We start from the raw sequence: 72,089 nt of genomic DNA, 5'->3' as shown, positions 1-72,089 counted from the left end.
TAACAATCGGAAATCAATTGGATAATAAATTTTCGATTTTTTCGCCCTAAAATTATGAAATTAATATTATTTATTAATTTGTCATTAATTTTAAATATAAATTTTAAATTTTTATGCGATTCGTTCATAAAACTTGCACGCACGAAGCAATGGACGCTTCGTGTTACCATTAAGGGGTGTTGTATAATGCGGGCATGCGACGACGAGCAAGGGAGCTCGTCGCCCGTGCGGCACGAATGCAATGAGCAAGGGCGTAGTGCACGAGCACAAGGCAGCAGCCCTGCCTTGTGTCGTGTGCCACGAGCAATGGACGAATGGGCATGGGCGAAGGGCGAGTCAAGGCAGTCGCGTGTGGGCAGCAAGCGAGCTGCGCCACAACGCGCGCTGCCTCGCACAAGAGCGCGCAGCCTCGCGCGCAGCGAGCGCAAGCTCGCGTGCCACGAGCGCTGCGCCCAGCATTGCTCGCGCGCACAGCGAGCGATGTCCCCCGCCCAGCGAGCGATGTCGCGCGCCCAGCGAGCGATGGCTCGCGCGCCCAGCGAGCGATGTCGCGCACGCACTGCGAGCGATAGCTCGCGTGCGATGAACGCTGGCGCGCGCAGCGAGCACCAATGCGTGCGGAGGCTTGCGATGGGGATGCAGCAGCTATGCGACGAGCGCATGGGCTGCGCGCACATGGCCAGCAATGGCTGTGTGCGTGCGGCCCATGGGCGTGCAACGCGTAGGGTGTTTGCGTTACGATTAAAGATCGTTTTGAATGTTTAATTTGAAAATTTCAGTTCACGTAATTTTAATTAATTTTAAAATTAATAATTTAAATTATTTTCTTGGATTTTAATTTTGAATATTGTAATTATAATAAATTTTATTTATTCTAATTATTTTACTAAAATTAAAATCATGAATTAATTTAAATACGACTGAAATTAAATTAAATTTTTGGATTCAATTATAAATTTATATGAGCTTTAAATTTTAATTAAATTTGTATGTTTCCGGTTAGACTAGAAATACATTTTTATGTTTAAAATTAGTAAAGCATATAAATTTATTGGTTTAAGTGGGAGCGTTTTTTAGTCATAAACTCTTGATTAGGTCTACAAATCCTTAAGGTTAAAACAACTTGATTAGAATTAATAAGGACTGAATAATTGGTAGATTATTGGTGCCCTTGATTAATTGCTGCAAATGTTTACGTGATGCATAATGTGTTTTACTAACCAGCTATGTGGGCCATTCATGATAATGAATGGGTGAATGGTATATATTGTATATGTACTGTTTTGCAGGTTATGAAGTGACTAGTATGGCCCAAATAGGATAGAAAATATGGTCTGCGTACCATTAATTTGAATGTAATTGGTCTAAAGTACCAAAGTTGTTTTTCAATTCAAATATGGTATGCGAACCATCAAATAGTTGTAATTAGTTATAGCTTATCCTATTTGAAGAAAATGGTGCCTCCCACGGAGATTTTCAAGACGGACTTTGAAGTCAAAGCTTCAAGATGAAGTCGGGCCATACTAGATCACAAATATCTTATGCATGTTTTAAGTTATTTATTGCTTTTAAATATGTCTTAAAATGCATGAGATCAAAAGCTTGATTATGTTGCATGATTAAGGATTTTAGTTCACTTAAAATCTAACCAACATAGTAAGAGCCTTAAGTTCCAAACTTAAAAATTGAGTTAAAAGGTGCCATGCCAAAATATACACTTGCTTGGATATCCTTTACATCAATCTAGTAATAGTTTTCGCTCAGCGAGGTGTTACTTATTGGTTCTAAAGGGGCAAGGTACACAAATAATTGTGAGTACATGTTAGTTTTGGTGAAACTCAACGATATAAGTAAGGAGTCCTTTTATGTCGTGGCAAATTCGATAGGTTTACCTAATAAGTTCTTAGACGTACCTATCAACCAAGAATAGTTTCTAGACTATTAGCAAAAGGCTTTTGCTTACCTAAGATGTTCTAGGATTAAGTCGACAAACTGTGCTTAGTTCTTCAATGATTTTAGGATCTTGGAATCATTTTATTCACACCTGCCGGAACACATAATTTGAATAAAATGCTTAATAAACATTGAATTATGCATGTATGCTAGAATTTAAGTTTATTAAGAGAAACTGTGAATGGTTATTTATTTGTTTATTCTTTTCAATTGTAGTTTTTAATATGGCAAACAACAATTCATTCAACATTCGATCAATTCTCGAAAAGGAGAAGTTGAACGGGAAAAACTTCCTTGACTGGCAAAGGAACTTGCAAATAGTTCTTATGCAGGAAGAAAAGGAGTATGTCCTAGATGAGGCGATGCCCGAAGCTGCAGGCGACGGGGTCACTCAGGAAGCCCTCAATCGTTGGATTGATGCCAACAAGGATGTGAAATGTCTAATGCTCGCCACCATGAGTGCGGATCTGCAGAAAACGTTCATCAACTCAGATGCTTTCACAATCATCAGTGAGTTGAAGAACATGTTCCAAGATCTGGCTCGAGTCGAAAGATTCGAGACTCATAGGCAAATTCTTGAGACCAAACTTAAGAAAGGCGAGCCCGTAAGTCCACATGTTCTCAAAATGATTGGACTCATTGAGAATATGAGTCGGCTGGATCAGCAATTTTCTCAGGAAATGGCTATAGACACCATCCTCCATTCTCTTCATAGCGGGTATGATCAGTTCAAACTGAACTACAGTATGAATAGTCTGGACAAAACGCTCACTGAGCTTCACGGTATGCTGAAGACCGCTGAAAAGACGCTCAAAAGTGATAAGCAGGATGTGCTTATGGTGCGTGGGGGCAAGTTCAAGAAATCTGGAAAGAAGAGGAATGCTAAGAAAGGTGGCAACAAGGCCAACCCAACTAAGCAAACTGGCGCCAAATCTGCAAAGAGAAAGGTCAGTCAACCCACTTCTGAATCCGAATGCTTCTACTGCAAGAAGAAGGGGCATTGGAAGAGAGATTGCTTGAAGCTAAAGGAAGATCAGAAGAACGGAACAGTCGTTCCATCTTCAGGTATTTTCGTTATAGACTGTATACTTGCTAATTCAACTTCTTGGGTATTAGATACAGGTTGTGGCTCACACTTATGTTCCAATCCACAGGGACTAAGAAGAAGTAGAAAGTTAAGCAAGGGTGAAGTCGACCTACGAGTGGGAAATGGAGCACGGATTGCTGCATTAGCCGTAGGAACTTACTATTTGTCGTTGCCCTCCGGGCTAGTTTTGGAACTGGAAGAATGTTTCCATGTTCCAAGTCTTACTAAAAACATCATTTCAGTTTCTTGCTTAGATGCTAAGGGATTTTCCTTTTTAATAAAAGACAATAGTTGTTCGTTTTATTTTAAAGAGATGTTTTATGGATCTGCTAGATTAGTCAATGGACTTTATTTATTAGATCACGACAAACAAGTATATAACATAAATACCAAAAAGGCCAAAAAGGATGATTCAGATCTCACCTATCTGTGGCATTGTCGATTAGGCCATATAAACTTGAAACGCCTAGAAAGACTTCAAAAGGAAGGAATTCTAGAGCCATTTGACTTAGAGGATTATGGTAAATGCGAATCATGTTTACTTGGCAAAATGACAAAGCAACCTTTCTCTAAAGTTGGAGAAAGAGCAAATGAACTATTGGGTTTAATCCATACAGATGTATGTGGACCAATGAGTACAAATGCTAGAGGTGGTTTCAGCTACTTTATCACTTTCACTGATGACTTCAGTAGGTATGGTTATGTCTACCTAATGAAGCATAAGTCTGAATCCTTTGACAAATTCAAGGAATTTCAGAGTGAAGTAGAGAATCAATTAGGCAAGAAGATTAAGGCACTGCGGTCTGATAGAGGCGGTGAATATCTGAGCTATGAATTTGATGACCATCTGAAAGAATGTGGAATTCTATCAGAATTGACTCCTCCCGGAACACCACAATGGAACGGTGTGTCGGAACGGAGGAACAGAACCTTGCTAGACATGGTCAGGTCAATGATGGGTCAGGCCGAACTTCCATTAGAATTTTGGGGACATGCACTAAATACAGCTGTACTCACTATAAATAGAGCTCCGTCTAAAGCTGTCGAAAAGACTCCATACGAATTATGGTTTGGAAAGCCTCCAAATGTGTCTTTTCTTAAGATTTGGGGATGTGAAGTATACGTCAAACGATTAATTTCAGACAAACTTCATCCAAAATCTGACAAATGTATCCTTGTGGGCTATCCAAAGGAAACAAAGGGGTATTACTTCTACAATACATCTGAGAACAAAGTGTTTGTTGCTCGAGATGGTGTCTTTTTGGAGAAGGATAGACCTCGAAGAAATTCGAGTCGAACAACAAACTCTAGAGAATGCTCAAGATGACATTCAGGATGAAACTCAGAGATCTTTAGAAGAATCTGGTGAGAATCATGGTCAATCTAGAAATGTTACCCCGCGTAGATCGCAAAGATATAGATCTCAACCGGAAAGGTACTTAGGTATTTTGACGAACGAGAGCTATGACGTTCTATTACTTGAAAGTGATGAACCTGCGACTTACAAGCAAGCTATGACGAGCCCTAGCTCCAAGCAGTGGCAAGAAGCCATGCAATCTGAATTAGACTCCATGTCTGAAAACCAAGTATGGGATTTGGTCGATTTGCCAGATGGCTACCAAGCCATTGGAAGCAAATGGGTTTTCAAACTGAAAAAGGACAAGGATGGGAAACTTGAAGTTTTCAAAGCTAGATTGGTCGCAAAAGGTTACAGGCAAGTCCACGGTGTGGATTACGATGAAACATTTTCACCAGTTGCAATGCTAAAGTCTATTCGAATAATGTTAGCAATCGCTGCATATTACGATTACGAAATATGGCAGATGGATGTCAAAACTGCTTTCTTAAACGGCGTTTTAACAGAAACTGTGTTTATGACACAGCCTGAAGGTTTTGAGGATCCAAAGAATGCTAAAAAGGTATGCAAGCTAAAGAAGTCAATCTACGGATTGAAGCAGGCATCCAGGAGCTGGAATATACGTTTTGATGAAGCAGTCAGTGACTTTGGTTTCATCAAGAACGCGGACGAATCTTGTGTATACAAGAAGGTCAGTGGGAGCAAAATTGCTTTCCTAGTATTATATGTCGACGACATATTGCTTATCGGAAATGACATTCCTATGTTGAACTCTGTCAAGATTTGGCTTGGGAAATGTTTTTCGATGAAGGATCTAGGAGAAGCACAGTACATATTGGGCATCAAGATTTATAGAGATAGATCTAAAAAGATGATTGGACTTAGTCAAAGCACTTATATCAATAAGGTGCTTGATAGGTTCAAGATGGCGGACTCCAAGCGAGGCTACCTACCCATGTCTCATGGAATGACTCTAAGCAAGACTCAGTGCCCAAAAACACTTGATGAGCGTAGACGAATGAATGGGATTCCATATGCATCATTGATTGGTTCAATAATGTATGCTATGATATGTACACGCCCGGATGTTGCGTACGCACTCAGTGCTACGAGCAGATACCAGTCTGACCCAGGAGAGGCGCATTGGACTGCTGCCAAGAATATTCTGAAGTACCTGAAAAGGCACAAAGATGACTTCCTGGTCTATGGTGGAGATGATGAATTAATTGTTAAAAGCTATACGGACGCAAGTTTCCAAACCGACAAAGATGATTTTAGATCACAGTCTGGGTTTGTCTTCTGCCTCAACGGAGGAGCAGTAAGCTGGAAAAGTGCTAAGCAAAGCACCATTGCGGATTCTACAACTGAAGCGGAGTACATTGCTGCACATGAAGCAGCAAAGGAAGCTATATGGCTAAGGAAGTTCATAGGAGAACTTGGTGTAGTCCCCTCCATTAAAGGACCAATAGCCCTGTATTGTGATAATAACGGAGCTATTGCACAGGCAAAAGAGCCTAGACACCACTAGAGAGTCAAGCATGTACTTCGTAGATTTCACCTTCTACGAGAGTTCGTTGAAAGAAAAGAAGTCGAGATAAGCAAAATTGGAACTGATGACAACATATCAGATCCATTAACTAAACCTCTGCCGCAGGCGAAGCACAACTCGCACACTGCAGCTATGGGAATCAAGCATATTGGAGAATGGCTTTGATGTCTCTGTTTAATGTTTTAAAGTTTTAGAGTTTAAATCTTTGTAAAACATTATTGGTTAATCATTCACAATAAATGAAAAGAATTCATTTTTCCATTTAATTTGTGGTTTATTAAATGATGAGTCCCTTCAATTTGACGATATATTCAAGATAGACTGTCAGGACCAGTCCTGTGACTAAGAAATGTCTATCAAGTGAACTTGAATGTCAAAGGTTGAAAATGGTCCCTAATCGGAGTTTTCTATAAAATTGGACGCATAGAAAACGTTAGACGATTAGAATGCAAGATGACTAGTAGTTCTGTTTCTTGAACTATGTGGACATGGCAATGTCATAATCATTTGCATAGATACTTACTTTGGGAAGACTAGTATCGGACAAGACCTATGAAACTTTACTGTAAGAGATGAAAATCTGTCATGAGTAAATTTCATTAAATTATTAGACACTAAATCCTCAATACCTGAGTGATTTGAGATTACTTGTTTGAGAACTGGTTGCTTTGACGTTGACCAACCGTCGCACCGTAAAAGGAGGCTATAAAGGCAACGCTCAGGTAATCACCTATCAAACGAAGTCTAATCTCAAGATCGCAAGATTGGGATTGTCCTCCCATAAATCGGGATGAGATGCTTAAAAGTTGTACAAGGCCACTCGGAGAGCTAGAAACTGTGAAATGCATGGCCGTGCTCGGATGAATCATAGGCTATGATTATCTGTTTATTTGATCAGTTGAACTCTGAAACCGAGGAACACCTCTGGACGTAATAAGGATGACAACTCTTACCTTATGTTCAAGAGCAAGCATCGAGCGACAAAGGAATTAGGAAATGCACACTTGTCCCTAAGGACAAGTGGGAGACTGAAGGAAATAATGCCCTTGGTCCAAGTATGCATTCTATGTTAAGTCTAATAAATGCGGTTCAGTATTAATTAACAAGTTAATAATTCAGTGAGATCAAGTGAGCTGAATGCCTAGCTAGAGGCCGCTTCAGTTCAAGTGGAATTAATGATATTAAATACTTGATGGAGTATTCATAGATGGAGTATTTAATGCCATTAAATACTTGATCCGTTTACGTACTATTTGTGTGACCCTACGGGTTCAGTCAAGAGTAAGCTGTGGATTAATATCATTAATTCCACTTGAACTGAAGCGGCCTCTAGCTAGGCATTCAGCTCACTTGATCTCACTGAATTATTAACTTGTTAATTAATACTGAACCGCATTTATTAGACTTAACATAGAATGCATACTTGGACCAAGGGCATTATTTCCTTCAGCTTCGTGCTAGGCCTTCGTCTAGCGAGCCTCGTCCGATGCTAATTCGTACGATACGCTTCCGATTAAATTCCCGATTCCGGAATTCATTTTCGATACGAACAATATTTAATATTTCCGATTCCGGAATTAATTTCCGTTTCGAACAAATATTTAATATTTCCGTTTCCGGAATTATTTTCCGATTTCGATAATATTTCCGATTCTGACAATATTTCCGTTTCCGGAAATATTTCCGATTCCGACAATATTTCCATTTCCAATAATATTTTCCGATACGTACCATGTTTCCGTTTCCGGCAACATCTACGGCTTGGATAATATTTATATTTCCGATACGATCCATATTTCCGTTTCCGGCAATATCATCATTTCCGGAGTATTCACTTGCTTGCCTTTGTCGATCTTAGCTCCCATTGAAACCAAGATCCGTCGATTCCGAATATCCATAGATGGAGTATTTAATGCCATTAAATACTTGATCCGTTTACGTACTATTTGTGTGACCCTACAGGTTCAGTGAAGAGTAAGCTGTGGATTAATATCATTAATTCCACTTGAACTGAAGCGGCCTCTAGTTAGGCATTCAGCTCACTTGATCTCACTGAGTTATTAACTTGTTAATTAATACTGAACCGCATTTATTAGACTTATCATTAAATGCATACTTGGACCAATGGCATTATTTCCTTCAACAACATCATTTGAGCCTATAGTTATTGTTTGTTTTCTATTCGAAACACGGATGATGTTCTATTGTGAATTATCTGAAAGATATCCCCAGGAGACACTAGAATCTGTTCTTGTCATAGCATATGGATTGCTGCATTATACTAGCCGAATCCTGGTTGACCGAATCAAACAGGTGACAGATTGCTTGGGATTGTGTCATTCTTGGAAATATTGGCTGCACCACGTCAAGGTGGTGGATTGAGACCAAAGGTGTGACTGGATGTGCTGCTAGCATCCCCAATAGGTCTCCGTACACATAATACTGCATTTAGCAATTAGCATCGCAACTTATAGTTTTGTTGTCTGTTAACTCAGTGGTATTGTCATACATATGTGTATATATTTGCCTCATTGCATTATTTCCAGTTCAACTCCATTATTTCTCAAACATATGCTTCCCCGAAATAACGTCCAAGATCAAATCATGAATTAAACAACCAAACAAGCGGATACTCTGCCTCATTGATTGAAAAAGCATACCCAAAAATACAAAATTGCAAAAACTCAGATCACAACTACTAAAAACTAAGATAAAATCTCTGAGTCAATCACAAAAATGCATAAGACAAACAATTTATAGCAAGAACTATTCAAAGGTTTATTCATCTAGTGATTTAGTTTTCTTTTAAAGACTATTTTACTTTAAGAGAGGTTAAGTTTACTTTTGTACAATTGTCATTTACTTAAAGTCTATAATGTAGTACACCCTAACTGATTTAGTTTTCTTTTAAAGAGAATTAGTCTACTTTAAGAAAGATTATGTTTACTTTTGTGCAATTTTCATTTACTTCATGTCTATAATCTAACAACCCCTGACTGGCTTAGTTTCCTTTTAAAGAGAGTTAGTTTACTTTAAGAGATATTAAGTTCACTTTTGTACAATTTTTATTTACTTCAAGTCTATAATATAGCAACCCCTAACTAACTAACAACCTGCAACAACAACAACCCAATCCAACACCCTAAGACATACTGCAAGCTTAGAACCTGAACCCTGCAGTCAGATCAAGCCAAAACCAACTGCTAAAATGTAGGAACATATTGTAAACAACAACAACCTGCATCACTCTCAAATGACTACACAAGCAGGAGCTAGAGCAAGCCAGCCTCTTTAATAGTTAGTTTACTTTAAGAGATATTAGGGTTACTTTTGTTCAATTTTTATTTACTTTAACACATTGTTAGTCTGTGTAACAGTTAGTTTAATAATGGCAATAAAAACAGGAAGCAGAAGCACTAATTCTTGCTTCCAGCAGGGTTAGCAATATGCTGCACACATTATGGCCTGTTTTAGAACTTAACCAACACAATATACAGATTATAAGGTACAAGTAATTAAGTAAATATAATTTAACAGAAGCAAAGAGGAACTCAGCAGACCAGAATTTCTTAATCAACTCTTGAAATAGCATGGCTGCCAAGACTGCATGTGCAATGTTTGCTATCTTAAGTCCCCTTAGGACGTGATCAAGTACAACACATCCCCTGGAAAATTGACCAGATTGAAAGATCTGATGAAGAGTTATCCATGATGTGTCATCCTCCTCTCTACTAATATCCAGATGATAGGAATAAAGTACTTTTTAGTTCACTTTAAGAAATTTGGAGTAAATTAACCAAATTAAGAAACATATCCATGCTTAATTTGGACTGAATTTACAACTTCAAGCCAAAAATTGATTCAATCAATATGCAAAGATCAAAGCAAATTTATCAATGAAAATTAGAGAAGTTAAAAACCTAGAAATCTAATTCAATCAAATTAGCAAGTAATACCTGCGTCGGAGATCAACTTCTCAGATCCATGAAGAATTAAGTGCCGCATAATTCGATTTCGCACAAAATAGACTGAATTTGTAACTCAATATTGACAAAAGTATCAAATTTGAGACCAAATTTCTGAAATTATGAAGCAAAATGAAGAGTAAGAAATTGCAAAACGAAGAGTGAGTAATTTGCAGAAATTTGAGCAAAATTCGCAGATAGTTGAGTTTATTTTCAAGAAAATTCGACTAAAACACAATTAAAGGAACAAAATCGAAAGAAATAGAAAGAAGAATGTAAAATACCTCAAAATCTCTACAATCTTCGCGAAATTACGACATAATTTGCGATTTTTCAAGAAAATTTGTTGAGGAGGGAGATGAGGAGAGAGAAATTGTGAGAAAAAATGTCAGTTGAACCAAGAGGGAGAGGGAACCGCATCCAGTCCAATCAGGAGGGAGATTCATTTAATTCGCCAGATATGATCTTAGCCTTCCATTTTATTTTAATCTAACGGCTACCAGAGGTTCTCATTATAAAGAAGTTCTCATTTTAAGAGAGGTTCTCACCAGAACCTGGTCTTATATATATATATATATATATATATATATATATATATATATATATATATATATATATATATATATATATTAAATTGCATAAATAATTGGTGATTTAGTATGGCCCAAAACATATTGTCTTGAAGCATCCAATTTTCATCACCTCCCTGTTAGCTTGGCATCGTCTTGAATCTTCGTTCAAATGCTAACTTAAAGTTCTAAACTTACAAATACTTGAAAATAATAAATTACATCAAAATTTCCATGGTACGCAGACCATATTTAAAACTTTACATTCAAAGATAGAACGGTACGCATACCGTATTTAACTATCCTAAATGGCCATACTAGTCACTTGGAGTACCTGCATTACATAAAATATACTCCCTCCGTCCCAGATTAGTTGTTACACTTTCCTTTTTCGTCCGTCCCAGATTAGTTGTTACACTTCTAATTTAGGAATGTCCCAACAATTATTATATTGTCTCTCTCTTCCCACTAAATATTTTTTTGTCCCCACACTCTCTCTCATTCAATTAAAAAAATAACCCACTAACTCCTATCACATCTACTTTTTCATTAAAATATCAATTGATAACCAAACAACCACTTATCACCTAAAACTTTGTGTAAAGGTAAGTGTAACAACTAATCTGGGACGGAGGGAGTATATTCTATGCATTCATCCATTCGTGTGCTAAAACGAATAGCCCATGTAAATATGCAAGTATTTACGTGAATTCATTAAAATTCACGTTCACATAAACGCGTCCTAAAAGATTAATCAATTTCCAAATTATTAATCCTTAGACTTTATTCTAATTAAAATTGAATTTAATTAAAATCATGCGACCTACGAAAATAATTAAAAATAATTATTTCATTTCAATTTCATTTAGTGGCTCCCACTCATACCAATAATTACTCGATAATTAATTATGAAATATTAAATTAAAACTCGCGGCCCGACCCAAGCAAATAAAATATTAAATTAAATATCCCGTTAGCCCAAATTAATATAAACATGCGAAGCCCAACGAATTTAACAATTTCTCAACAAAAAAGGTTCAAGTGCATAGTTGGGCTAGGCTTGCGCCCAGCCCATTGCCCTTGCGTGTGGCCTACGAGGCGCACGAGCAAGCTCGCACACCCAGCAGCCTGGCGCGCGCGCGTGCCCACAACTCATCGCTGCCCTGCGCGCTCGTCGTCGTGCATCGCTGCGCTGGACATCACATGGCCTTGCGCCTTGCTTCGTAGCAGCACCCGCAAGCCAAAGCTTGCCCTTTCCTCGCCCAGCGCGCACGAGGCACGCAGCACGCTAGCTGTTGCCCGTGTCGCTGCGGCTCGGTTCTCGTGCAGCAGCCTGTATGGCTCGTCGAGCCATACGTCCACCACACATCGTGTTCGTGCCTTTGGTTCGTGCCTACGGACCAACTCAATTAAAAATAAATTTAATTTCACGAAGTTGCATTAATATTATTTTTCAAAAAGTTACGATTTTTATTTTCGAAAAACAACGATTTTTAACGATTTAATAAACTTTAACGACAATCCAATTTCGTAAAATATTAAATCAAAGGCTAACATTATTCAAATTTTTTAAGAACGAACGAATAAACTTGAAAATTTTGAACTTTTAAATAATAAAATCCAAAACTTTAAATCGTTCATTAACATTTAAATTTCAGATTTTAATAATTAGGTTTAAGTGTGATTAAAATTAACTAAACAATTCAAAATTTTAATCCAATAATTTTTAAAATTATCCACTAACCCATGAAATTATATTCCCTTTCCCAATTAACCGAATTATTAAACCAAAATTTTTTAAAATCAATTAGGGTTCCAAATTTTACGAATTGGGGAAAGGCAAAATTAGGGTTTATACTTATCGGAAAAATCTGAAATTTTTACCATAGATCAAGAATATTCCCAGCAACATTGTGTCAAAATGTCAAGCAATTCCGAGTAGTTTAGGTCGACCTTTTAATTGAATTACTGTCCGACACTTTTAATTTTTATTAAAAAATTAACAAAAACGCCCAAAAAACGACACTTCTAGGCCTGTTTTTGCAATTCCGTTCCCATGAATTGATCTTAGAAAATCGTTTTCCATCAGATTAGGGTTTTAGAAATCGAAAAAATGAATCTTTTTGATTTCGGAACAGATTATTACGCAATTCATCCAATAATTCATAATAATTCCGAAAAATTCACAAAAAATTCCAAAATTTCGACAGATGCAAAAACAAATAAATCATGCTAAAAATGCTTTGAATACATAAGGTTCATGATACCACTGTACGGGAATACAGTTAAACATAATAACATGTGCGGAAACAATCCCCAAAGCCAGGAAGCATGTATAAAGCACAGATTAAGTATACTTACGTTTGAAGCGTGTTTTCCACAAATTGTCAACGAAAACGAACTTAGAACTCCACTTGTCGTTCCTCTACTTGGTTCACCAGCACGACCAGATCCGTCTTGATTATCGTAGCTTAGACAATCGATCAAGATACTTTGCTTTTTGGGAAGAACTCACTTTGGAGGCACAGAGAGAATTAGGGTTCTATGTGACTCTAGGGTTTTAGTATTGAATTGTGTGTGTTGGAATAATACAATTGACCTATTGTATTAAGTGATGTAACCGGCCAAGGCTTAACAAGCCTTGACCGGCCACATACGAGCACACGGACCACACAGCCCGCCGCCCAGCAACACACATTGCAGGCCGAAGCCCACAGCGCGCGCGCCAAGCAGCTGGGCCATGGGCCTGCTCGCTCGTCGCTGCGTGCTGCTGTTGCGTGCTGTTGCGTGCTCGCGCCCAATGGGCTGGCCTTGCTCGCCTTTGCTCGCGAGCTTGCTGGCTCGTTGGGCCTTGCACGCTTACGTGCTTGGCTCGACGGGCCGGCAACTCCGATGCCCTTCGTATTGGCGATTTAATATATTTCCGATATATTATTTATCGTTTCGTATACGACGAATCACCGTCGTACGATACGATTTATTCGTGTCGCCCAGCTTACGAATATTCGCGATACGATATACGATTCCGATGCAAGGTCGTATCGTGTAATACGTTTTCCAACTAATTCCCGAAAATTTATTAAATGAATTTGCGATTCATTTAATCTGGTGATCTGTTACGCGTCATTGGTGTGACCTTGTAGGTTCAGTCAAGAGTAAGCTGTGAGTTTAATATTCATTAGAACTCACTGATCGGAAGCATTGCTCCAGCTAGCTGTTCCGATCACTTGATCTCACTGAATTAATTGTTCGCAATTAATCTGAACCTTGGTATTAGACTTAATGCACCTTGGGTGAAGGACATATTTCCTTCACTGGTGCAGTCTGTTGCACACTTGGCCATGATGCCTGTATCAAATAGCAGAGAATAGCAACAACCACCTGCAGCATGTATGAGAATCCTTGTATTGCATCAAATAAAATGCAACAAATTTCTCGCCGAAGCTTGTAAAAGGTTGCGGAATAAGGGCATATTTTCCCTCAATCCCAAACTAGAAAAGTTAGCCACACATGGAACTATCATATGCTTTATAGGGTAAATGCAGAAATAGAAGTCCATAACCCTTCTCCCGAAGGACAGAAAATGCGGTATCTCTCAATTTTCTTAAATTTGCTACCAGTGAACTAAATACAATTCAACAGCAGTTATCCAAACTTGCAACAACCAGATGGTTGTAAGTCCTATAAAAATACTATCACATTGAGTTGACAATCCTACGCTATCCCTTTGAGATAGCACTTTTGTTTTGTTATTTAAAAATTAAGTCAGTTACACAAATGCTCAATCATTACGGTAGACAGCCAGAACTTTCCTTACCACTCTCAATTGTCCTGATTCTGAAGCAGCATTTCCATCAGATAATAAGCAACGCCAAGACTATAAAGAAAAAGGAGACAATCCCTACAGAGAAATACACAATTCCTTTTTTCCTTCCACTGGAGCAGCATTTGGAAGCTGCAGAAAAGGCACACCACTATAAGAACAAATGGAATAAGTAATAGAACCAGGGCTGATAGCATAAATCAACGTGAGTTATGTAAGTATGTCTGTATGCAGGAAGAAACAAGTGAGCTTAACCAAAAATATACAACCCTAACCAGGATTGACAAAGATAGCTGAAATGAGAGGTCCATAAAATCCCATGGTTGGAATCCTTGTTGTCCCTTTACCAACCCAGTTAAATCAGATCTCCAAAGTATTATTTTTCACACTTGAATAAAGCACTACGACTATTGGCTTTTCAGCACCATGAGCCTTATCTTCAATATTGAAATCCTTCTGCACTAATTTATCCTGCAGACAATCTTAACATCAGGCCTTATGCACTAATTTATCCTGCAGATAATTGAACTAACGGCCTGCAACTCTTGCTCAATTACTACTTTGTTTCTTGCACCCCAAATTACACAACTTAATATCACAACTCTCCTCTGAATCTCCAACTCCCACACACAGAAAATCTCAATCACCAAATCAAAGAAAGAACGCCAAAGCCCATCCACAAGCCACCTAAGTCCACTCTCTTCCCACACGCCAACTGCTAGTGGGCACCTTTTGTGGGCATGAAGACCACATTATTAACCAGAAATTGTTCCCAGAAAAATTAAGCTTGCCTAAATAAAGTTTTTCGTAATATTAAGATCCAATTTTCAATCAAATAAACAAAACATTGATAACCAATTGTGCAACTCTCATATGTTTATTGTATGCATCTAGATTCCACTACAGTTAACATAAAACTAATAGAAACCCTATATATTTACACACCAAATCTACTCACAATCCCCATACATCAAAATATACCAACTAAAGTAAACACAAGATCAGAAAAAGTAAACACAACATCAACAAACGAATAAGAACTAGAAAACCTAATTTAACTTGTTCAAAAAATGAAAAGTAGAAGGAGAATTACCTGGTTAACAAAAGAAATCGAAAAAAAACCAGCGTCGAAGGTAGAACGAGAGTATGAAAAAGAAGGAAGGGGACGAGAAAGATAGAGTGTTTGCATGAGAGGAGGAGGACGAGAGAGAGAGAGAGAGAGAGAGAGAGAGAGAGAGAGAGAGAGAGAGAGAGAGAGGGAGGGAGAGAGAGAGAGAGAGAGAGAGAGAGAGAGAGAAAGAAATTCTGAAAATTGGCGAAATGGGGGAGGTCATTCAATGCGAGTAAATTACTCATCTACGTACCCTTACTATTTTCGTTTTGCCGGGTAGATTGTAGGCCGTTTGATTTATATGATCAACGGCTGAGATTAGTTCTCAGTTCTCATCTTAAGGGGTAGTTCTCACCGGATCCTGGTTATATATATATATATATATATATATATATATATATATATATATATATATATATATATATATATATATATATATATATATATATATATATATGTTATCATCGTGCTTGTTCTATTTTTTTTCCAAATATGTTGCATTATTCATCGAATTTTGGTGTTTTGTAAGTGATTATTACAATGAAATTGAGAAAAAAGAATGATTTTTCATTGCTTTAATGGTGATTTTTGGTAAAAGAAAATGAAAATGAAAGATTTATGTTCTTATACAATTTAGATTCATAATTTATTTATTTTTAAAAAAATATATGTAATTTTTTAATACGGTTTAATAGGCGATGGTTATACCCTGGTATAGCCATTAGGGATATAGAGCTGAGGCGCCATTGGAAATCATGACTTGACCCATATTAGAACTATTAAAACGCCGAAAAATAGTATTTTTGTCAAAATTTTAAAACGTCGTTTACATGCGGAATACACTATAAAAACATAAGATTTCAATCATTATTGACAAAACTGCAGAGAATTCTGCGAACATATAATTAAATAATCGCATGAATTTGCAATTAATTACACCAAATTAATTCACCCCTTTAATTCTTTGCAAATTTATAAAATTGAATCCATGTTAACTATGATTATGGAATTGATTAGAGACTCGTGATACCACTGTAAGGTTATGAAAAATATAATTCATGCGAAAAAAACATAAAGCCGGGAATCCAAATTAATTGCCCCATAGTCAATTAGCATAATTTAGTATACATACTATGTGATGCGTGTCTTTCACAGCACGTTCGGATCCGCCTTAGGTTCAACCAACTAGGATATTCTCTAAGGTTTTATTGTTAGGTTATGATACATATGACAATTCATAAATCATGCGGAAAAACCATTTAGCCAGGAATACATATTATTTACACATAATCATATAGCATAGTTTAGATGCATACTCTTTGTTGCGTGCCTTCCCTAGCTGCGCCCGAACCGAACAAGAACAAGTCTTTAGGACTCCAAGTGTCGTCCCTCCGTAGATAGTCCACAGCACGTCCGGATCCGCCTTAAGATTGACCAACTAGAATCGCCCTTAAGGTACTAAAGATTTTCGGCACTTTTAGTCAAGGAATGTATCTGAATTTTCTCTCAAAAACTCACTTTGAATACTTGAATAATCTATAAAATATGTGACCCTAGGCACCTATTTATAGAGTTATGGAAAGGGTTTTGGAATCCTATTAGGATACTAATTTATTTAATTGTAACCCTACCAGTGTTAGGTTATGATACATATGACAATTCATAAATCATGCGGAAAAACCATAAACCCAGGAAAACATATTATTTACACATAATCATTTAGCATAGATTAGATGCATACTCTTTGTTGCGTGCCTTCCCTAGCTGCGCCCGAACCGAACAAGAACAAGTCTTTAGGACTCCAAGTGTCGTCCCTCCGTAGATAGTCCACAGCACGTCCGGATCCGCCTTAAGATTGACCAACTAGAATCGCCCTTAAGGTACTATTATTTTCGGCACTTTATAGGCAAATGTGTGACTGAATTTTTCTCTCAAAAACTCACTTTGAATACTTTGAAACTTGTGTTATAAATTGTGAGCCCTAGCCTCATATTTATAGCGGTATGGAAAGGGAATCGAAATCCTATTCAGATACAAATTAATCAAACCTAGAATCCTACAAGAACTCTAATTTAATTAATTTATCAAATAGAATTAGGAATTTAATCATTAACCGAACTCTGCATGTTTTAGGAAACGTGCACGAACACAAACACTTGCACACACACGCACGGCAGCCACGATGGGCCCCATGCGTGCGCGCGAGCAGCAGCCCACTCAGCGCCCGCGCGCGCTGCGTGCTGCGCGTGCTGTGCGCGCTGTGCGCGCTGCGCGCGCTGTGCGCTGCGCGCAGCCTGCTGGGCCTGGCCTTGCGCTGGGCCTGGCGTGGCTGTTTGTGCGGCGCGCTTGGCTTGCTGGGCGATGGCCTGGCTTCGTGCTGGGCCTCGTCCGGCAGGCCTCGTCCTATGCTTATTCGTACGATGCGCTTCCGATTAAATTTTCCGATTCCGGAATTCATTTCCGATACGAACAATATTTAATATTTCCGATTCCGGAATTAATTTCCGTTTCGAACAAATATTTAATATTTCCGTTTCCGGAATTATTTTCCGATTCCGGTAATATTTCCGATTCTGACAATATTTCCGTTTCCGGTAATATTTCCGATTCTGGCAATATTTCCATTTCCGGTAATATTTTCCGACACGTACCATGTTTCCGTTTCCGGAAACATCTACGACTTGGATAATATTTATATTTCCGATACGATCCATATTTCCGTTTCCGGCAATATCATCGTTTCCGGAGTATTCATTCCTTGCCTGTGACGATCTTAGCTCCCACTGAAACCAAGATCCGTCGGTTCCGAATATTCATAGATGGAGTATTTAATGCTATTAAATACTTGATCCGTTTACGTACTATTTGTGTGACCCTACGGGTTCAGTCAAGAGTAAGCTGTGGATTAATATCATTAATTCCACTTGAACTGAAGCGGCCTCTAGCTAGGCATTCAGCTCACTTGATCTCACTGAATTATTAACTTGTTAATTCATACTGAACCGCATTTATTAGACTTAACATAGAATGCATACTTGGACCAAGGGCATTATTTCCTTCAGTCTCCCACTTGTCCTTAGGGACAAGTGTGCATTTCCTAATTCCTTTGTCGCTCGATGCTTGCTCTTGAACATAAGGTAAGAGTTGTCATCCTTATTATGTCCAGAGGTGTTCCTCGGTTTCAGAGTTCAACTGATCAAATAAACAGATAATCATAGCCTATGATTCATCCGAGCACGGCCATGCATTTCACAGTTTCTAGCTCTCCGAGTGGCCTTGTACAACTTTTAAGCATCTCATCCCGATTTATGGGAGGACAATCCCAATCTTGCGATCTTGAGATTAGACTTCGTTTGATAGGTGATTACCTGAGCGTTGCCTTTATAGCCTCCTTTTACGGTGCGACGGTTGGTCAACGTCAAAGCAACCAGTTCTCAAATAAGTAATCTCAAATCACTCAGGTATTGAGGATTTAGTGTCTAATAATTTAATGAAATTTACTTATGACAGATTTTCATCTCTTACAGTAAAGTTTCATAGGTCTTGTCCGATACTAGTCTTCCCAAAGTAAGTATCTATGCAAATGATTATGACATTGCCATGTCCACATAGTTCAAGAAACAGAACTACTAGTCATCTTGCATTCTAGTCGTCTAACATTTTCTATGCGTCCAATTTTATAGAAAACTCCGACTAGGGACCATTTTCAACCTTTGACATTCAAGTTCACTTGATAGACATTTCTTAGTCACAGGACTGGTCCTGACAGTCTATCTTGAATATATCGTCAAATTGAAGGGACTCATCATTTAATACTAAACCAAGATTAAATGGAATATGAAAATACATTTCATATATGATAAATGTTCAACCCCATTGTTTTACAACCATGGGCCTCAAACCCATCTTTAAAACATTTCATGGAATTCAAAGCTATGCTTGATTTCCAGTGCTACAATGTGAGTGTTGCTTCTCACTTGTTGCATAGGTTTAGTTATCATGCTTTGCCAATCTTAATATCCTTTCATCGAATGTTCTTCGAGATATGATGATAAGATCTTTTGAGTGTGTTTATTTTGTGATCTATTCCTTCTAGCTACAAGAGTAGTTCTACGCATCTTGCAATGAAGAACCATCAAGTCAGAAGACATATGATCTACCCAAGTTCAGTGAAGAAACTCTTTAACATAAACAAACAACCCTGTTTTATTGCTTCTTAGGCAATAAGTACTTTTACTTCAACTGTTTAGGTTGCTAGTGATGCTTTGTTTGGATTTTCTTATCCAAGCAGTTCACAGATATGTGGAAGACTTTCCAATTGTATCTTAGAACATAGAAATTAATATTTAATTTCCCACGCAACAACTCATGGTCTCCAATCCATGTTGCCATTTCAAAACACGGTGCTCTATAGCTCGTCCTTATCAATGGTTAACTCCAAAGGGTCTTGCTTGATCCTTTGCCAGTGTTTATGCGTGTAGCATCAATATTTAGCATATCTTTATTTCCTTGAATCAAGAACTATTCCTATGTACCTTTTCAAGTACTATAAGTATTCTTGATCTCAATCTAGTTGATCTTTACTTAGATCAATAGAGATTGGTATATGTTCGTCATGGCTAAAGTCATACGATACGTTTTTGGCGATCCTCATATTATATCATACATGATAAATTCTTTTGCAGAATAATTCCCAATTGAATTCTATTCATGTAACTTTAGCTTATCTAGTTTCAGTAGATACTAAATTCAGCTAAATTCTTTGACATATAATATAGGTTAAGAATCTCATTTAGACTCTTTGATGTTTAACTTAGTAAATGCTTATACATAGTTCAAACATCCTTTACTTAGATTTATTCACATGGGTCGAATATCTCCAATGGAGACTTTCGTGTTTGATTTAGTAAATGCCATTACTTAATCCAAAATAATATCATAAGATCTTTGTAAATAGATCTTAATACCCAGTATGTACTAAGTTTCGCCTTGGTCCATCATTGATGAATAATTTCAAACCTAAGTGATTAGCATTTGAATGTTATTTCACAATAGAGAGATATGTGTGATACACATAGGACCAAATAAGTTTTACATACTCCCACTAAACTTCTTATATATCTATAAGAATCATGTACATTTTATGAAACTAAAATACTTATTAGCTTCACTAAAATACATTTCTAATTCCCAATTGCTTGCTTAAATCTGTACTTAGATTTTATAAACTAGCTTTTCTTTTCAAGCATTTATTTGGATCCACAAATCCTATGACATACCATGTACATAGTTTCTTCCAACATTTGACTGAGGAAGATGTTTTGTCATCCAATTGCCATATGTACCAATATGCAATCATTGCTTGAATTATAGACTTAAGCATTACGATTTTGCATGAGGTTTCAACACAATCCACATCGTGAATTTGCTTGTAACCTTTAGCAATTAATCTAGCTTTGTGTGTGAACACAATTTCATGTTTGATGGTTTTTATCCTTAAAACAAACTTGCAACCAATAGGTGTGAAACTATTCTTGCAAATCAACAAAATTTCAATTTTGTCATCAAAACATTGGTTATGTTTTATGGCCTTTAACCATCTAAAACATTTGAGTCTATATATGGCCTCTAACCATTTTAGGGAATCTGGGTTTCGTCATAGCTTTCTTACAAGTCACAAACTCATTAATGATAATAGTTTGATTGCAAGTTGTAGGTTTCTTCACTATCCAATAGAAGAATCTCATAGTTTCATTGACCAGAACTCTATGTTTCTTTACTATCTAATAGAAGAATCTCATAGTTCCAGTGACTTGAACTCTATGCCTACTTGGGTATGGAACATCAAACAATAGAATATCAATAGCCACTTAAAAGTCCTTTGAATATTCTGTTCTCCTTGAAGCACTTGTAAAGTCTTCTAAGAGATGTCTATTCTTTAAAGCCACTTCTAAAGTCCTTAAAGAATACGTTCGGTTTTGATGAAGCACTTCGAAAAGCCTTCGGAATGTCCGTTTATGTTTGTTGTTCGCCTCGAAAACTTTCGAGGTCTATTTTCTCCCACTTGTCATTTTGGAAACGAATCTCCAAAAAGGACACTATTTCGAGCAAACAAACATTATGTTCTCAAAAATTCGTGGTAGAAATAATACCCTTGTGTCTCATTTGAATAAATCACAATGAAACATATATCTAGACTTGGGCCTTAGTTTGTTGAATAACAAACACTAAGCTCCCACTGAGTTTAGCAACTCTTTAGATATATATAATTGAAAAGATATCCTGAAATTACTTTTCAATAGCTTTGACGAATTTGGTTTAGTTTGGTGGTAGTTGAGCATTTTGTTTTAGAAATTATAGGAAAAGTCTTTATGATTCATCATTGATCGAATCAAGTACTAATTGACTTCGATTATTCCAACTACGATATGCCATATCTTATGGACCTAGATTGTGAAATTACAACACACAATCATTGATGATCATATTTGGTCTCAAGTAATCATCAACATGATCTAACCTAGATCTTTATGATTTCTTGCCAAGTGGATTTTATACTTCTGAATCTTGGAACTACCCAAACAGATTCAACTTATATCACATTTGAGTCAATAAACCTATATTCACTCAAATCCATGTGAAATAATAAAGTCATAAAATCTTTCTTTACCTTTGAACTCTATCGTCTAGGCGTTCTAACAATAGTTCATATCTTTTGTTACTTTCAACAAGTAAGACTAGCTTGTCTTAAGTTGATCTAGAAATCAACCAACTTTCAAAAGTCCATTAAAATAGAGCTTTTGAATGTTAACTTGTTGATATGGTCTAAGAAACAATGCCAAAGATTAGTGGAACTCAAATCAAGGGGTTGATTTGAACCTAGTAAAGTTCTTTAAAGAGTTGTTTGTTTTAATCAAGCATATTGACTCATTCCGTAAATGACCATTTCATTCAAATAAACAAACAAACAAGCATTGTTTTTGTTCTTCTGAATGTGAGTCTTTCTGTGTTTGAAGCAGAAATTTAGGTATGCTGATTATGGAACAAAATAGCCATTTAGTTCCAGCCTTTGAAAGGACTTAAAACAAACTAGATGACCCTACAACTAATGTAGCATTGCCATGCTTCATTTCCCACTTGTAGGTCATTAGTGTATCCTAGCTTCCATTGTTTGAGTTATTACCGAAGTAAGAACCTCAAGCGGTATATGATACCAAGGAAGTTTGATTGCTAGGTCACTTCTCTTTAAACATAAATTTATAGGTAGAAACGGAATCGTAAATTCCTTTCATTTGTTCCTCGTTTTCCTATTTCTTGTACCCTTTCTTATAGTCTTAAGAATTGAATTCTTTAGTGTTGACTTTTATACTTTGTTAGACATGTCCAATGTCACCAACAAGGTTCTTTACCATTTTAATTTATGTTGAATATTTTGTTTCAACTAGATGATCTTACCAGAAGCTTCTAAAGTTCTCTAAGCATCGATCTATTCGAATGTCTAGGGACTAGACTCATTCGAGAATTAAATGGACAAAGATATTAGGTTGTTAACCATTGGTAAAGCTGAGCGTATTAAACTCAATGCTTTATGATCTCAAAACTACATTGTATTTTGAATTCACAAGCACCAATTGGTTTGCCATTCGATTTTGATATTCGAAAACAACCATAAAAGTCGCTAAAAGAAACGTACATTTTAAATTGCTCACTTTCTCTCATTTCCGTGAATCGTTCTTGGATTCACTACCAATCGAGGAAATTTACTGTTACCTTTCTAAAAGGATTTATTGCAGTGCAAGATATTTAATTATAAACAATAATTAAAACATACATTGAAGCATGCAAAGTCTAAACATTTATCATGAATAATAACTTGAAAATCAAAGCAATCATGCAATTTCAACAAGTTATTAGCATTTTATTCGAATTTATTGTTCCGGCAGGTGTGAATAAAATGATTCTTAGATCCTAAAATCATTGAAGAACTAAGCACAGTTTGTCGACTTAATCCTAAAACATCTTAGGTAAGCAAAAGCCTTTTGCTAATAGTCTAGAAACTACTCTTGGTTGATAGGTACGTCTAAAAACTTATTAGGTAAACCTATCGATTTTGCCACGACATAAAAGGACTCCTTACTTATATCGTTGAGTTTCACCAAAACTAACATGTACTCACAATTATTTGTGTACCTTGCCCCTTTAGGACCAATAAGTAACACCTCGCTGAGCGAAAACTATTACTAGATTGATGTAAAGGATATCCAAGCAAGTGTATGTTTTGGCATGGCACCTTTTAACTCAATTTTTAAGTTTGGAACTTAAGGCTCTTACTATGTTGGTTAGATTTTAAGTGAACTAAAATCCTTAATCATGCAACATAATCAAGCTTTTGATCTCATGCATTTTAAGACATATTTAAAGCAATAAATAACTTAAAACATGCATAAGATATTTGTGATCTAGTATGGCCCGACTTCATCTTGAAGCTTTGACTTCAAAGTCCGTCTTGAAAATCTCCGTGGGAGGCACCATTTTCTTCAAATAGGATAAGCTATAACTAATTACAACTATTTGATGGTTCGCAGACCATATTTGAATTGAAAAATAACTTTGGTACTTTAGACCAATTACATTCAAATTAATGGTACGCAGACCATATTTTCTATCCTATTTGGGCCATACTAGTCACTTCATAACCTGCAAAACAGTACATATACAATATATACCATTCACCCATTCATTATCATGAATGGCCCACATAGCTGGTTAGTAAAACACATTATGCATCACGTAAACATTTGCAGCAATTAATCAAGGGCACCAATAATCTACCAATTATTCAGTCCTTATTAATTCTAATCAAGTTGTTTTAACCTTAAGGATTTGTAGACCTAATCAAGAGTCTTATGACTAAAAGGGCTCCCACTTAAACCAATAAATTCATATGCTTTACTAATTTTAAACATAAAAATGTATTTCAAGTCTAACCGGAAACATACAAATTTAATTAAAATTTAAAGCTCATATAAATTTATAATTGAATCCAAAAAGTTTAATTTAATTTCAGTCGTATTTAAATTAATTCATGATTTTAATTTTAGTAAAATAATTAGAATAAATAAAATTTATTATAATTACAATATTCAAAATTAAAATCCAAGAAAATAATTTAAATTATTAATTTTAAAATTAATTAAAATTACGTAAACTGAAAAATTTCAAATTAAACATTCAAAACGATCTAATCGCAACGCAAACACCCTACGCATTGCACGCCCATGGGCCGCACGCACACAGCCATTGCTGGCCATGTGCGCGCAGCCCATGCGCTCGTCGCATAGCTGCTGCATCCCCATCGCAAGCCTCCGCACGCATTGGTGCTCGCTGCGCGCGCCAGCGCTCATCGCACGCGAGCTATCGCTCGCAGTGCGCGCGCGACATCGCTCGCTGGGCGCGCGACATCGCTCGCTGGGCGCGCGACATCGCTCGCTGTGCGTGCGAGCCATCGCTCGCTGGGCGCGCGACATCGCTCGCTGTGCGCGCGAGCCATCGCTCGCTGGGCGCGCGACATCGCTCGCTGGGCGGGCGACATCGCTCGCTGTGCGCGCGAGTAATGCTGGGCGCAGCGCTCGTGGCACGCGAGCTTGCGCTCGCTGCGCGCGAGGCTGCGCGCTCTTGTGCGAGGCAGCGCGCGTTGTGGCGCAGCTCGCTTGCTGCCCACACGCGACTGCCTTGGCTCGCCCTTCGCCCATGCCCATTCGTTCATTGCTCGTGGCACACGACACAAGGCAGGGCTGCTGCCTTGTGCTCGTGCACTACGCCCTTGCTCATTGCATTCGTGCCGCACGGGCGACGAGCTCCCTTGCTCGTCGTCGCATGCCCGCATTATACAACACCCCTTAAGGGTAACACGAAGCGTCCATTGCTTCGTGCGTGCAAGTTTTATGAACGAATCGCATAAAAAATTTAAAATTTATAAAATTAATGACAAATTAATAAATATTATTAATTTCATAATTTTAGGGCGAAAAATCGAAAATTTATTATCCAATTGATTTCCGATTGTTATGGATTCAAGTCTAGGTCATAAAAATTTAAAACTTATCATAAATTTACAATTTTTATAGTGGTTTTTAATCATAGGTTTCTAATTAAATTATAATTAATTATGAAAATCAAATTAATTCTAAATTATTCTAATTTTCAACAAATTAATCATAATTACAAATTAGATTGCATAATTAACAAGACTAGGCATTCAAACTTGTTAAACATATGCAGTAGGTCAATCAAAAATTCAAGATTTATCAACAAGAATCGCAAATATTTAATTTAACATCTTAAATTTACGAAATTTTGCATTCGAAAAACTAAAACCTTCGAAAAGTTATAGTTAGGCTTCGAATTTGAGAATTCTGGGTTCGGCAGAAAAATACTTATTTTTGTCAAAATTTTAGAATGCCTTTTACATGCGGAATTGACACAAAAATCACTCAATTCGGATGAGTAACGAAGAAACTGCCGAAAAACTGCGTACGTATAATTAAATAAACGCAATTTGCAATTAATTAACAATTACGAAAATTAATCACCCCTTTTAATTCTTGCAAATTTGTAATATTTAACCATGTTCATGCAATTTAGATTATGAAAATAATAAGGGGCTCGTGATACCACTGTTAGGTTATGATACATATGACAATTCATAAATCATGCGGAAAAACCATAAACCCAGGAAAACATATTATTTACACATAATCATTTAGCATAGATTAGATGCATACTCTTTGTTGCGTGCCTTCCCTAGCTGCGCCCGAACCGAACAAGAACAAGTCTTTAGGACTCCAAGTGTCGTCCCTCCGTAGATAGTCCACAGCACGTCCGGATCCGCCTTAAGATTGACCAACTAGAATCGCCCTTAAGGTACTATTATTTTCGGCACTTTATAGGCAAATGTGTGACTGAATTTTTCTCTCAAAAACTCACTTTGAATACTTTGAAACTTGTGTTATAAATTGTGAGCCCTAGCCTCATATTTATAGCGGTATGGAAAGGTAATCGAAATCCTATTCAGATACAAATTAATCAAACCTAGAATCCTACAAGAACTCTAATTTAATTAATTTATCAAATAGAATTAGGAATTTAATCATTAACCGAACTCTGCATGTTTTAGGAAACGTGCACGAACACAAACACTTGCACACACACGCACGGCAGCCACGATGGGCCCCATGCGTGCGCGCGAGCAGCAACCCACTCAGCGCCCGCGCGCGCTGCGTGCTGCGCGTGCTGTGCGCGCTGTGCGCTGCGCGCAGCCTGCTGGGCCTGGCCTTGCGCTGGGCCTGGCGTGGCTGTTTGTGCGGCGCGCTTGGCTTGCTGGGCGATGGCCTGGCTTCGTGCTGGGCCTCGTCCGGCAGGCCTCGTCCGATGCTTATTCGTACGATGCGCTTCCGATTAAATTTTCCGATTCCGGAATTCATTTCCGATACGAACAATATTTAATATTTCCGATTCCGGAATTAATTTCCGTTTCGAACAAATATTTAATATTTCCGTTTCCGGAATTATTTTCCGATTCCGGTAATATTTCCGATTCTGACAATATTTCCGTTTCCGGCAATATTTCCGATTCTGGCAATATTTCCATTTCCGATAATATTTTCCGACACGTATCATGTTTCCGTTTCCGGCAACATCTACGACTTGGATAATATTTATATTTCCGATACGATCCATATTTCTGTTTCCGGCAATATCATCGTTTCCGGAGTATTCATTCCTTGCCTGTGACGATCTTAGCTCCCACTGAAACCAAGATCCGTCGGTTCCGAATATTCATAGATGGAGTATTTAATGCTATTAAATACTTGATCCGTTTACGTACTATTTGTGTGACCCTACGGGTTCAGTCAAGAGTAAGCTGTGGATTAATATCATTAATTCCACTTGAACTGAAGCGGCCTCTAGCTAGGCATTCAGCTCACTTGATCTCACTGAATTATTAACTTGTTAATTCATACTGAACCGCATTTATTAGACTTAACATAGAATGCATACTTGGACCAAGGGCATTATTTCCTTCAACCAGGACTCTAATTAAATAATCATTATCTAATAGTTTTAGGATTTAATCACACTTCGAATCCTGATTGCTTCAGGATTCCCGCACAAGCATTGCACGAGCACCGTACACCCGCGCAAGCCTTGCGGCCCACGCTAGGCGCAAAGCGCTCGGCCCACTGCTGTGCTCTCGCGCGCGCGCCCAAGGCCTTGGCTGGGCCTGGCCTTGCGCTGGGCCTGGTCGAGGCTTGGCGTGCGATGGTGCGCGTTGGCTCGCTGGGCGACGGCCTGGCTTTGCGCTGGGGCTGGTCGAGGCTTGGCGTGCGATGGTGCGCGTTGGCTCGCTGGGCGACGGCCTGGCTTCGTGCAAGGCCTTCGTCTAGCGGGCCTCGTCCGATGCTAATTCGTACGATACGCTTCCGATTAAATTCCCGATTCCGGAATTCATTTTCGATACGAACAATATTTAATATTTCCGATTCCGGAATCAATTTCCGTTTCGAACAAATATTTAATATTTCCGTTTCCGGAATTATTTTCCGATTCCGATAATATTTCCGATTCTGACAATATTTCCGTTTCCGGCAATATTTCCGATTCTGGCAATATTTCCATTTCCGATAATATTTTCCGATACGTACCATGTTTCCGTTTCCGGCAACATCTACGACTTGGATAATATTTATATTTCCGATACGATCCATATTTCCGTTTCCGGCAATATCATCGTTTCCGGAGTATTCATTTCTTGCCTGTGACGATCTCAGCTCCCACTGAAACCAAGATCCGTCGATTCCGAATATCCATAGATGGAGTATTTAATGCCATTAAATACTTGATCCGTTTACGTACTATTTGTGTGACCCTACGGGTTCAGTCAAGAGTAAGCTGTGGATTAATATCATTAATTCCACTTGAACTGAAGCGGCCTCTAGCTAGGCATTCAGCTCACTTGATCTCACTGAATTATTAACTTGTTAATTAATACTGAACCGCATTTATTAGACTTAACATAGAATGCATACTTGGACCAAGGGCATTATTTCCTTCAGTCTCCCACTTGTCCTTAGGGACAAGTGTGCATTTCCTAATTCCTTTGTCGCTCGATGCTTGCTCTTGAACATAAGGTAAGAGTTGCCATCCTTATTATGTCCAGAGGTGTTTCTCGGTTTCAGAGTTCAACTGATCAAATAAACAGATAATCATAGCCTATGATTCATCCGAGCACGGCCATGCATTTCACAGTTTCTAGCTCTCCGAGTGGCCTTGTACAACTTTTAAGCATCTCATCCCGATTTATGGGAGGACAATCCCAATCTTGCGATCTTGAGATTAGACTTCGTTTGATAGGTGATTACCTGAGCGTTGCCTTTATAGCCTCCTTTTACGGTGCGACGGTTGGTCAACGTCAAAGCAACCAGTTCTCAAACAAGTAATCTCAAATCACTCAGGTATTGAGGATTTAGTGTCTAATAATTTTAATGAAATTTACTTATGACAGATTTTCATCTCTTACAGTAAAGCTTCATAGGTCTTGTCCGATACTAGTCTTCCCAAAGTATCTATGCAAATGATTATGACATTGCCATGTCCACATAGTTCAAGAAACAGAACTACTAGTCATCTTGCATTCTAATCGTCTAACGTTTTCTATGCGTCTAATTTTATAGAAAACTCCGACTAGGGACCATTTTCAACCTTTGACATTCAAGTTCACTTGATAGACATTTCTTAGTCACAGGACTGGTCCTGACAGTCTATCTTGAATATATCGTCAAATTGAAGGGACTCATCATTTAATAAACCACAAATTAAATGGAAAAATGAATTCTTTTCATTTATTGTGAATGATTAACCAATAATGTTTTACAAAGATTTAAACTCTAAAACTTTAAAACATTAAACAGAGACATCAAAGCCATTCTCCAATATGCTTGATTCCCATAGCTACAGTGTGCGAGTTGTGCATCGCTTGCGGCAGAGGTTTAGTCAATGGATCTGATATGTTGTCATCAGTTCCAATTTTGCTTATCTCGACTTCTTTTCTTTCAACGAACTCTCGTAGAAGGTGAAATCTACGAAGTACATGCTTGACTCTCTGGTGGTGTCTAGGCTCCTTTGCCTGTGCAATAGCTCCGTTATTATCACAATACAGGGCTATTGGTCCTTTAATGGAGGGGACTACACCGAGTTCACCTATGAACTTCCTTAGCCATATAGCTTCCTTTGCTGCTTCATGTGCAGCAATGTACTCCGCTTCAGTTGTAGAATCCGCAATGGTGCTTTGCTTAGCACTTTTCCAGCTTACTGCTCCTCCGTTGAGGCAGAAGACAAACCCAGACTGTGATCTGAAATCATCTTTGTCGGTTTGGAAACTTGCGTCCGTATAGCCTTTAACAATTAATTCATCATCTCCACCATAGACCAGGAAATCATCTTTGTGCCTTTTCAGGTACTTCAGAATGTTCTTGGCAGCAGTCCAATGCGCCTCTCCTGGGTCTGACTGGTATCTGCTCGTAGCACTGAGTGCATACGCAACATCCGGGCGTGTACATATCATAGCATACATTATTGAACCAATCAATGATGCATATGGAATCCCATTCATTCGTCTACGCTCATCAAGTGTTTTTGGGCACTGAGTCTTGCTTAGAGTCATTCCATGAGACATGGGTAGGTAGCCTCGCTTGGAGTCCGCCATCTTGAACCTATCAAGCACCTTATTGATATAAGTGCTTTGACTAAGTCCAATCATCTTTTTAGATCTATCTCTGTAAATCTTGATGCCCAATATGTACTGTGCTTCTCCTAGATCTTTCATCGAAAAACATTTCCCAAGCCAAATCTTGACAGAGTTCAACATAGGAATGTCATTTCCGATAAGTAATATGTCGTCGACATATAATACTAGGAAAGCAATTTTGCTCCCACTGACCTTCTTGTATACACAAGATTCGTCCGCGTTCTTGATGAAACCAAAGTCACTGACTGCTTCATCAAAACGTATATTCCAGCTCCTGGATGCCTGCTTCAATCCGTAGATTGACTTCTTTAGCTTGCATACCTTTTTAGCATTCTTTGGATCCTCAAAACCTTCAGGCTGTGTCATAAACACAGTTTCTGTTAAAACGCCGTTTAAGAAAGCAGTTTTGACATCCATCTGCCATATTTCGTAATCGTAATATGCAGCGATTGCTAACATTATCCGAATAGACTTCAGCATTGCAACTGGTGAAAAGGTTTCATCGTAATCCACACCGTGGACTTGCCTGTAACCTTTTGCAACCAATCTAGCTTTGAAAACTTCAAGTTTCCCATCCTTGTCCTTTTTCAGTTTGAAAACCCATTTGCTTCCAATGGCTTGGTAGCCATCTGGCAAATCGACCAAATCCCATACTTGGTTTTCAGACATGGAGTCTAATTCAGATTGCATGGCTTCTTGCCATTGCTTGGAGCTAGGGCTCGTCATAGCTTGTTTGTAAGTCGCAGGTTCATCACTTTCAAGTAATAGAACGTCATAGCTCTCGTTCGTCAAAATACCTAAGTACCTTTCCGGTTGAGATCTATATCTTTGCGATCTACGCGGGGTAACATTTCTAGATTGACCATGATTCTCACCAGATTCTTCTAAAGATCTCTGAGTTTCATCCTGAATGTCATCTTGAGCATTCTCTAGAGTTTGTTGTTCGACTCGAATTTCTTCGAGGTCTACTTTTCTCCCACTTGTCATTTTGGAAATGTGATCTTTCTCCAAAAAGACACCATCTCGAGCAACAAACACCTTGTTCTCAGATGTATTGTAGAAGTAATACCCCTTTGTTTCCTTTGGATAGCCCACAAGGATACATTTGTCAGATTTTGGATGAAGTTTGTCTGAAATTAATCGTTTGACGTATACTTCACATCCCCAAATCTTAAGAAAAGACACATTTGGAGGCTTTCCAAACCATAATTCGTATGGAGTCTTTTCGACAACTTTAGACGGAGCTCTATTTATAGTGAGTGCAGCTGTATTTAGTGCATGTCCCCAAAATTCTAATGGAAGTTCGGCCTGACCCATCATTGACCTGACCATGTCTAGCAAGGTTCTGTTCCTCCGTTCCGACACACCGTTCCATTGTGGTGTTCCTGGAGGAGTCAATTCTGATAGAATTCCACATTCTTTCAGATGGTCATCAAATTCATAGCTCAGATATTCACCGCCTCTATCAGACCGCAGTGCCTTAATCTTCTTGCCTAATTGATTCTCTACTTCACTCTGAAATTCCTTGAATTTGTCAAAGGATTCAGACTTATGCTTCATTAGGTAGACATAACCATATCTACTGAAGTCATCAGTGAAAGTGATAAAGTAGCTGAAACCACCTCTAGCATTTGTACTCATTGGTCCACATACATCTGTATGGATTAAACCCAATAGTTCATTTGCTCTTTCTCCAACTTTAGAGAAAGGTTGCTTTGTCATTTTGCCAAGTAAACATGATTCGCATTTACCATAATCCTCTAAGTCAAATGGTTCTAGAATTCCTTCCTTTTGAAGTCTTTCTAAGCGTTTCAAGTTTATATGGCGTAATCGACAATGCCACAGATAGGTGAGATCTGAATCATCCTTTTTGGCCTTTTTGGTATTTATGTTATATACTTGTTTGTCGTGATCTAATAAATAAAGTCCATTGACTAATCTAGCAGATCCATAAAACATCTCTTTAAAATAAAACGAACAACTATTGTCTTTTATTAAAAAAGAAAATCCCTTAGCATCTAAGCAAGAAACTGAAATGATGTTTTTAGTAAGACTTGGAACATGGAAACATTCTTCCAGTTCCAAAACTAGCCCGGAGGGCAACGACAAATAGTAAGTTCCTACAGCTAATGCAGCAATCCGTGCTCCATTTCCCACTCGTAGGTCGACTTCACCCTTGCTTAACTTTCTACTTCTTCTTAGTCCCTGTGGATTGGAACATAAGTGTGAGCCACAACCTGTATCTAATACCCAAGAAGTTGAATTAGCAAGTATACAGTCTATAACGAAAATACCTGAAGATGGAACGACTGTTCCGTTCTTCTGATCTTCCTTTAGCTTTGGACATTCTCTTTTGTAATGGCCTATTCCATCACAATAAAGACAGCTTGATGTGGATTTGTCCTGCTTTGATTCAGCATTGCCCTTGGACTTTCCACCTTTCTTGAACGGTCTCCTTCTAGCCTTGAGTAAATCTTTGGCTTCACAGTCCAGTATTATTTCAGCCTTTCTGACAAGGTGAACAAATTCTGCAACTGTTTCTTCTCTTGGTTCACTTAGGTATAGTTGCTTGAAGCGACCAAACCCACTGTGTAGTGAATTGAGCAAGATAGAGACTGCCATCCTTTCGCTTATTGGTGTTCCTAGTAGACTTAGGCGATCAAAGTATGAACGCATAAGATCCACATGGAACCTCAGTGGGACGCCTACCCTCTGTTTAGTGCGAAGGAGCTGAACATGTGTTTCTTGGACCTCCATCCTATAACACCTGTTGGGAGAACTAACCTTTAGACCTGACATTGATTCAATCAACTCATGGACGTTCAGGTCCCTGTCCTCCGTGCTTCCACGACAGATATCCCTCAGATTCTTGATGAGCGTAAAAGGTTCATAGGCTACAAACCTTCTAGCCCAATCATCAGGGATATTGTTCAGCATGAGACTCATAACCTTTTTGAGATCCGCATCCCAGGCGTAAAATCTCTCAGGGGTCATGTCTCTGGCATAGTAGCTTGGCATGGGATGTGACAGTACATACTCAAGTCCATTGAGTTTGACTATTTCAACTAGCTTAGCTTCCCATTCAAGAAAATTTGCTAGGTTCAGCTTGACCATAAGCTCAGAACCTATGATGATGTTTTGATTGTTGTTTGCCATATTAAAAACTACAATTGAAAAGAATAAACAAATAAATAACCATTCACAGTTTCTCTTAATAAACTTAAATTCTAGCATACATGCATAATTCAATGTTTATTAAGCATTTTATTCAAATTATGTGTTCCGGCAGGTGTGAATAAAATGATTCCAAGATCCTAAAATCATTGAAGAACTAAGCACAGTTTGTCGACTTAATCCTAGAACATCTTAGGTAAGCAAAAGCCTTTTGCTAATAGTCTAGAAACTATTCTTGGTTGATAGGTACGTCTAAGAACTTATTAGGTAAACCTATCGAATTTGCCACGACATAAAAGGACTCCTTACTTATATCGTTGAGTTTCACCAAAACTAACATGTACTCACAATTATTTGTGTACCTTGCCCCTTTAGGACCAATAAGTAACACCTCGCTGAGCGAAAACTATTACTAGATTGATGTAAAGGATATCCAAGCAAGTGTATATTTTGGCATGGCACCTTTTAACTCAATTTTTAAGTTTGGAACTTAAGGCTCTTACTATGTTGGTTAGATTTTAAGTGAACTAAAATCCTTAATCATGCAACATAATCAAGCCACAATCTCATGCATAATTAAGACATATTTAAAGCAATAAATAACTTAAAGCATGCATAAGATAAATGTGATCTAGTATGGCCCGACTTCATCTTGAAGCTTTAACTTCAAAGTCCGTCTTGAAAATCTCCGTGGGAGGCACCATTTTCTTCAAATAGGATAAGCTATAATTAAAACTAATTACAACTATTTGATGGTACGCAGACCATATTTGAATTGAAAAACGACTTTGGTACTTTAGACCAATTAATTTAAATTAATGGTACGCAGACCATATTTTCTATCCTATTTGGGCCATACTAGTCACTTCATAACCTGCAAAACAGTACATATACAATATATACCATTCACCCATTCATTATCATGAATGGCCCACATAGCTGGTTAGTAAAACACATTATGCATCACGTAAACATTTGCAGCAATTAATCAAGGGCACCAATAATCTACCAATTATTCAGTCCTTATTAATTCTAATCAAGTTATTTTAGCCTTAAGGATTCGTAGACCTAATCAAGAGTTTATGACTAAAAGCGCTCCCACTTAAACCAATAAATTCATATGCTTTACTAATTTTAAACATAAAAATGTATTTCAAGTCTAACCGGAAACATACAAATTTAATTAAAATTTAAAGCCCATATAAATTTATAATTGAATCCAAAAATTTTAATTTGATTTCAGTCGAATTTTAAATTAATTCATGATTTTAATTTTAGTAAAATAATTAGAATAAATAAAATTTATTATAATTACAATATTCAAAATTAAAATCCAAGAAAATAATTTAAATTATTAATTTTAAAATTAATTAAAATTACGTGAACTGAAAATTTCAAATTAAACATTCAAAACGATCTAATCGCAACGCAAACACCCTACGCATCGCACGCCCATGGGCCACACGCACACAGCCATCGCTGGCCATGTGCGCGCAGCCCATGCGCTCGTCGCATAGCTGCTGCATCTTCCATCGCAAGCCATCGCACAAGTGGTGCTCGCTGCGCGCGCGCCAGCGCTCGATGCACGCGAGCCATCGCTCGCTGTGCGCGCTCGCCAGCGCTCGCTGCGCGCGCTCCAGCGCTCGATGCACGCGAGCCATCGCTCGCTGTGCGCGAGCAATTGCTTGCTGCGCGCGATCAGCGCTGGGCGCAGCGCTCGTGGCACGCGAGCTTGCGCTCGCTGCGCGCGAGGCTGCGCGCGCTTGCGCGAGGCAGTGCGCGTTGTGGCGCAGCTCGCTTGCTGCCCACACGCGACTGCCATGCCTTGCCTTCGCCCATGCCCATTCATCCATAGCTCGTGGCCCACGACACAAGGCAGGGCTGCTGCCTTGTGCTCGTGCACCATGCCCTTGCTCATTGCATTCGTGCCGCACGGGCGACGAGCTCCCTTGCTCGTCGTCGCATGCCCGCACTATACAACACCCCTTAAGGGTAACACGAAGCGTCCATTGCTTTGTGCGTGCAAGTTATATGAACGAATCGCATAAAAATTTAAAATTTATATTTAAAATTAATGACAAATTAATAAATAATATTAATTTCATAATTTTAGGGCGAAAAAATCGAAAATTTATTATTCAATTGATTTCCGATTATCATGGATTCAAGCCTAGGTCATAAAAATTTAAAATTTAACATAAATTTAGAATTTTTATGGTGGTTTTTAATCATAGGTATCTAATTAAATTATAATTAATTATGAAAATCAAATTAATTCTAAATTATTCTAATTTTCAACTAATTAATGATAATTACAAATTAGATTGCATAATTAACAAGGCTAGGCATTCAAACTTGTTAAACATATACAGTAGGTCAATCAAAAATTCAAGATTTATCAACAAGAATCGCAAATATTTAATTTAACATCTTAAATTTACGAAATTTTGCATTCGAAAAACTAAAACCTTCGAAAAGTCATAGTTAGGCTTCGAATTTGAGAATTCTGGGTTCGGCAGAAAAATATTATTTTTGTCAAAATTTTAGAATGCCTTTTACATGCGGAATTGACACAAAAATCACTCGATTTGGATGAGTAACGAAGAAACTGCCGAAAAACTGCGTACGTATAATTAAATAAACGCAATTTGCAATTAATTAACAATTACGAAAATTAATCACCCCTTTTAATTCTTGCAAATTTGTAATATTTAACCATGTTCATGCAATTTAGATTATGAAAATAATAAGAGGCTCGTGATACCACTGTTAGGTTATGATACATATGACAATTCATAAATCATGCGGAAAAACCATTTAGCCAGGAATACATATTATTTACACATAATCATATAGCATAGTTTAGATGCATACTCTTTGTTGCGTGCCTTCCCTAGCTGCGCCCGAACCGAACAAGAATAAGTCTTTAGGACTCCAAGTGTCGTCCCTCCGTAGATAGTCCACAGCACGTCCGGATCCGCCTTAAGATTGACCAACTAGAATCGCCCTTAAGGTACTAAAGATTTTCGGCACTTTTAGTCAAGGAATGTATCTGAATTTTCTCTCAAAAACTCACTTTGAATACTTGAATAATCTATAAAATATGTGACCCTAGGCACCTATTTATAGAGTTATGGAAAGGGTTTTGGAATCCTATTAGGATACTAATTTATTTAATTATAACCCTACCAGGACTCTAATTAAATAATCATTATCTAATAGTTTTAGGATTTAATCACACTTCGAATCCTGATTGCTTCAGGATTCCCGCACAAGCATTGCACGAGCACCGTACACCCGCGCAAGCCTTGCGGCCCACGCTAGGCGCACAGCGCGAGAGCTCACCCACTGCTGTGCTCTCGCGCGCGGGCCCATGGCCTTGGCTGGGCCTGGCCTTGCGCTGGGCCTGGTCGAGGCTTGGCGTGCGATGGTGCGCGTTGGCTCGCTGGGCGACGGTCTGGCTTTGCGCTGGGCCTGGTCGAGGCTTGGCGTGCGATGGTGCGCGTTGGCTCGCTGGGCGACGGCCTGGCTTCGTGCTGGGCCTTCGTCTAGCGGGCCTCGTCCGATGCTAATTCGTACGATACGCTTCCGATTAAATTCCCGATTCCGGAATTCATTTTCGATACGAACAATATTTAATATTTCCGATTCCGGAATCAATTTCCGTTTCGAACAAATATTTAATATTTCCGTTTCCGGAATTATTTTCCGATTCCGATAATATTTCCGATTCTGACAATATTTCCGTTTCCGGCAATATTTCCGATTCTGGCAATATTTCCATTTCCGATAATATTTTCCGATACGTACCATGTTTCCGTTTCCGGCAACATCTACGACTTGGATAATATTTATATTTCCGATACGATCCATATTTCCGTTTCCGGCAATATCATCGTTTCCGGAGTATTCATTTCTTGCCTGTGACGATCTCAGCTCCCACTGAAACCAAGATCCGTCGATTCCGAATATCCATAGATGGAGTATTTAATGCCATTAAATACTTGATCCGTTTACGTACTATTTGTGTGACCCTACGGGTTCAGTCAAGAGTAAGCTGTGGATTAATATCATTAATTCCACTTGAACTGAAGCGGCCTCTAGCTAGTAGACCTGGTTATTGGACAGGGTAGTCCAATGGATATAGGGTTAGGGTCAAGTTAATAGGGCTTTTATTGGGCAGGGCTCTTATTGGACAGGGCCTTTATTGGACAGGGTCATTATAGGGTCAAACTTATACTACAATTAGTTTGAAAATAAAAATAGTAATGATACAAAAAATTACATGCATAGCTTCGTATTTACTTGTACTTGCACATGACTCTTTTGTTTTTCATTTTTCATTGCTCGTTTATTGACCCACCCAATAATGACCCGCTATTGACCCGCGACCCGCTTTTGACCCGCCCATTATCGACCCTCTAAAAATGACCCTTTCAATACCCGACCCTCTTTTAACCCGCACCGACCCTGACCCGCCCCGCCCGATAACCAGGCCTACTAGCTAGGCATTCAGCTCACTTGATCTCACTGAATTATTAACTTGTTAATTAATACTGAACCGCATTTATTAGACTTAACATAGAATGCATACTTGGACCAAGGGCATTATTTCCTTCATTTATGCACTCGGGAACTCACAATATGTGATAGGCAAATATTAAACTCTCTTGAATTTAATGTCTTATCAATGTTTTTTTAAATATGTGATCATGAACCTCATATTTATAGAGTGAAAATAGAGAAGTTTACTCCTACTAGGAGTCGATTAACTAAACCCATTAGGATTCTAGTTATACACAACAACTTAGTATTCTAGGAATAATCAAACACTAACTAAGTTTTACATTCATCCTAGAATTCTAATTATGGTAGGATTTAGAAAAATGTTAGCTTGGCCCAAGCTACTTGCCGCGCAAGTAGGCTTGGAGACCAAGCCTTCTTGTCGCACAAGCAAGCAACGCAAGGCCAGCTGGGCTTCGCTACAACATGCGTGGCTTGAGGCCTACGTTGTTTCCTTGTGCTTGCCGCCCAAGTAATGCCTAAGGGCCACGCCGTGGCTGCTGGCCCATTGCTGCTGCTCCGCGCGCGCATGCCTGCTTGGCGTTGGGCCTTGCGTATTGCAGGATTGCTCGTCAAGCAGCCGCTCGTCGTGCTTCCGATTCGTTTTCCAATTTCGGAATTTATTTCCGATTCGAACAATATTTACGTTTTCGATACCGACTATATTTCTTTTTTCGACAATATTACCGATTCCGGTAATATTTCCGTTTCCGGCAATATTTTCGATTCCTACAATATTTCTATTTCCGATAATATTTTCCGATATGGCAATATCTTCGACTTGGAAAATATTTATATTTCCGTTATGAACCATATTTTCGTTTCCGGCAAATGTTCCCTATTGCCTTTTGATGGTTTTAGATCCCACTAGAACCAAGATTCATCACTTCCGAATGACCATAAATAGAGTATTTTAATGAATATTATATTCACTTAAATACTTGATCTGGTTACGTACTATTTGTGTGACCCTACGGGTTCTGTCAAGAGTAAGTTGTGGATTAATATTATTAATTCCACTTGAACTGAAGCGGTCTCTAGCCAGGCATTCAGATCACTTGATCTCACTGAATTATTAACTTGTTAATTAATATTGAACCACATTTATTATACTTAAGGCTCCGTTCTATTGGACTTATTTTGACTGAACTTATATTATCTGAACTTAACTTAACTTAACTTAACTTATCTGAACTTAACTGAACTTATCATAACTTATTTTATCTGAAAAAAACTTATTTTGTCTGAAATAAACTTATTTGTGTGTGAAAATGTCTGAATAAAATATATTTTTGCTAAACTTATATCATCTGAACTTATCTGAACTAAACTAAACTTATCTGAACTAAACTAAACTTATCTGAACTTATCTGAACTAAACTAAACTTATATGAACTTATATGAACTTAACTGAACTTCTCTGAACTTATTTTGTCTGAAATAAGTCAAAATAAGTCGAACAGAACAGGGCCTTAGAATTAAATGCAAACTTAGACCAAGGGTATTATTTCCTTCAACTCAACGGGACAGGGAAATATGGAGGCATGGAGAGGAGGAAGAGGGTAAGAGAAAGACTCCGTTGAAGGAGATCGAAAGAGGCAGATACAAGAAAAAAGAAAAAGGAAAGAGAAAGAAAAAGATAAAGGAAAAAAATAATAAAAAAAACATATTGTTAACGGAAAAGTTAACGGTAATGGACAGAAAATGCTCATTAAGGGCATTTTGTGTTATTGTTTAAAACGTCAGGGGTATTTGGTGCATTCTGGAAAGTTTACGGGTATTTGATGAATTTTGTCAAATCTCAGAGGCATTTCATGAAAAAATAGTAAATTTAATCTTCATAATAAATAGGTATGAACATCATAATCTCAAAATCAAACATAATCATATATTCGTATAAACCTTGAAAAATTCTAGATCTGAATAATAAACACAATTCTAGATCTGAAACTTTTGAAAACATTTAGCAAGGGAATGGGGATCTCAACCAGAAAAGAATGAAAATATTACATGCAACAAAAATGAACATTTTATTCTCAAAAAATGAACATTAACAAGTTCCAAAACTTAATAAACAAACATATATTTAGTCTTCATAATAAATAGATTTGAACATCAAAGTCTCCCATAAAGAACATAAATATATACAAATATGAACATTTTGATAAATCCAGATCTGAACATAAAATATCTGGATTCGATTTTTTTGAAGAAATTTGGCAAAACAAACTGGAAAGAGAAAATGGAAGTTCAACCAGAAAATTTCTAAATTACTTAATATTAACAAAATGGATAAAATATGAATAAACAATAATTCACTCACCTTTTTCTTTTGCCTTTTTCATTTAAAACGTTGCACTTAATGTTTTTCTTTTGAACCCTAATTGCTTCTTTCTCAAATTTGCTTGATATATATATATATATATATATATATATATATATATACATATATATATATATATATATATATACACACTCAAATGAGAAGACACCCTATAATGGGAAGAATGAGAAGAAAATCCGTACGTTTAATATGATAAGATCTAACGGCCGTAACTGCGAATACATTGTTTCATACGGAGCACATCGCAATTTTTCTACGTTATCGACCAAATAACTGAATAAGGAGTCCCAACTTTTCTAGGACATTCCACGTGATCCAATTATTCAATTTCTTTCTCTTTTCCCCAATTTATATTTCTTCAGAATTTCTTTTCTCTCTCCTATTTTAGCTTTCCCATCTTAATATTTCAAGAAATTAAAGTGCCATAATTTGCTTGCCTTAGTTTGACAGCCTTATCATTTAATTCTTCATTCTGATTTCTTTGATGATGAGACGATTAGTATGTGTTCTTGATTATTTTCTTAACTATGGTAGAAAATGGAGCAATGGAGGAGAAATAAAGTACTCATTGGAATTTGGAAGAGAAAGATGGAGGAAAGACAAATAGGTGACCTGGGTGGCTGGGTCTCTCTTCTTTTTCAAAAATTTGTTCATTTACACGATTAGATCAAATGAGCAATTTTTTTTGCTCATTTAAATAAAATGAGCAAATTCTTTTGCTCATTTAAACAAAATGAGCAATTTTTTTTGCTCATTTAAACAAAATAAGCAAATTGTTGATAAACACCATGAACAAAGTAGAACAAAAATATTACCCATTTAACATCAACACAACACTAACTATAATATAAGGTGCAAAAAAAATAACAACATTAAACTTAGGCCCTATTTGGTTCATGATTAGTAATAGAAAGGAAGAGAAAAGAAAGGAAGGGAAAAGAAAGGAAAAGAAGGGAAGAGAAATAGATTTTATTTTCCTGTGTTTGGTCTAAGGGAAAGAAATGAAGGGAAGAGAAAGGAAATATAAATGACAGTTTTTAATTTTCTCTTTCCTTTCAAATTCCACCAATTTTGGAGGGAAAGGAAAGTGAATATTTTATAAAGAAGCTTTCTTTCCAATTCCTTTCCTTTCCTTCCACTTTCCATATAGGCTTTATTTGGTTGGGAGGAATGGGAAGGAAAAGAAAAGAAAATAAAGGTAAAATAAGGTTTCTTGTATTTGGTACAAATAATTATATGGGAAGTGGAAGGAAAGGAAGGGAATTGGAAGGAAAGCTCATTTATAAAATTTTCAATTTCCTTTTTTTTCAAAATTGGAGGAATTTGGAAAGAAAGAGAAAATTAAAAGCTGTCATTTATATTTCCTTTCTCTTCCCTTCATTTCTTTTTCTTAAACCAAACACAGGAAAATAAAATCTATTTCCCTTCCCTTCTTTTCCTTTCTTTTCCCTTCCTTTCTTTTCTCTTTCTTTCCTTTACTAATAATGAACCAAATAGGGCCATAATTATTTGTACCAAATATATGAACCTTATTTTACCTTTCCTTTCTTTTCTTTTCCTTCCAATTCCTCCCAATCAAATAAAGCCTTTAGACCGAAAATGCAGAGAAAATGACAGTATTAGATCGAGAAAACCAGAGAATGTAGAGAAATAGAGAAAGGAAGAGGAAGAGATAATTCATTAGACTGAGATCGAAATGAGATTCCACTTATCAATATAAGATCGGCGGTGCGTATTGAGTTGTTGAATATAGAATTCATGAGGTCTCCAATTTTAAGAATTGGAATTTTATTTTCGGTTGATGTTGCATACTAAAGAAAAATGAGACATTAAAGATGGTGGAGAGAGAAAGGAGATGGGGGTATGCTTTTTGGCTTTTTCCGTCAGTTTGATGGTTTGTAGTTCTGTACGGTGTACAGAGGAATTATCTTTTGTGGCTTTTGTACGCGCCGAACTTAGATCGCTGGATCAATTTAATTGTACGGCCGAAATTGTTTCCCATTCTTCTCATTATGAGCATCTTCTCATTAAGTCATTAGAGGGTGACCCTATATATATATATATATATATATATATATATATATATATATATTATGCGTGAATGTATGAATGTATGTATGCTTTGCATGAATAGGTTGTTTCGTATGACTTGATTAGATTAAGTTTACTAAATAATCGAACCAACAAAGAAACAACTAGGTCCAAAGTAATATTGAGTTTAAAATTGCCTTCCAAATTAAATCAAGCACTTTCAAAAATCTAAGGATCTAAGGTAGTAGGTTTACGCCAAAGCGAGGTGCTATTTTAGTTGACTTAGGTAGTAAGGCATCCCAAAGGAGCACGTTGATTGTGGTTTCAACTCAAACAACAATGGCATCATGTTGTGGCAATGAGATAAATTATGGTATTAATTTATTAACCAAGAGTAATTTGGAGATTACTAGCAATAGGTTTTGCTTACCTAGAATATTAAACTACTTAAGACATGCCAAAGCTGCTTAAGGATTTAGGACTTTTGGGGTCTTGGAATCTTGGACCATGTTTTTGCTTATTGCATGAATGAAATGTTTAATAGCTTTAATTATTGCATGCTTGCTTTTGTTTCAAAGTTATTGAAGTTTATGAATGGTTATTTATTGCAAATTTTTTTCGATTGTAGTAATCAAAATGGCCGCAATCAAAACACAACTCAAAGTAACCGAAATTCTGGATGTAAAATTGAACCTATCAAACTTTCTTGATTGGGAGAGGAAGCTTCGGCAAGTCCTCAGGTGGAACAACATTGAATATGTAGTTGACCATCCCATCCCCCAGCTATTACTCAAAGGATATGACTCCAGAAAAGCACTGTGCGTGGGCGAACCACATGTCGCTAGTGATGGATCTTATTCTTGGCTCTATCCCCAAGGATTTGAGTGCAAGGTTCGTTGCATACGAGCCATGGGCACTCCTAAGGCATCTTAGGGATATATGTCGTGGTAGATTCCAACATGGTGGTCAACATGTCGACCAAAATGTTTTTGAATTGGTAAATTCATTTGAGTATCTAAAGCTTAATGCTCCACTGGGTTGTTGCTTTGACGTCGAAAGACAAAAAGCAAGGGAAAGGGTCATTGATCTTGAAATGACAGAACGGACGCCAATCAGAACTCATACAAAGAAAATGGTTGGGCTTCTCAACCGGCTTGAGTTACTTGGTGATCCATTCCCAGATTCTGCAGCTGCGGGAATACTTTTTAATTCTCTTCACCCTGGTTATAAGAAATTCAAACTACTCTATTTCTCCAAGAAAAGGGAGAATACTCTTAGTGAACTAATTTACTTGCTTCATCAGTATGAATTGGACTTTGTAAGTGATAAGCAAGCATCACTAAAAGTAAAGAGTAAGAAAATCAAGAAAAAGGTTTCGGGGAAGATCCAAAGCAAGGGTGCATCTCCATCTACTTCAGGAAGGCAAGTGGCACCATCCAAGAAGAAGATGAAGAAGGATCGTTCTCCATCTACATCGCAATGCTTCAATTGTAATGAAATTGGTCATTACAAGCGAGATTGCCCCAAACTAAAGGAAGAGAAGAAGGACGGAAACGTTGCTTCTCCTTCAGGTATATATGTTATACATTGTAATCTTGCTAATTTTACTTCTTGGGTATTAGATACTGGTTGTGGCTCACACTTATGTTCCAATTCGCAGGGACTAAGGAGAATTAGAAAGCTTGATAAAGGCGAGATGGATCTAAGCGTGGAAAATGGAGCACGGATTGCTGCATTAGCCGTAGGATCTTATTTTATTTCTTTGCCTAGTGGTTTTGTTCTGGAACTAGAAAACTGTTACTACGTTCCTAGTATCATCAGAAACATCATTTCCGTTTCAAGTTTGGATTCTAAAGGTTTTTGTTTTCAATTTAAAGACAATAGTTGTTCTTTTTCTTTAAATGGAATGTTTTATGGTTCAGCACAACAAGAAAACGGTCTATATGTGCTAGATACGAGCAAACATATTTATAACATAAATACCAAAAAGGCTAAAACTGGTGATTCGAATCTCACATTTCCGTGGCATTGTCGATTAGGCCATATAAACACAAAGCGCATGGAATTACTTCAACGGAAAGGAATTCTAGAATCATTCGACTTAGAGAATATTGATAAATGCGAATCTTGTTTACTTGGAAAAATGACAAAGCAACCTTTCTCAAAGATGGGAGAAAGAGCAAGCGAACTACTAGGGCTAATACATACGGACGTATGTGGGACTATGAGTACGAAATCTAGAGGTGAGTTCAGCTATTTCATAACGTTTACGGACGACTTCAGTAGATATGGCTATATTTACTTAATGAAGCACAAGTCTGAATCGTTTGAGAAATTCCGAGAATTTCAAAATGAAGTAGAGAATCAACATGGCAAGAAAATCAAAGCTCTAAGATCGGATCGAGGAGGTGAATATCTTAGCCACGAGTTTGATGACCATCTAAAAGAATGCGGTATTCTTTCTGAATTGACTGCTCCAGGGACACCTCAATGGAATGGAGTGTCGGAACAGAGAAACAGGACCTTACTCGATATGGTCAGGTCAATGATGGGTCAGGCCGAACTTCCTTTACAGTTCTGGGGACATGCGTTGCAAACTACAGCACTCACAGTGAATCGTGCTCCGTCAAAAGCTGTTGAAAAGACTCCATACGAATTATGGACAGGGAAACTTCCAAAGTTGTCTTTTCTGAAGATTTGGGGTTGCGAAGCATATGTCAAGCGATTAATTTCGGACAAGCTACAACCTAAATCTGACAAATGTTTCTTCGTTGGGAATCCAAAAGAAACAAAGGGGTATTATTTCTACAACAAGTCGGACAACAAGGTTTTCGTTGCTCGTGACGGTGTCTTGTTGGAAAGAAAATCATATTTCCATATTGACAAGTGGGAGAATAATAGACCTCGAAGAGATTCGAGACGAAAAAAGAACTCAGAACTCTTTAGAAGAAGTTCAGGTTGATGAACCTCCAAGGTCTTTAGAAGAGCCAGTGGGAGTAGTTCCTCAAAACGTTGTTGCCCCTCGTAAGTCAAGTAGAACTATTTTTCAGCCGGACAGATGGACAGGCGTCCTCTTGACTGAAAACTTAGACGTTCTCATATTGGATAGTGATGAACCTATGACTTACAAGCAAGCTATGACGAGCCCAAGCTCCACTAAATGGTTAGAGGCCATGCAATCTGAAATAGACTCCATGTCTGAAAATCAAGTATGGGATTTGGTTGATTTGCCGGATGGGTTCACACCTATCGGATGCAAATGGGTCTTCAAGTTGAAGAAAGACAAAGATGGAATTATATACATATACAAAGCTAGATTGGTAGCAAAAGGTTACAGGCAAGTTCACGGCGTTGACTATGATGAAACCGTTTCTCCAGTCGCGATGCTTAAGTCTATTCGGATAATCCTTGCGATTGTCGCTTTTCATGACTATGAAATATGGCAAATGGATGTCAAAACTGCCTTCTTGAATGGTGTTCTTGAAAGAGACTGTGTTTATGACACAACCGGAGGGTTTTGTCGATCAAAGAACCAAGGAAAGGTATGCAAGCTTAAGAAGTCCATCTACGGACTAAAGCAAGCATCAAGGACTTGGAATAAACGATTTGATGAAGCAGTAAATAAGTTTGGCTTCATCAAGAATCAGGACGAATCTTGTGTATACAAGAAAATCAGTGGGAGTAAAATTGCATTCCTAGTCTTGTATGTTGATGACATACTGCTTATTGGAAACGACATTCCTATGTTGGAGTCTGTAAAGACTTGGCTTGGGAAGTGTTTCTCAATGAAGGACTTAGGAGAGAGTACATATTGGGCATCACGATCTATAGGGATAGATCTAAGAGGATGATTGGACTAAGCCAAAGCACTTACATTGACAAAGTGCTAGCTAGGTTCAATATGATGGAAGCCAAGAGAGGCCATCTACCCATGTCACATGGCACATATCTAAGCAAGAATCAGTGTCCCAAAACATCTGATGAGCGTAGAAAGATGAGTGGAATTCCATACGCTTCGGCTATTGGATCCATCATGTATGCTATGATTTGTATAAGGCCGGATGTTTTGTTCGCACTCAGTGCAACGAGCAGGTACCAGTCAGAACCAGGTGAGGCGCATTGGATTGCGGCCAAGAACATCCTAAAGTACCTGAAAAGGACTAAGGATCAGTTTCTGGTTTATGGTGGTACAAATGAGTTGATTGTTAAGGGATATACGGACGCAAGCTTTCAAACCGACATAGATGATTTCAGATCACAGTCTGGGTTTGTGTTCTGCCTCAACAGCGGAGCAGTAAGCTGGAAAAGTGCTAAGCAAAGCACTATTGCGGATTCTACAACTGAAGCCAAGTACATTGCTGCCTCAGAAGCAGAAAAGGAAGCGGTTTAGATTCGGAAGTTCATCGAAGAACTTGGGGTTGTCCCCTCCATTAAAGGACCAGTGGCTTTGTATTGCGACAATAGCGGAGCCATTGCCCAGGCAAAGGAGCCTAGGAGCCACCAGAAGTCCAAGCACGTACTGCGGCGATTTCATATACTTTGAGAGATCATTGAAAGAAAAGAAATCGAGATTTTCAAGGTTGGAACTGACGACAACGTCGCGGATCCATTGACTAAACCGTTTCCACAAGTGAAATACAACGCACATGTAGCAACCATGGGAATCAAGCATGTTGGAGAATGGCTTTGATTTTCTAAGTATTGTTTTAGAACATCTGTTAGATCTATGTTAAAACAATTGGTTTAACCATTTCATATTTATGAAATTTATTATTTCATATTCATTTAATTTTGGTTTAGTATTAAATGATAAGTCCATGTGATTCAAATAATTCAAATGGGATTCAAATTTAATATTGAAGTCACAAAAGGATCCCTAATCCAGGTCATTGAAAGGTGGACGACGAATGACTAATGAAGATTAGATTGCAAGTAGATTACTTAGTTCTGTTTCTTGAACTAAAGTGACTGGATGTCAAAATCTTTTGCATAGATACTTATTGGATCTTGTATCGGATTGACCATGAGAACACTTTAAGAGATTAAAGTCATGTCATAGGTAGTTCTCATTAATGGTGATTAGAAACCGTTCCTCAGAACATGAACGATTATGTCTGCTCGTTTGAGAATTAGTTCGCTTTGATGCTCGCTAAACGTCGCACCGTAAAAGGAGGCTATAAAAGCAGTTATTGGGCGTACTATGAATCAAATTGAGTGTTCATAGATTGCAAGAATGGATTGTCCTCCTATTTTTGATAGGATATGGTGTTGTTGTGTAACAAGACCTCTCGGAGAGTTAGATACTGTAAAATGCATGGCCGTGCTCAGAATGGTTAAGGCTTAACCTTCTGCAAAAGTTTAACAGTTGAACTCTGTAATCCAAGAAATACTTCTGACCTAATAAGGATGGCGTGGATCTTACCTTATGTTCAGTAAGTAACACTAAGTGACAAAGGAATGTGAATGCACACTTGTCTGAATGACAAGTGGGAGACTGAAGGAAATATGTCCTTCACCCAAGGTGCATTAAGTCTAATACCAAGGTTCAGATTAATTGCGAACAATTAATTCAGTGAGATCAAGTGATCGGAACAGCTAGCTGGAGCAATGCTTCCGATCAGTGAGTTTTAATGAATATTAAACTCACAGCTTACTCTTGACTGAACCTACAAGGTCACACCAATGACACGTAACAGATCACCGGATTAAATGAATCGGAAATTCATTTAATAGCTTTTCGGGAATTAGTTGGAAAACATATTATACGATACGACTTTGCATCGGAATCGTATATCGTATCGCGAATATTCGTAAGCTGGGCGACACGAATAAATCGTATCGTACGACGGTGATTCGTCGTATACGAAACGATAAATAATATATCAGAAATATATTAAATCGCGAATACGAAGGGCATCGGAGTTGCCGGCCCGTCGAGCCAAGCACGTAAGCGTGCAAGGCCCAATGAGCCAGCAAGCTCGCGAGCAAAGGCGAGCGAGGCCAGTGTAATACCCCGAATTTTCGGGTATTTTTATAATAAATTATTTTGGTAATTTAAGATAATTTTACAATTAAAATAAATTTCTAATGAGTTTTAATGAGTTTTAATTTATAGATTTTCTGAAATTAATCTCCTAGTTAAACCCTAATTGCCTACGCATACTATATATACTTCCTCAAATCCAAGTTTGCCGTGCCTAAGATGCAGGCCCGGCCATAAGGAGGTCCGGTCGGATCTCCAGCACAGGGCCCAAAAATTCGGGGGGCCCAAAAAATAATAAAGACTGTTGGACTAAAACTGAAAAAAAAATAAAAAAAATCTACTTCTCTTTCCCTTCCCCGTAACTTCCTAAAACAATTTCCAACAATGACGCCTCTTCAAATTCTCTCTCCTTTCCAATTCCCATGGTGATTTCCAAAAATGGGTCAATTAATTCCCTTAATTATAATCAGCTCTCCACGACTCAACCATTCCTCTTCTCGCTCCATGACTCTCACTTTCTCTCTCTGCCGTTCAAGCCTTTCTCTACCAGGTAATTTTCTTATGCTAAAACCTCAAGATTTGATTTTTGTTGTTGTTGTTGTTGTTGTTGTTGTTGTGCTTGATTGTAATTTTTCGATTTCAATTTTCGGTTAGGGTTTTGAAATCGAGTGGTTCTTTCAAGAAAATCGAGTAGTTCTTTCAATTTTCGGTTAGGGTTTTGAAAATCGAGTGGTTATTTTGATGGATTTGGAACTCTCAGGAGGAATGAACGCGGTGGAATTTGGCCAATTAGGTAGGGTTTATTGAAGATTTTGGGTTTAATTTATCCATTTGATTGTTGTTGTTACTGGGTAATTTGTAGAGTTTAATTGCAAATTGAAAGCATGCATGGAGTAATTTGTTAATATTTAATAGTTATATTATCTTTACTAATATAACTTGTACTCCGTATTATATTTTTGTAAATATTCCGTAGCAATATTTTATGAATAGTCAAAGCCGTTAGCATATCCTGTTAGTATATCATGGCTTGATTGGCTTGATTAGCTTGATTGATTCCTTGATTTAATTAAGGAATCAAATCAAAACAATATTACCTTAGCTTGTATATAAGTATTTGACAGCAAATGAATAAAGGCACGGAAATATCTTCTAATAATATTGTTCATCTATTATCACCCATTAATTCATAAAAAAAAATACCTATAAGTAGTTCAATGAATAAATTTTCATATATTAGATATGTTTCAAGAGGGGAAGTTCGATATTTCTTATTGCAAGTAATCGACAGTTTGTCAATGAAGGTAAAGAGGGCCTCATATGAACTTTAGTTACACGCTCAGCACAGGGCCACCAAATCGCCGGAGCCGGCCCTGCTAAGATGGGACGTTTTTTCGCATATCTGATATGTGTGGAAACACACATATCAACTAAAAGACAAATAGCTAAAAGACAAAAAAGGAAGTACCATTCATGTAAAAAAAGTACCATTCTGTAAAAAAAAGTACCATTTGTGTTTAGAAAAGTACCATTTAATTTTTTTTTGGTCCTTTTTCTTATTTTGTCTTATGTTCTGATATGTATTTGCCCATACATATCAGATATGTATTTGTACTTCTCTCTGCCTAAGATACTGTGAAGCTCTCAAAATAAACTCTCATTACCCTTCGACATTCTCGACCTACGCCGTCTGTAATCTCCTCATCAAAATTCCTTGTCAATCGGTAAGATGTACAGAAACTTGATTCTATTCTGCAAATTTTGCTAACAACCATACAATTACATTGTTCCATTATCAAATGTTTTATCGCCAACCACCAATCATTGATCACCACTGACTTTTTCTCTATATTAAATTAGGTACATGAGTTTAAAGTTATAATGGAAAATATTTTTTTAGTAGCATCTATTTTATAGTAGTATATATTTTATAGTAGTTAATTTGGTTTTAATATAAGTTGTTTGTCCATAACCGTAGTGCATGGATTGAAGAATTAGTTTTGCTTCTTACCTATAAAATAAAAATATTTCCTATATTACTCAATCTTTCATAATTAATCCAAGTAGTAGCAGTATCGTGTCAAGTAGTTATTATGCGACTATGTAGACTAACTTAGGTCTATTTACTTTGTGTAATCGTAGACGGAGGCTACTTAGGAAACACGTAAGGAGACTACTAGTGTACGGGTAGTCCTACCGGTATGCCGGTAGGACAACCCATAACAGCTGTAACATAGACATATACTCACAAGAAGCACCAAAGGTACAGTCGGCATCCAGGGTTTACAAACCCAGTCGGCAGTTCTCTGACATCATCTGCCTATCAGAGCCGAAAGGGAGGATCCGGAACCAACGGGTAATAACCCGGGTCCTCCGTACAAATAACCCGTCTATATATACGGACCCCCATCAATGCCAAAGGTACGCAATTCCAATCCAATCATTCTTATGAGCATTTATTACAGAGCTATCAGCATAATCTGACTTAAGCATCGGAGGGGTAATTCTCGGATCACCCCCGAGGCTAGTTAACGGCTTCACTGTGCAGGATCCAGTCAGCAGCCTCAGTCGGGAGTCAGTCATCCTTTTCCTGTTCCGAATCCGCAGCCGGAACAATTGGCGCTAGAAGGAGGGGACCCCCACTTGTAAGCAGAACCCACAGCCAGGCAAAACAAAAAAAAAAAGAAAAAAAAAAGAAAAAAAAGAAATCAATCATAATCATCACCCTTGAAAATGGAGAGTACGCAGTCAGATTCGTATAAGAGAAGCAAAAAGCAGGCCTCGAAAGCAACCCCACAGAGTACGCAGACGACAAAAACAACAACCCCATTGAAACCCACGCTATTCTCGGCAGAACCAATAATAACACCCGTCAATGACCAACCCACCCCCCAGCTAGGGAGCCAGTCGGTCGTCAGCAAAACTACGACTGCAGCAACACCCTTGCATGTTCTGGGATACTCAGTCGAGGACGACGACTCAGAAGGAGAGCCCAAAAGCCCAGCCCAGGACGATACGCAAATGCCGTCTGAACTCGCCGGTCAGTTCTCGGAGGAACAGTTGGCTACAGCAAGAGCGGTGATGGCCGCGTTGTCGGCCTTGAAGCCAGCAAGAAAGGCAAACACAGAACCTGTACCCAGGACAGTCGTACACCAGACTGCAGAAACACCAGTCGGCGAAAAACGGAAGAGATTGCCGATAAGAAACCTATTCGGAGAACAGATCCTAGTGCAACAAGAACAGCACCCAAATACAAACCAGGCGATTGCTCTGCGCAGTCGGCCGGAACCCATGGTCATCGAAGAGACAAGAGAAGCACCCCAGAGATACGCGTCGCGCCGTTACACCATCCAACCTGCAAACTCCCCCCTGTGCGCGGACATTCTGGAGGAACCAATGGAGAAATTGAAGTTCCCACTCTGCAAGTACGACGGATCCACAGATCCGGAGGTCCACTGCAACACATTTGAGCAACATATGATGTTGTATACAGATTCCGACGCCATGTGGTGCAAGATATTTCCCTCAACGCTGCTGGGAGTGGCATCCGGCTGGTATAAGGGACTACCAAAGGGGTCGGTATATAATTACCGACAGTTAGAAACAGAGTTCATGCTACGGTTCATCAGCCGGCAGCAGAGAAAGAAAACGTCGGGAGAGCTGATGGCAGTCACCCAGAGAAGCGGAGAATCCTTAAGAGATTACCTCACCAGATTCAACAACGAGTCCACCAGCATACCAAACTTGCAGCAAGAGATAGCTGTGGTGGCCCTGATGAGAGGAATGAACCACTGCGAGTTCAAAAAATACTTGGGAAGAAAATCCTTCACCGATTTGGGAAGCGCACTGATAAAGGCCCACGAATACATCAAAAGCGACGAGCTGATGACAATCCCAAATCACTATCAGTCGGCACAGACCAGAAATGCCGCACCAAGGCCGGTTCAGCCGGCGCAGCAGAATCAGAACAGGGGGTTCAGAAAGGATGAACAGAGGAAAGACCCAAGAGGGAGGGATTACCAGAAACAATCAACCAGCATATACCCCACATTCCACGAATACACTCCATTGAACGCCCCAAGAGCCGCAATTTACAATGTCAACAAGAACGAAAACTGGAAGAGGCCTCCACCAATGAGCGACAAACCCCGACCACAGTCGAAGTACTGTGCATTCCATGATGACTGTGGACACTATACGGAAAACTGCAGAGATTTGAAGGATAACATCGAGGATATGATCAGGAGAGGCTATCTGACACAATATAAAGCCCGACAGAACAACAACAACCAACAGAATAGCAATTGGCAAAGCAATAACACAAACAACAGATTACCATCCACCCAAACACCGCTCCGAATAGAGCAGAAAGCACCAGAAACCAGTCGGAATGGGGAGGTTAGAAACAGTGGCCAGAAGGGGCCGACAGTATGGGTCATATCTGGAGGACCGTGCCATGGGGGAACAATCAGTGGAGCCGGCAGAAGTCTGGGCGAACACCGCCACCTGGTAAACTACCACAGCACCATAAAATGGCCGGCAACCCAAGTCATGCCAAATATTTCATTCACCCCAGACGACTGTCGCGGAATTATATACCCTCACGACGATCCACTGGTTTTGGGCCTCGAAATAGCAAACTTCCCAGTGAAACGAATACTGGTGGATGGAGGGAGTTCAGCGAACATTATCTTTTGGGAAGCCTTCGTTCAGCTGAAAATAGACGAGAAAGAACTCACACGAGTCAACTATCCTGTGATAGGATTCTCCGGAGCCACAGTCTTCCCGGAAGGTAGCATCAGGCTACCAGTGCAGATTGGAGAAGGTAGAGCCGCAAGGGACCTAATGGTAGACTTCTTAGTAATCAAAGTGCCTGCTGCATACAACGTAATAGTGGGCCGGCCATTCATCCACGATGCACAAGCAGTGGTATCAACATACCATCTAACTATGATATACATGTCTAACTTTGAGAAGGCTGAAAGAATCCGAGGCAGTCAAGATTCAGCAAGAGCATGCTACTTAACGGCATTAAAAACACCAGGCCGACTGACCCCATCCAGGAATATAGCGAGAGAGGCAGCAGCGAAAAGACCGGCAAAGGGTCAAGCCCCAAGATTGGGGGGCGAGTCATCTCTTTTGCCCAAGAAGGTGAAAAGGCAGAAAATGGAGTCACCCACAATCGAAAGCATCGAAAAGGGGACTTCTCTACCTAGGGTAGAGGCCGGAGGAAGGTCAGAAGAAGTCGAGCTGATAGAAGGAGAAACTGGCAGAACAGTAAAATTAGGAACCGACATTGACCCCCAGTTGCGGGTAAACATGATCGGTCTGTTGAGAGAACATGCGGATGTGTTCGCATTTTCCGCAGACGAAATGCCCGGTATAAGCTCGGAGGTAATCGAGCACCGACTGAATGTCGACAGAGCAGTCAGGCCGGTAAAGCAAAAGAAAAGAAACTTCTCAACAGAAAAAAATCAAGCAATACAGGAAGAGGTAGAAAAGTTGTTGGCAGCAGGATTTATTGAACCATGCGACTACCCGGAGTGGTTGGCCAACGTCGTAATGGTTAAGAAGTCAAACGGCTCGTGGAGAATGTGCGTAGATTTCACAAACCTTAATAGAGCATGCCCAAAAGACTGCTACCCACTGCCAAGAATCGATAGGCTAGTCGACTCCACATCTGGCCACGCGCTGCTCAGCTTCCTTGACGCATTCTCCGGGTACCACCAAGTCAGCCTCGCAAAGGCCGACAGGAAAAAGGCAGCATTCATCACTGAGGGGGGAGTATTCTGTTACAAGGCTATGCCGTTTGGGTTAAAGAACGCTGGGGCAACGTACCAAAAACTGGTCGACAGAGTGTTCGCAAACCAAAAAGGCCGCAACATTGAAGTATACGTCGACGACTCCATAGTGAAAAGCAAATTGGAGACCGATCATTTAGATGACCTCAGGGAAACGTTTGAAACTCTGCGCCGTTACCAAATGAAACTAAACCCCAAGAAATGTGTGTTCGGAGTGAAATCGGGGAAATTCTTGGGTTTCCTTGTCAGCGAGAGAGGCATAGACGCAAACCCAGATAAGGTAGAAGCGATACTCAGTCTGCCTCAACCAAAAAGCATCAAAGATGTACAAAGGCTGACAGGAAGAATGGCGGCTCTGACAAGATTTGTTAGCAAATCAGCCGACAGGTCGATTCCATTTTTTAACACTCTTAAGCAGAACGGAAAATTCCGGTGGGGGGAAACCGAGGAAAGGGCCTTCGAGAAGGTAAAAGAACATCTTCGTGCTTTACCGACGATAGCCAGGCCGGAAGAGGGCGACAAGCTACAATTATATGTGTCCGCTTCAGCCCAAACCGTTGCTGCCGTACTAATCAGTGAAAAAGACAAAGTCCAGCAGCCGATATACTTTGTCAGCCACATTTTGAATCCGGCAGAAGCAAGATACTCGCTGATAGAGAAAGTGGCCTATGCAGTCCTGATAGCCGCCAGAAAGCTCAGACCATATTTTGACGCACATACCATACAAATTCTGACGAACTTTCCACTAGAGAAGGCTTTGCAAAAAATGGATACAGCCGGCAGGCTGTTGCGATGGGCAATAGAGCTGTCGGAGTACGATCTTGAGTTTCACCCGCGCAATGCAATAAAAGCACAAGCTTTGGCTGACTTCGTAGTTGAAGCATCCTATCAAGAAGAGGAAACCAAAGCAGAATCCTGGAAAGTATCAGTAGACGGTTCAGCCGCTCAGTCGGGAGCGGGAGCCGGCGTTGTCATGATCTCTCCGACAGGAGATAAGTTCGAATACGCAATCAGATTCACTTTCGCAGCTTCGAACAACGAAGCAGAATATGAAGCAGCCATTGCAGGGGTACAGCTATGCTTGTTGGCAGATGCCAAGAGGATAGTAATGACAACGGATTCTCAGTTGGTGGCAAATCAGTTTTCGGGAGAGTATGAAACAAAAGAGCCGTCAATGCGGCGGTATCAAGAAAAACTGAAGACGCTGACAACGAAATTAGAAGCTTTTGACATCGAATTGGTCCCCAGAGCGTTGAACACTGCCGCAGACAGCCTAGCGAAACTGGCCAGTTCGAAAACAATCGAGCTCAGTCGATCAGTAATGATAGAAATCATGCACAGAAGGAGTACAGAGGAAAAAGGAAAGGAAATAATGGTCATCACGGCAAACAAAGAGTGGTACGATGATATCTGGGCGTACAAGACGACTGGAGTTCTCCCGGCCGATATCAGGGAGGCAAAGAAAATCAAAAAAGACATCTGCTGGTATGTTATATATCAGGGGCAAATCTATAAAAGAGCCTTCAGCCTCCCCCTGCTGCGGTGTTTGACGGCATACGAATCCGCAAGGTTAATCGAAGAAATGCATGAAGGAATATGCGGAAACCATGTAGGAGGAAAAACACTTGCTTTGATCTGCCAAAGACAAGGTTACTACTGGCCAACCATGCTGGAGGACGCACAGAGCTACGTCAAGAAATGCGAAAAATGCCAGCTATTTGCCCCAGTAATACGTATGCCAGCAAACGACTTGATGCCCATTTTGAATCCAATCCCATTCGCCCAGTGGGGAATGGATATCGTGGGACCCTTCACAACAGCCTCAGGAGGCAGGAAGTTCTTGATTGTTGCCGTCGATTACTTCACAAAATGGATTGAGGCCGAGCCGGTAGCAAAAATAACAGCCAACCAGGTACGAAAGTTCATCTGGAAAAACATCATAACAAGATTTGGAATACCGACAGCAATAGTATTCGACCACGGATGCCAGTTCGACTGCGAACCTATACGAGCATTCTTGGCAGACTACCGGATCAAATTCGCATATGCCTCAGTCGTCCACCCGCAGAGCAACGGGCAAGCCGAGGCCGCAAACAAACAAATACTCGTAGCCCTTAAGAAAAAGTTGGATGAGTTCAAGGGCAAGTGGGCAGACACAGTCCCAGAGGTTCTATGGGGTAACAGAACGACGGTTAAAGAAGCAACAGGAGAGAGTCCTTTCAAACTGTGTTTCGGATCAGAAGCAGTCATACCGGCTGAAGTAGCACTACCCACCTTTCGCATCCAGCATTATGAAGAACAGGGAAACGACAGCTTACTCAGACACCAGCTTGATTTCCTACCAGAGGTCAGACTGCAGGCGGAAATTAGGTCGGCCGCATACAAAAACAGAATGAGCAGGGCCTACAACAAGCGAGTAAAACATAGGAAGCTGGAGGTAGGCGACCTTGTACTCCGCCGGACGGCAGCAACCGGCAAAGCTCAAAAACAAGGAAAACTGACTGCAAATTGGGAAGGGCCCTACCAGATATGGGAAGAAGTGGTAGCTGGATCATACAGACTAATGGAGATGAATGGAACACCGCTGAAGAACTCATGGAACGCAGATACTTTAAGAAAATTCCATGTGTAAAGTTGTATGAAAACATGATGTAGTAGGGCCGACAGTGCCATATTTTGAAATCTAATATATGAGCTAGAACTATATTCCAGGTAAACTATACGGCATAAACAAAACGAAATAAAAGGTTGAGCACATTGGCTCAGTCAGCAATGTTGCAAGATACGACAAAGCGAAATAAAAGGTTGAGCACATTGGCTCAGTCAGCAATGTTGCAAGATACGACAAAACGAAATCAAAGGTTGAGCACATTGGCTCAGTCAGCAATGTTGCAAGATACGACAAAACGAAATCAAAGGTTGAGCACATTGGCTCAGTCAGCAATGTTGCAAGATACGACAAAGCGAAATAAAAGGTTGAGCACATTGGCTCAGTCAGCAATGTTGCAAGATACGACAAAACGAAATAAAAGGTTGAGCACGTTGGCTCAGTCAGCAATGTTGCAAGATACGACAAAACGAAATAAAAGGTTGAGCACATTGGCTCAGTCAGCAATGTTGCAAGATACGACAAAACGAAATCAAAGGTTGAGCACATTGGCTCAATCAGCAATGTTGCAAGATACGACAAAACGAAATCAAAGGTTGAGCACATTGGCTCAGTCAGCAATGTTGCAAGATACGACAAAACGAAATCAAAGGTTGAGCACATTGGCTCAGTCAGCAATGATGTAAGATACGGTAAAAATTAAAATCTAAGGGTGAGCACATTGGCTCAGTCAGCAACGAGGCAAAATACGACATAAGCATATGCAAGGGTTGAACACATTGGCCCAATCGACAAGAGGCAAGATGCAATATATAATAAAATCAAAGGCAAAACGACGCCATTACGTGACAAATTGAATAAAAACAAACGGATAATCCATCAAGTGCATCACATAGATTTTAAACAAATACAGGGACGACAGCCACCACCCAAAAATAACTAAATGCGGAGTGAGTAGCTGCTAAAAGGCACAAACATACGCCTCAGACGGCGCAGCCAAGACGACAATAACGTTCTTGAAACAGTTAACACACGGCAAAAGACAAAGTGCCACAAACAGCTAAAAGGTACCAAAAAAGGAAATTGTTTATAAGTTACATCCGCTAAATGATATTCAAAAGCTACCAACAGACATTAACAAGTATGAGGCCGGAAAAAACTGTTGGAAGCAGGAGGAGCCTGGTGATGACTGCCAAGACCGTCAAGCTGAGTAGTCTGCATCACTCCAGTAAGCAGACTCGGGAATCTCCCTGTCAGGCAGAAGGCGAGGGTCAACATTCTGAATGACGATGTCTGGGAAGGTCTGGGTCTCCATGCCAGTCGGATCAATATGGCCACCCTCTTCATAGGATCCCTCCACCTTACCCCAGGCATCCTCAGTCAGCGTCAAGGCTTTGACGGCACAACGATGAGCTGCAGTCCACCCACCATTGTAGCGCCCCTTCATCTCCTCGCAGTAGAAGTCAGACTTCATAAATTTCTGCACAGCCTTCAGCGCCACAGCCTTGCGATCATCCTTAGCAGCTTTCTCAGCATCTTGGGCCGCCTGCAGCGCCGTATCCAGCTTGATCTGCAACTCAGCCGTCTTCTGCTCTTCGGCCGTCAACTTGGCTGGAAGAAGCTCTAGTTCAGCCTTCCTATTGCCTGCGGCAATAACATCCAGCTCAAGTCTCGCAATCTCCTTCCGGCAGTCACCTTCAGTCCTGACCGATTCAGCAAGGTCCGTCTGAAGCTTCTCTTTCTCAGCTTGCGATCGTTTTAAACGACGCTGATAGCTCCGATAGCACTCCACAAGCTCGGTAGCAGATTGCGTCACCTAAGGAAAGTAAAATCGCTCAGAGCCGAAAATAAAAGCAAGTATAAAAAACAAGCAAGTCAAAGAGGGAAGTAAAATACCGAGTACAGGTCATGCATCAACTGTGCAACCGGCGTCTCAATCTCCTGGGGCATACCGTCGGCGGGTGTAACAACTTGGCGCAGAGACCGGTAGCCCAGTGTACCTCCGTCTTTAGGACGGTCGAAAAGGATAGACTCACCCCTCAGAACATCATTCTGCGGCTGCCAGTGCTCTTCAGCATGACCGGGAGCAGCGGCTAGACCGGCAAGAATATCCGGAGATAGCACAACAGTTTTGTCCTCGATGAACCCCCCAGAACGAACTATAACCCCATACTTAGAGGCCGAGCTGGCAGACCGGTTCATGGAAGGGCTATGCCTCGACACAGGCACAGGATGGATCGGATCGCTAATCAAATCGCTCAACACCTGCTTCCGGTTCAATTTGGACAAAAGGTCAGCATCCAAAATCTCAACCGACTGAGCAGGCTGTTCAGCAATCTTCTTTCCAGTGCCAGATGTCTGCAAGGGCTTGTCGACGCTGGCGTAGACGTCTTTCACTTTCTCCTGCGCTGTCTTCGCAGCGTCATTTTTTGACCGTTTGGGAGAACTGGCCTTCGCCTGGCTGGAAGACCTCTTCCGAGTAGCATGTCCCCCCCGACCGGTAAGAAGAGAAGCAAACCTGCCAGTAGTCATTTCGTCTTGGGCTGAGGATGTAGCCTGGTCAGCTGCCGGAACCTTTGTTCGAACAACGCGAGGAACAACACCTCGGTCCACAACGGCAGAAGGAGTCACAAAGCTGGCTGACCGACCACGACAAGCTTTCGCGCAGAAAGTAGAAACAGTGTAATATTTCTCAGCAGGACCCGCCGGACACTGTTCAGCAACCCTCCAATTCTTGTCAAGGCCGAGTGAAGCCTTGTTTAAAAGATGGTGCCCTAAGAAAAATAATATAAATAAGTAAATAAATGAACGAGGAAGTCAGAATTTTTTTTTTTTTAACAAACGCAACACGACACAACAGAGATCCAAGAAATATAAACAAATACAGCAGATAACGAGTGCAGGCAAACAACTGCATTTACCAAGGGGATGTGTAGGTGCAAGGCCGACTGCGCCCAAAGCGGCAGGACTAAGAATATAACCGGCAGGAGGAAGCCAAAAAGCCGGCAAGGTTTTAGGCTTAGACAGCCCAACGTCAACATAGTCAACCAGCAGCCTGTCGTACGCACGTTGCTCTCGGGGCCCAAGGTCGGCTTGGTCAAATTGTTCCATCCTAGGTTTAGGCTGGTAGAATGTACGCCGAAGGGGGTAATCTTCGGGAACAGCCATGAAATAGAAGTGGTCCTTCCAGTCCTTGCAGCTGGAGAGCCGGGGGCTCACAGTCTGACGCTGACTCTTGGTAAAGATCGTCCACCAGCCGGTATCTTTCCCATCACGCTTCAGCCAGTGCAGTTTTTTGAAAAGGTTGAGGGTCAAGGGCCACTGTTTGAATGAAAATAACCAAGTGTACGCAACCAGATTGCGAATAACTATGGGCGATAATTGAACGAGGCCGACATTCCAGGCCCGCAGAACCTTCTCAACGAACGGGTGCAAGGGAAAGCGCAACCCATAGTCGAACATCTTCGTGTATACAACAACATGACCTACGGGACAGTCGGCCACCGTTTGCCCTTCTTTCGGCACAGTCAACTTGTAGCCCTCAGGTAAACCCAAAAAGCGACCACCAACCTCAGAATGCCGGTTGGCAACGGCCTCTTTTACAAAGTCACTATCTATCTCAGTGGTGAGGGCAGCAGAATCATTAGGGGGAGGGGCCGGAACCAAGAACGCGGCAGCCTCACCTTCGAAATTCACATCGGCGTCCAAGGCCTCTTCTTCAAACACTTGCTGCAAAATCGCAGCATCCTCCTCATCTTCATCAGAGTCGGCAATGGGCGGCGCCTTTAGCCCGGGAGACCCAGACGCAGAAGACTCCAGTATGGAGTCGCCAAGGGTGGAAGGCACATCACCACTAACGGCGACATCAACCTCACCCGCATCATGGACGGCAGGATCCTTCCCGGCCCGTCGATTACTTGTAGACGGTTCGACGTCTGACGGCATGACCCTAGAAACATATATATTGCCGATGTTAGTACCGTACTCCCCAAGACCAGAGCCGCCAGGCTGAGTAAATTCCCGATAATCCCGCAAATGGTACCTAACCGAAATCGGATCTACGTCTAATATCGGCTCCCCAGCCGGCACGTTATGCTCATTCGGCCTAAGCTCTCTCTCCATTCGTGCCCGCAGGCCATGTAGCTGTTGTGAGCGAGTAAACTGAGCCGCAGTCATGGGTATAAAAGGGCCGGTAACAGGATTCCCACCCATAAACTCCGCAAAAGGAGGTGGCGTGTTCGATTTTACCCCCCACCCAGCATTCTTAGCATTACTACCGGCCGTATTCCCGTCCATATTTAGCTCTATACCAGAATCGCTACTTGTGTCTGACAGATCTATCACGCTACTAACCCCAACCCTACCAGTCATGTTTTGGCTACCCCCACTCAAAACGCATGCAAGCAAAGAACATAAACACCCGACAAAAAGAGAAAGTAAGACCAGAAACCGTACCTAATTCTGGAAATTCACTCTCAAACAGCTGCAAAGTCCCTCAAACAACCCAACTGAAAGAGCAACACGAGAAAATCAGACAGCCAAACCTTAACAAAACAGCAGACAACCTAAAAAAAAAAAAAAAAACCAGACTAAGTTCAAAACTTACCAAGAGAGACAACCAAACCCCAACGGAAAAGTACGGCAGGAAGAAACGGACAGAAATTAAGAGGAAAAACAAGAGAGAGAAAGAGAGCAAATTGGCAGCGCGAAAATTGGCAAAGGAAAATAAGAAAGAGCGGAAATGAAGAAAAAAAAGAAGAAACGGTTATTTAAAAGAACGAAAGGAAGTTGAAACGACAAGAAGCAGATCTGGGCGGTTGAAAATATCACAACTCCCCACACTTGCCGGATGACCGACACGTGTCCACAACACTTTTCAAAATCTCCCGCCACGCGCATAAAGAAAAATGAACCGTCACCACGTGTCAGTCAAGGGGGCTAGTCAGCCTAAAAAGTCAAGGGGGCTAGTCAGCCTAAAAAGTCAAGGGGGCTAGTCAGCCTAAAAAGTCAAGGGGGCTAGTCAGCCTAATAAAGTCAAGGGGGCTAGTCAGCCTAATAAAGTCAAGGGGGCTAGTCAGCCTAATAAAGTCAAGGGGGCTAGTCAGCCTAATAAAGTCAAGGGGGCTAGTCAGCCTAGAAACTCAAGGGGACTAGTCATTCAAAGAAATCAAGGATAACAGTCAGCCAAGAGAATCAAACACAAACATGGGCAGCCGGCATACAAAAAACCTTCCACTTAAAGCAATCAATCCTTGTCCTAATGGGGGCTAGTCGTGACATCAGAACAAATATTGAGCTAAAAACCGCACTGTAAAACAACCATCTACAGAACAATCACACCCGTGGGGTGTTGATCGTCCCCGAGGGGGCTAGTTGTATAGGGGGCTTACCCCAGCTTTCGCTTTTTTCTTTTTATCAGAGCAACTACAGACCGTAAAAACCAGTTGTAGTCACTCTGAGGGGGCTAGTTGTACGGGTAGTCCTACCGGTATGCCGGTAGGACAACCCATAACAGCTGTAACATAGACATATACTCACAAGAAGCACCAAAGGTACAGTCGGCATCCAGGGTTTACAAACCCAGTCGGCAGTTCTCTGACATCATCTGCCTATCAGAGCCGAAAGGGAGGATCCGGAACCAACGGGTAATAACCCGGGTCCTCCGTACAAATAACCCGTCTATATATACGGACCCCCATCAATGCCAAAGGTACGCAATTCCAATCCAATCATTCTTATGAGCATTTATTACAGAGCTATCAGCATAATCTGACTTAAGCATCGGAGGGGTAATTCTCGGATCACCCCCGAGGCTAGTTAACGGCTTCACTGTGCAGGATCCAGTCAGCAGCCTCAGTCGGGAGTCAGTCATCCTTTTCCTGTTCCGAATCCGCAGCCGGAACAACTAGTTCGAAGTATGTGAGTGTTTAAGGTAATTTTCAATGTCCATCATCTTTAGGTCCCGTTAGTAAAAATATTTTAGACATATATATGTGTTATTATGTGATAGGAAGATCAAGTGTTGTTTATATGAGCTATGTGATTTGAGTGTACGGGTATGTATAATATGGGTATCATTATGTACTTTACTTCATGTGAACTGAATTACTAATATTGAGTAACTTGAGCATAAATGTGAATGTGGGTGATAGTGGTCAACTGGTCATTATTTGTTGGAGTATAATGACGCATTAGTGAGTTGCGTAAGTGAACTAAGTGTAATGTGGACTAATATGATGCTGCAAGCAATAAGGTTGGACAGGTTATATTTCGGTTTCATGTGGCTACTTAATTATATTGTTTTGATCCTTGAGTTGGTCGTTGACAGGCTAAAGTCGTATCACGTAATCAAAAATAATCTAAGTCCACTAGCTAGGTAGCAAGGGAAATCAGGATCGAATCCACAGGGAAACAGGCGTTCTTTCTACTATCAATTAATTAAACTAGACTATTGGGAACAAGAGTTGGTTGATTGATTGTATGCTAAGACTACGAACGACAATTAAACGATTATAAATCAATATATTAAGGAATATAGGGCATAGGTTCACCAACAAATAACAATCCACGACAATAAACAATCGCGATAATCAACAAAGTAATTAATTAGACTAGCATGCTCTCTCGAATCGATACTAATCATAGACTTAGAATTAACGGGCTCTCGCTACATATTAACTCTAATTCCACCGATTGACACAAGCCTAAACATCAAATTGCATCTCTCCAATCTTAATTTGATATTGCATAACTACCACAATTAAACCTGCGCAAATCTAATTGTATAGTGAAATAAACCAATTAATAGGAATCAATTACAATGCCAACAATCACAACTATTCAATATCCCTTCATATTAATCATGGATCCCCAAACCCTAGAAATTAGACTACTCAAGCATATTAACAATTGACAAAGCAATTAGCATGATTGAAAACATAATTAAAGCTAAAAAAAGAATTGAAATAAAGAATAATACCTTAATTGAAGAACAAGAGAAAAAGAAAGCTTGAATTTTTATTGAAATTAAGTACTAAGTGTTTGCATAAATTTAGAGAGAAATTAAACTAAGGGTCTAATACTAGAAAATAAGATGCCCAACTAAAATAACTAAGGGCTATATTTATAGTTTGCCCATAAACATAAGGAAAAACCGGAAGAAAACCGCGGAAAAAAAAGGGCCCTGGGTTGTCGTCGCCCGGTCGGGCAGCCTTCCGCCCGTTGGGCGACCAGCTCGTAACCCGCCCGTCAGGCGCAGGTCTGCCGGCCGGGCGGAGGGAGACATTCAGGAAATCATCGGCACGCGCCCGGTCGGGCAGCTTCCGCCCGTCGGGCAGACGTTCGCCCGTCGGGCAGATGTTCGCCCGTCGGGCAACCATTCGCCCGCCGGGCGCGCGTACAAACTGCACGATACTCTATCTTTAAAACGCTATATCTCCTTCGTTATTCGTTGGAATTAGGCGAGTGACCACTCGTTGGAAATATATTGAAGTCTAGAATCCAACCCAGTTAAAATAACTTCATTTGGAGTTGTAGAACGTAAGTTATGATCAAAATAGTACATGAGTGTCGGTTTTCTACTTCTTTCACTATCCGCTTTGCTCGAAAACTCTTCCAACTCAATGTGTGTGCTCTCGAAAGTACATAATCTCTTGTTTTGATTCAAATTAGTAGGAAATGCACAAAAATATGCTAATTTCTACAATGATGAACCTGAAATTACAAACACACTACAAGGAGCACATTAGTACTAAAAATCGCTCTGAAGAGCTCATTTGAGATCAAAAAGTACTAAGGGACGGGGGTAAAAACACTATAAAATATGAACATATCAAACTCCCCCAAGCTAGATCTTTGCTTGTCCCTAAGCAAGAAAATCATCGATGAACACAAGACCAACTTCACCCCCAACATATTTCAAAATGAAAAACATAATTCAAGGCAAAATCCAACGAGCATGCATCAATGTTAACCAATCAAATCCATCCAACCGCTAATCCACCTTAACAATCGTCACGCAAAGCGAACCACAAATGCACAATGGAATTCAAGACTAGTGCTCACACACTCGTCACTCATTTATGTGGCGGATAAAAAATGTACCCGTTCGCTCTCCTCCCAACATATAAGTGAACAATGCCCTCCCAAACTCACAACACTCGTGTGTCTAGAAAAACATACACTCAACCTAATAGTCGACTCGGAATGTGTCATGTCATAACTTGCATTGATAAACAACAATTTTCACATAAGTACGACTGTATGCAGAAAGGTCGGAAGGTCTTCAAAGCTTGTAATGTTAGGCTTAGGTAAGGGCGTGGTAAATTTGGATATAATGTGAGCTTTAAAGCCTTGGCTTTGGGGAGCATAAATACTAGAAACAACCATGATCAACCAATATAATGACCACAACTCTCCCACTCAACACATGATGAAACAACAAACACCAACACCATACTTTCTTGCCTTTTTCACAATTATAATCAATCACTCATGAGGATATGAATTTGCAAAACTTGATTGAAACAACACTTTGAACTTTTTCTGAGAGTAATAGATTTTTTTTCTTTTCTTTATTTTTCAATCTTTTTTCTTTTCTTTTGGAAACCTTCACATTTTCTATTCTTCTCACCTCTTTCACTTCTTCATTAATTTTTTTTTTCAAACAATACACATGGCAAGAAGAACTCCTTCTTCAACACTCACTTTGTGCTCAAAATGTAGCACACTACAACTCCCTCACATCACTACTATTAGCTCCCCCAAGCTAGGCTTGGGACTAGTAACCAATGGAGTTTTCACGGGCTTGTAATGTGGCTAGTCACCGAATAAAGGGCACAAGCAACAACATGGGTAGAAAAGGAGGGAACAAATGTATCTAAATTCATCTGAAGGCTACCTAAATAGAAAAATGCCTTCGTCCTCCTCAATGTGCATGTATATGAGTCATAGAACATTACTAATAGTTGCAAACTGTAATACCCCGAAATTTTAAATTCGATTTATTAAAATTGAAAATATTTATTAACTTAATTTCGTTTTAATTAAATTACGAATAATCGAATTTCGTTATTTTAATCGTTTTTACGAATTATTTTAAACGATAAATTTATAAACCGAATTATTTATTTTCGTTAACGATAAATTATTTATTTTTAAGGAATTATTTTAATTAAACATTTTATTACAAATTCTGATTTTTTTTCCAAATATTGTGAATTTATTATTAAAAAAAAAAAAAAATAAAAAAAAATGAAGATGTCAGCTTTATTTTCTTGCTCCCCACGCTCAAACCAGGAAGTTTTGACTTCCTCTCCTTCCCTCAAATCAGTCCATGTTCAATTCCTTGAGCCCCAAGGTCTTCCCCTTTTAGAATCCTTTCAAAAAATTACAAAAAATCCCTTCAATTTCTGATAAATTTCAATACCAAAATCAATCCACAAAATTGAAAACAATCCTTCCTTATTCTCCCTAAAATCGAACCACCACCGCCTCCGGCAGCCACCACCACCACCGTCTACCGTCACCCACCTTCACCACCTATCAGTCGCAAACGCCCCCAGCCACCGAACACCACCACTCCACCACAACTCCCTCCTCTGCTCTCTTCGCACTCCCCTGTTCCCCTCCCCTGTTTTCTTCTTTCTCCGCCGCCCCACACCACCTCTATCACACCCCACCAACGACCAACATCACCATCCCACACACCAACCTCCGCCGCCCTATTTCACCAACGAGCCACCCCCCAACTCCTCCCAGAACTGCCGCAAACCACCACACAAAATCTCCCCTGCCTTTCCCTCCTTCATGCAACCCACCACCCATTCCCTCGCTGCTCCGCTGCCGAGAACCACCCACCATCGCCGTCGCATCAATCGGCGTCACCCACCTCAGCCAGCTGCCCTTCCTCCCTCCTCTTTCTCCTCCTCCTCGTTCGCCCCTTTCCCTTCCCCTACTCGTGCCCTTTTTCAGAAACCAAAGAACCAGAAACTTTGGTTTCTAATTTTTGGTCTTAATTCTCCTTAAAATCCCACATTAAAAATTTGGGCCATAATCCCTTTGGGCTTTTGGGTGAGTTGCCAACTGAATTGCATGTTCAGAAATTCTAATTATTAATTTGCTTGCTTTAATAAATTTTGATAATTTAGTTATTTTCCCAATCAAATTGTTTATTATTTTTCAAGTAGAAATATGTATTTAATTTTCAGGATTTACCAAAATCAATTCACTATCTTGAATTAATAAAAATGAAATAATATTTTCATGAAAATCGATTCATAAAGCATATATATCTATTTTGATCGAAAATTCGGTTAATAATAATAATATTTCGTTAAATTCGAAATTATGTTTTATTAAAATTTGTTATTTTCAAATTCGTTACTTATAAAATTTATGATTTACAAGATATTGATTTTTATCAATCTAATACTAATTCATTTATTTACTACTTTTTAAAGAAATTGGACTCGGAGCTCAGGACGAACGAACCAACGAAAATCCCTTAGCAAAGTCGCGGAATTAAGGTAACGGCTATTGCTAGTACCCGCAATTCCCTTATAAATGTAATTATGAAATTACAACGTATGACTGATTTATTAAATGAATGTTTTGACATGTTTTATGAATTGCGGGAAATGAAATATGATTTTATTGAATAATTTATTATAATATGATTTGATGGAATTATTCCTTATTTTATGATTGACTATAAAATGCTATGATGATTGATTGAATTTCTTATAAAATGTTGTTTATAAGAAACCAGGAAAGAAAGGATGTTTGATCTTATGATCCAAAGGAATTATGTTACTTCAACTGAAGTAAAAAGACTAAAATGTAAAATTAAACGAAACATGATAAATGAAAGTGAAATTCCTAGTCCGTTTGGCAGTATATGTTCACAGGTTACGATTCTCGGTCATGCATGTACCCATGGGGCATCCGCCCATTGAGCCAAGGCTCTCATGTTTTCGGGCCAAGGCCCCATGTTTATGGACAGCGGTCCATCGTGGAAGACGTTCCTGTTAGGTTATGATACATATGACATTACATAAATCATGCGGAAACAACCATTAACCCAGGACAACATATTATTTACACATAATCATATAGCATAATTTAGATGCATACTCTTTGTTGCGTGCCCTCCCTAGCTGCGCCCGAACCGAACAAGAACAAGTCTTTTAGGACTCCAAGTGTCGTCCCTCCGTAGATAGTCCACAGCACGTCCGGATCCGCCTTAAGATTGACCAACTAGAATCGCCCTTAAGGTACTAGAAAATTTCGGCACTTTTGAGCAAGATGTGTGTTTTAATTTTCTCTCAAAAAACTCACTTTTGAATACTTTGAAACTTATGTATAAATTATGACCCCTAGGCCTTTATTTATAGAGTTATGGAAAAGGAATCGTAATCCTAGTAGGATACGAATTAATCGAAATTAGAATCCTACATGAATTCTATTTAATTAATTTATCCAATTAGGAATAGAAACTTAATCATACACTGACTCTTGTAGATTCAGGAATCACGCATGAGCACAAACTCACACACACACGGCAGCCACAAGGGCTGCCCATGCGCGTGCGAGCAGCAGCCCGCGCAGCACGGCCCACGCAGCCGTGGCCCTTGGCGCGCGCTGGGCCTGCCTTGCGGTAGGCCTGGGCGCTGCCTTGGCTGGGCTTGTGGCGCGCATGCTTGCTGGGCGATGGCCCCGGCTTCGTGCTGGGCCTTCGTCCGGCAAGCCTCGTCCGATGCTAATTCGTACGATACGCTTCCGATTAAATTTCCATTTCCGGAATCTATTTCCGATACGAACAATATTTAATATTTCCGATTCCGGAATTAATTTCCGTTTCGAACAAATATTTAATATTTCCGTTTCCGGAATTATTTTCCGATTCCGGCAATATTTCCGATTCTGACAATATTTCCGTTTCCGGCAATATTTCCAATTCTGGTAATATTTCCATTTCCAATAATATTTTCCGATACGTACCATGTTTCCGTTTCCGGCAACATCTACGACTTGGATAATATTCATATTTCCGATACGATCCATATTTCCGTTTCCGGCAATATCATCGTTTCCGGAGTATTCATTTCTTGCCTGTGACGATCTTAGCTCCCACTGAAACCAAGATCCGTCGGTTCCGAATATTCATAGATGGAGTATTTAATGCCATTAAATACTTGATCCGTTTACGTACTATTTGTGTGACCCTACGGGTTCAGTCAAGAGTAAGCTGTGGATTAATATCATTAATTCCACTTGAACTGAAGCGGCCTCTAGCTAGGCATTCAGCTCACTTGATCTCACTGAATTATTAACTTGTTAATAAATACTGAACCGCATTTATTAGACTTAACATAGAATGCATACTTGGACCAAGGGCATTATTTCCTTCAGTCTCCCACTTGTCCTTAGGGACAAGTGTGCATTTCCTAATTCCTTTGTCGCTCGATGCTTGCTCTTGAACATAAGGTAAGAGTTGTCATCCTTATTATGTCCAGAGGTGTTCCTCGGTTTCAGAGTTCAACTGATCAAATAAACAGATAATCATAGCCTATGATTCATCCGAGCACGGCCATGCATTTCACAGTTTCTAGCTCTCCGAGTGGCCTTGTACAACTTTTAAGCATCTCATCCCGATTTATGGGAGGACAATCCCAATCTTGCGATCTTGAGATTAGACTTCGTTTGATAGGTGATTACCTGAGCGTTGCCTTTATAGCCTCCTTTTACGGTGCGACGGTTGGTCAACGTCAAAGCAACCAGTTCTCAAACAAGTAATCTCAAATCACTCAGGTATTGAGGATTTAGTGTCTAATAATTTAATGAAATTTACTTATGACAGACTTTCATCTCTTACAGTAAAGTTTCATAGGTCTTGTCCGATACTAGTCTTCCCAAAGTAAGTATCTATGCAAATGATTATGACATTGCCATGTCCACATAGTTCAAGAAACAGAACTACTAGTCATCTTGCATTCTAATCGTCTAACGTTTTCTATGCGTCCAATTTTATAGAAAACTCCGATTAGGGACCATTTTCAACCTTTGACATTCAAGTTCACTTGATAGACATTTCTTAGTCACAGGACTGGTCCTGACAGTCTATCTTGAATATATCGTCAAGTTGAAGGGACTCATCATTTAATAAACCACAAATTAAATGGAAAAATGAATTCCTTTCATTTATTGTGAATGATTAACCAATAATGTTTTACAAAGATTTAAACTCTAAAACTTTAAAACATTAAACAGAGACATCAAAGCCATTCTCCAATATGCTTGATTCCCATAGCTGCAGTGTGCGAGTTGTGCTTCGCTTGCGGCAGAGGTTTAGTTAATGGATCTGATATGTTGTCATCAGTTCCAATTTTGCTTATCTCGACTTCTTTTCTTTCAACGAACTCTCGTAGAAGGTGAAATCTACGAAGTACATGCTTGACTCTCTGGTGGTGTCTAGGCTCTTTTGCCTGTGCAATAGCTCCGTTATTATCACAATACAGGGCTATTGGTCCTTTAATGGAGGGGACTACACCAAGTTCTCCTATGAACTTCCTTAGCCATATAGCTTCCTTTGCTGCTTCATGTGCAGCAATGTACTCCGCTTCAGTTGTAGAATCCGCAATGGTGCTTTGCTTAGCACTTTTCCAGCTTACTGCTCCTCCGTTGAGGCAGAAGACAAACCCAGACTGTGATCTGAAATCATCTTTGTCGGTTTGGAAACTTGCGTCCGTATAGCCTTTAACAATTAATTCATCATCTCCACCATAGACCAGGAAGTCATCTTTGTGCCTTTTTAGGTACTTCAGAATGTTCTTGACAGCTGTCCAATGCGCCTCTCCTGGGTCTGACTGGTATCTGCTCGTAGCACTGAGTGCGTACGCAACATCCGGGCGTGTACATATCATAGCATACATTATTGAACCAATCAATGATGCATATGGAATCCCATTCATTCGTCTACGCTCATCAAGTGTTTTTGGGCACTGAGTCTTGCTTAGAGTCATTCCATGAGACATGGGTAGGTAGCCTCGCTTGGAGTCCGCCATCTTGAACCTATCAAGCACCTTATTGATATAAGTGCTTTGACTAAGTCCAATCATCTTTTTAGATCTATCTCTGTAAATCTTGATGCCCAATATGTACTGTGCTTCTCCTAGATCCTTCATCGAAAAACATTTCCCAAGCCAAATCTTGACAGAGTTCAACATAGGAATGTCATTTCCGATAAGCAATATGTCGTCGACATATAATACTAGGAAAGCAATTTTGCTCCCACTGACCTTCTTGTATACACAAGATTCGTCCGCGTTTTTGATGAAACCAAAGTCACTGACTGCTTCATCAAAACGTATATTCCAGCTCCTGGATGCCTGCTTCAATCCGTAGATTGACTTCTTTAGCTTGCATACCTTTTTAGCATTCTTTGGATCCTCAAAACCTTCAGGCTGTGTCATAAACACAGTTTCTGTTAAAACGCCGTTTAAGAAAGCAGTTTTGACATCCATCTGCCATATTTCGTAATCGTAATATGCAGCGATTGCTAACATTATTCGAATAGACTTTAGCATTGCAACTGGTGAAAAGGTTTCATCGTAATCCACGCCGTGGACTTGCCTGTAACCTTTTGCAACCAATCTAGCTTTGAAAACTTCAAGTTTCCCATCCTTGTCCTTTTTCAGTTTGAAAACCCATTTGCTTCCAATGGCTTGGTAGCCATCTGGCAAATCGACCAAATCCCATACTTGGTTTTCAGACATGGAGTCTAATTCAGATTGCATGGCTTCTTGCCATTGCTTGGAGCTAGGGCTCGTCATAGCTTGCTTGTAAGTCGCAGGTTCATCACTTTCAAGTAATAGAACGTCATAGCTCTCGTTCGTCAAAATACCTAAGTACCTCTCCGGTTGAGATCTATATCTTTGCGATCTACGCGGGGTAACATTTCTAGATTGACCATGATTCTCACCAGGTTCTTCTAAAGATCTCTGAGTTTCATCCTGAATGTCATCTTGAGCATTCTCTAGAGTTTGTTGTTCGACTCGAATTTCTTCGAGGTCTACTTTTCTCCCACTTGTCATTTTGGAAATGTGATCCTTCTCCAAAAAGACACCATCTCGAGCAACAAACACTTTGTTCTCAGATGTATTGTAGAAGTAATACCCCTTTGTTTCCTTTGGATAGCCCACAAGGATACATTTGTCAGATTTTGGATGAAGTTTGTCTGAAATTAATCGTTTGACGTATACTTCACATCCCCAAATCTTAAGAAAAGACACATTTGGAGGTTTTCCAAACCATAATTCGTATGGAGTCTTTTCGACAGCTTTAGACGGAGCTCTATTTATAGTGAG

The 72,089-nt window shown here is 39.6% G+C and overlaps 1 protein-coding gene across 1 annotated transcript; it reads left to right on the top strand.

Moving 5' to 3' along the window:
- Positions 1-51,336: 51,336 nt before the first annotated feature.
- LOC130465508 (uncharacterized) lies at positions 51,337-56,748 on the top strand. Its single transcript, XM_056834295.1, has one exon. The coding sequence runs from the start codon at positions 51,337-51,339 to the stop codon at positions 56,746-56,748; it is 5,412 nt and encodes a 1,803-aa protein (XP_056690273.1).
- The last annotated feature ends 15,341 nt before the right edge of the window (positions 56,749-72,089 follow it).

The sequence above is a fragment of the Spinacia oleracea genome, chromosome 1, assembly GCF_020520425.1.
Source record: "Spinacia oleracea cultivar Varoflay chromosome 1, BTI_SOV_V1, whole genome shotgun sequence".
Taxonomy (NCBI): domain Eukaryota; kingdom Viridiplantae; phylum Streptophyta; class Magnoliopsida; order Caryophyllales; family Amaranthaceae; genus Spinacia; species Spinacia oleracea.
Note: the sequence above shows the minus strand (reverse complement) of the source record. Positions and strands in the feature narration are given on the sequence as shown.

Excerpts from the sequence above, each read along its gene's own strand:
- LOC130465508 (XM_056834295.1), top strand. The coding sequence starts at position 51,337 with ATGCCGTCTGAACTCGCCGGTCAGTTCTCGGAGGAACAGTTGGCTACA.